Here is a 60,948-nt window from a genome sequence, read left to right on the forward strand (position 1 = left end):
CTTGTGCCCCAGCTTATATGAAAGGCATTTACAGAAGTTGTTTGATAAGAGGGTATGGCTGGATCTTTTTTAATCAATATGTCAGCTTGAAAGTCATGTTTGCCCACGTAAGGAAGTAACCTTAGAAAACGACTGCTTAGAAATCTTACGATTTGCAACTCTGTACACTGAGTAACTACCAAACTATTATATCTGTTAGTCATAAAAGTTTATTCTGATTAATATGACAGCATGGCACATCATTGAACCAAAGCATCACATCTCATCATATCCCAGTTCTCCACAAGGTGGCTTCCCAATCTTGGCTGGGCCATTAGAAAGAAATGCTGAGCAAAAGTTAGGCAATTCCCCATTGAGAGAGAAGGAAAACCAAACCAGTAACAGACAAGTAACCAGAATCACCATCATAGGTCAGTCGTCACCAGCTCCCCCTCTTTCCTGTCCACCACCAATCCTGCCAGCTTTCCTTCATTTCGGGCTACAGCTTAGCTGCCTGGTTTCCTCCCCCTTCTGCTTTCATTCGCCTGGTAAGTTCTCAGGCCTCCAGTGATCCCACCCCCCTGCCCCCGCCAATTCCAATCGGCCCCAACTTTCTACTTCAAGCCAACTATAACGGCCCACCTGCTCCCTCTTCCTTCCCATCTCATTGCTAAAAATTGTGTACCCTGTCCACCATCGGCCTCGGCCACTCCTCCCACCCACCCCCACCTCCACCATCAACTATCCAAACCTCCCAGCGCAAGCCATCCACACCCTAACACAATGCCTCACCTCCAACATTGCAACCATCCCCTGCTCCCGGTCCAAACTTCCTCCTACCCTTGGTTGTCAGACCTCCCACCCAATGCATTCACTTTTTGTGTCATTTTCAACATATTAAGCTAAGAATCCTGTACTAATTAACATTTAAGGTATGATTTTATTGGGGGTACAGCAGGGTGGGGCTGGGGGGGTAATTCGTGTCAGGAAACCCCAAAGTACAGGTTTCCCGGATGTCCTTATGATTTTGACGTAAAGACATCTTTTATTTTTTTTTGACGGTTTCCCGCCTAACAGGCCGGCTTGATTGACAGGCTTGCCTCAGTCGGATGGGAGAAGAAGAAGGAAAAGGACATGGACAGGTAAGTGTTAGATGGTGGGGGAGGGGGGGGGTGCGAGGTTCACCGGGGAGGGGGGCTTAGTCATCGGAGGGGGAGGTCAGACATTGGTGGTCATCAGGGGGTTTAGTCATTAGTGGGGGTCAGTCATCAGGGGGGTCATCGGTGGGGGGGCTTAGCCATCAGGGGAGTCAGTCATCGAGGGGTCATCGGGGGCGGGGGAGTCAGTCACCAGAGTGGGGGGAATCAGCCCCTGATGACTGACGCCCCCCACTGACTGAGCCCCCCCACCCGATGATCTCCAATACCCCCCCCCACCCCATCTAACACTTACCCGTTCATGTCCTTTACCTTCTTCTCCCGTCCGACTGAAGCCAGCCTGTCAAATAGGCCAGCCTGTTAGGCAGGAAATCGTCAAAAAAAAAAGAATTCCTAACGTCAAAATCATAAGGACATCCTGTACTTCCGGGATCGGAGATCATGGGGGTCGGGGTCGGGGGTCATCATGGGGGTCGGAGATCGTGGGGGGGTGGCGGACTATCGTATTTGCAGGTAGACTTGTTGGGCCTGGTGGAAGCATTCCTACTCCTCCAGGCCCACAAGAGAGAGTCTAACCACCTCCTCTTGACAATCAACAGCATTATCATCACTGAATCCCCCACCATCAACATCCTGGGGGTCACCAGAAACTTAACTGGACCAGCCACATAAATACTGTGGCTACAAAAGCAAGTCAGAGGCTGGGTATTCTGCAGCGAGTGACTCACCCCCTGACTCCCCAAGGCCTTTCCACTATCTACAAGGAACAAGTCAGGAGTGTGATGGAATACTCTCCACTTGTCTGGATGAGTGCAGCTCCAACAACACTCAAGAAGCTCAACACCATCCAGGACAAAGCAGCCCACTTGATTGGCATCCCATCCACCACACTAAACATTCACTGCCTTCACCACTGGCGCACCGTAACTACAGTGTGTACCATCCACAGGATGCACTGCAGCAACTCGCCAAGGCTTCTTCGACAGCACCTCCCAAACTCGTGACCTCTACCACCTAGAAGGACAAGAGCAGCAAGCACATGGGAACAACACCACTTGCACGTTGTCCTGGAACTCCCTACCTAACAGCACTGTGGGAGAACCTTCAGCACACGGACTGCAAAAGCAGGTCAGAGGCTGGCTATTCTGCGGCGAGTGACTCACCTCCTGACTCCTCAAAGCCTTTCCACCATCTACAAGGCACAAGTCAGGAGTGTGATGGAATACTCTCCACTTGCCTGGGTTCAAGAAGGCGGCTCACCGCCACCTTCTCAAGGGCAATTAGGGATGGGCAATAAATGCTGGCCTCGCCAGCAATGCCCACATCCCATGAACAAATAAAAAAAAGGCACTTGCCTGAAGTTTTGGGCCTTCTCACCTCCTCTCACGTGGCGTGAAGTAGAAGGCCCAGGAATACTGGCCACAGGGGTTAAAAATTTTAAAACCTGTCAAAATGGAGGCCCACAGCCTCCTTGAAAGCTTTTTCTGACCAACCTGCCTCCCGAGAGTGGATTGGTCGCGCGCCTCTCATTCTGCCTCCATGAAAACCGGAAGTGGGCGGGGTGGAGGAAGGTTGGGGCGGGTTTTAGATTTTAAACATTTTTACTGCCTCCCCCGCCCCCAACCAACCCGTTTCCCATTTAAAATCATGCCTTTAGGTGACTAACTCTAAATGCTTTAAAAACTTTCACACTAACTAAAGTAAACACAAACTTTTGCCTAGCAGAGAAACTGACTTCACACAAATATAAAATTCTTTCTAAAAAATTGCACCTAAATAAATCAATTGCACACATTATATTAAAATGTTTATTCCATGCAGAGTTTATGCCTGGAACATTTTATGCACACATTACATGAATACATTTTAATATACTATTTAATATACTTCATATAAATTTATTTAAACTTTCATTCATGCAAATTGTATTGAGATTCCTCAGATCAGTGGTGTTTCAAGAAATATACCACTTGTGACTTGTAACTTGCTCATGCCAGGCCAATTGTGCAAAGTCTAACATTGCTCAGTGAGTCTTTTTCTAGTACATGTAAGGATATAAGTTAAGTATCTAATTTCTATTTATTCCATACGTAACAGTGCTGAGCAGCTAATGGGCAAATGCACATCGTTCGGCATGAGAAATCTGGCATAAAGGTAGCTCATGACAATCAGCTGAGCTGAGGGAAAGAGCAAAACCTCCCCCTGTCTCGAGAGTGAGTGTGAGTGTGTGCATGGGTGAAAAGTGACGTCAGCAAAGGGAAAACAAGATATATGAAAATAAAGGGAACAGCAACGACTGCAGGAGTTAGCAACCAAGGATGAGAGAATGTTCAGGGAGAGGCAAGCAAGGAAGTGCAGGAGCCACCTAAAGAGATACTAGGACAGGTGACAAAAAGCTTAGTCAAAGAGGTAGATTTTCAAGAGTGTCTTAAAGGAGGAGAAAGAGGTAGAGAGTTTTAGGGAGAGAATTCCAGAGCTTCGGGCCTAGGCACAGCCGCCAATGGTGGAGCGAAGAAAATTGGGGATGCGCAAGAGGCCACAATTGAAAGTCTACGGTTAAGAAGCATACCAACAACCCCATCCGATCACTAATTCAGCAAGCGGTAAGGAAATTTAATTATTGAAACTTTCAGGCACCAGATGGGGCTTAGTACATCACTGGAATGAAGATACTAGAGGGGTACTGAACTATGTGTAACTTGTAAAGTATAGGGACATAGCATAATCTGTAAAATAAGTTGTATTTTAGTATGCCGTAAGCTCAAGCGTTACTGTAATGTGGGGTAAAGTAATCCAGACCGGTGATAAAGTTTTGTTTTTCAACATTACCACATGGTCCTTAACCAGCAGGTATTTAGGAATTTTAATAGCCACAGAGCAGGTAAGTTATACATGGATATAAAGTTATGTCATTCCCCAGTGAGTGACAATTCATTGTAGTGATAATATATATATGCTTGTTCATTGTAATAAATTAACATCGAACAGTCTGATCTGACAGATGCAAATTAAATAGTGCTTTAAACCAAAAACAATTACTCCATTATAACATTATTAATTGTAGGTGTTATTATATTCTTATGTACTCATTTATACATAAGAATATAATAACACCTAAAATTGTGGACAGGTCTGTGAGGCACTCCACATCCCTCATTGATAAACTTCAAATGCCGGCTATAAATTCCTGATAGTTATTGTCAATAGTTTTATTTTTAGAAATGAACTAGAGAGTAACACAATCCTCACTGGGCACCAGTTGTCACTTGGCAGTGATCTTGGTCACTTATCCTCCAAGATTTTGTTGTTCCTTCTTTCTCCATGGGGGAAGTGCAGACATGTCTGCTCAATACTTCTCCCTGATGGCTCAGCTGAGATTGTCAACTTGCCTGGTGTCGAACTGAAGCATGATCCCACATCCTACTACTCTGAGGCATAATGCATTGGTGGAACAATCGTCTATGCTACCATGGCAGCCAGAATAAACATTTATGAAAAAGAGGTTATTCTCTCAGTGCACAAATCACAACATAACTTCCAAAGGGTCGTTTTCTAAAATTACTTTCTTATGTGGAAGAAAGCTAACATAAGGCAAACTCTGGTTTAAAAAGGTCTGTATGTTGCCCTACCAACTGGCAAATTGGTATTTATACGTTACTGTGTTGCTGGCTCATAACTTCCATTTTATTTAGCTGCATTTGATGGAGCTTTCAAATAACTGAGTAATTTGTGAGAAAAAACAATGTGATATACGACATAAAGCTCATACAAGACTGTGTCAGTAATGTGTAATATATGATTTAAGACAGCCAATGTAATCCTCTGATTTATTTTCTAGCAGTACCATTAACTACCATTTCAGCCAATCCAAGTTGTTGTGTGTTTTCCCCTTACAGGAATACATAGTCAATATCAATGAAAACTAGCATAATCACCAAACATCATAAATTTACTAATTATAAAATTATAAATAATGAACTAAGCATAGGAAAACTCTACAATTTGCTGTCCTCCGGGGCTTAAAGAGACATTTTATCATGTAAGAATATTCTTTGGTACATTAGTAATTTATAGATTCAAGAAAGAAGTTACTTTCTGAAAAAGATTTAAAATGCTGTAAATAATGCAGATCAATTAAGCAGGCAGTAACTATATATAACTGGATACACAGTGGCTGAATGCCATAAATAAATCAGAGATAAAAGTATGATGAACAAAAATTCCAGACCTTTTTGGAGTGTAGTTTCAGCTCTTTGGTATATCTGAGGTTAACGCAGTGCTTCCTTCGCCCATTTGAAATTGAAAACACCTGCTTTTGAGACTGATGGCTTATTAGGGAATTTCCAGGTCCTTGTAGGTTCCTATATCAAGTAATGTTTGCATTCCACCACGGGACAGGGAGTTCACCTGATTGTTATTGGATAACTTGCAGTATAATTGGTATTTAATATGATTTATTGACGCATGCAAAGAATACATGAGAGATACATGGACAGGAAATGACAAGGCATGTTTCCTTTGAACTTTCCAGAACAATTTTAAATAAAATAGACGGTGCCAAATGCGATTTAGGCCATTTAACATTATTTTTTTTTGGATATGATGGATAAAACGACATAGAATAAATAAAGACAGTTGTGTTAAACTGGCTACTACATGGCCAGAGGTTTTTTTTTGTTGAAATTTTATCTTTGTTTATTTTTTTGACTATTATTTTCTAACCTCCCCTCCCCCAACCCAGATTCACTGCTTTCATTGCGCAGTGGTGCAGTCATAGAAACCAATAATGCTGTTCCATGGTCAAATCAGTCTTGAGTGACAATTTGTTCCCTCAGTTTGGAAGGAATTTGAACTCTATTCCTAAACCCCCTCCACCTTGCTGCATCTCTCCCCACCTTCCAACATTTCTTCAAAAGCTCCCTGTTGACCAGACTCCCCATTACCTTCCCCTCAAGCTTCTCCCTATTCCTGCTCAATATTGTCTGATCCATCTGTCTGTGAAATGTCTCAGTAAGTTTTCTACACTAAAGATGCCTTGTTATTGCAAGTTGCAGTTTCTCTCAGTTAAAGTCTCTCTATAAGTGTAAATTGTTGTTGAGACCACCATCATATGTTCTGAGCAACTTTCTGGCAAATTTTACAAAAAAGTGCCCATATTTTCACGGACATTTGTAAAGAACATAGACGTACAACAGTTCTTAAAGAAGATCTTTTATTAAATTTGAGTAAAGTACACTTACACATCTCTTTTTTTAATAATGATTCAGTTATTTATTCATATTTCAATTTAGCTTTGCACACATCTAATCCACCTGGTCACACTCCCTTTCAGATCAACTACAGTGACAAACTATACATTGCATTGCCTCGGTAATGCAAGGTCACAGGTGGGCAGGAGAGTACAGTTGCAGTATGTTCCACTCAGTCACATTCCACAATTTCAAATGCCAGTTGTAAGAGAACTACTGTTCTGCTTGTAAATAATTCTTTTTCCATGGGTATACACTGCTCCTTTACTGTATTCATTAATAAGAAGTGTGTATTTTGATTTATGACACCAAAACGCAAGTCACTATTCTTTCTAACCAGCTTGAAAGCTCAAATCATTTTTCATAAAGCTCCCTCCTTTTGTGATGGGATAGGCATGCTGTGGTGCAGAGTAATTAGAAACCAACTGATTGGACTTTGCTCTTGTGAGCAATTTGTGGCTTCATTCTAGATCGCAGACCAGCGCGAGTCTCAGGGAAATCCACTCACATTGCTTTCATCATTTTTCACAAGCTTTTCAACCAAGTGTCTCATGCAGCCCTCATAAAGAAGCCATAGGAGTACCTAGTCAAATCATGGATTTTATTTGGACTTCAGCCCCAAGATCCATGTAAAGGTATGTGAGCTACTCATTGAACCAATCTCTCTTGAAACAGCATTAAGGTATAATGGTGCTCCTTTTCACACAATACATTATGTTGCTGGTGGACTCATCTGACGATCTCACGTGCTGTACTCAACATCTTGAACAATGGATTAACTGATGGGATATGGTGGTGGATGTCCACTAGTGTGGTATTATGGCTTTGAGGGGATCTCAAAGTATTGATTGGAAGATACAGGAGGCATTTGTCCCAGTTACTGATCCATACCATTCTCGAGAAGTCCTGTGGATGCCAACTTCAGCCTGGACACAGTCCTTTGGGACCGCACTGCAAACAGGCAAAGGACACCTGAGGCATGATTTTAACTCCGAAGAATGGGTGGGTTGGGGGCGGGGTGGAGGGGGGCGGCAGTAAAAATTGTAAATTTGGGAGCGGGAACGAGTCCCGGCTCCAACGTGCCGAAGAAAGAGTTTCACCCAGATGCAGCTGGATGTGCGGGCGCTTCAGAAACCCGTAAATCCCGTCGGTAATTAAAACCGGCAAGATGACATTTAAAGGGAAAATTAAGATAGTTGAAGTACTTAAATCAATTAAATTTGTGGGGATTGAGGCAGACAAAGGATTTTAACTCTGCCTGGACGTGTCTCCCGTGGCCTCTGAAACACACCATGGAAATGGAGGCGGCCGGCAGCTATTTGGATATTTAAACAAGTAATTGACACATGGGGTTAAAAAGGTAAGTTTTTGCAACAGGGCAAGCAGTTCTTTCAGACAAATCTTTTGCTGGGAGTTCTTAGTATTTAGACTCAGATTTCTTTGTCCACCTTCAGAATTCTTCTGTTCAGACATATTTGCCTGCATTTTGGACCCCCTCAAACTGACACCATCAGGATGGGGGACACAATGAATGTATTCAGCACTACATCTGAGGAGGAGGCACATCACCATCCATGCCAGGCAAGGCTTGCAGTTCTGGGAGTTGCAGCTCCACAAGACAGATGCGCCACAGGGACCTGCAGTGGAATAGAGAGGGGAACAACGGAGGGGCCGATGTCACAGGAGGCACTATCCTCATGAGAGGGTCTACAGGCAGAGGCTGAGCTTCCTGGATCTCTCTGAGGAGTAGTGCCTATGAAGGCTCAGATTGAGTCACCACGTGGATTGCAGACATCTGCAGGCTCCTTCATGCAGAACTGCTCCCGACTGGGCCTGGTGGCCATGCATTGCCCATCACAGTTAAAGTCACCACTGCCCTCAACTTCTTCGTCTACGGATCCTTCCAGGATGCCACTGGTGATATCACCAGGATCTTCAGTCTTCTGTCCGTAAGTGTATACGGCAGGTCACAAATGGCTTGTTTGCCAAGGCATCCGACTACATCAACTTCCCCATCAACAAAATCAGCCAGACTGAGAGGGCAGTGGGTTTCCACTCTCTGGCTTGCTTCCCATGGGTACAGGCCGCAATTGATTGCAGACACATAGCAATCCGAGCACCTCCACGTGAGCCAGGAATCTTCATCAACAGAAAGGGATATCACTCCAGCAATGCGCAGCTGGTTTGCGACCCCCAGACGAGGTTTCTGCAGGTGTGTGCCAAATTCCCTGGCAGCTGCCATGATTCCTTCATTCTGCGCGAATCCAACATCCCGGCCACACACAAAACAGAATTAAGGGCTGGCTTCTTGGAGACAAGGGATATCACCTGCAGATGTGGCTCATGACACCTACGAGGAACCCCATCAGCGAGGCACAGAAGCGGTACAAAGACAGTCACAGCTCCATCAGGTCTGTCATAGAGCAAGCCATAGGAATGCTGAAGATGCGCTTCCAGTGCCTGGATCGATCTGGGGGAGCCCTTCAGTTCTCACTGGCGAGGATGAGGTCCCATGCGTTCCACATGCAGTTGCACCTACCATCAACATTAAAGAAGAAGACGAGGAGAAGGAGGATGAGGAGGACGACGATGGGTGAACCAACGGCAAAGCAGCGTCTCATCTGGCTGCTCGTCATGCCAGGGACTCACTCATACTTGATAGATTCTTGTAGGGAGATCTGCAAAGTCACTACAGCCAAGTACTCAGACCAGCTGTAATGACCACCACAACCACAACCACCCACCCACCCACTCACCCCCCCACCCCCCCACCCCAGGTTGCACGAAACGGTCGTACAACGACACATACACCCATTGCAAACACACCCAATGGGTGGCATCAACTCGCCTTCCATGAGCAACCACATGTAAGGACGCTTTCACAAAAGGGACTCAAGAATGGGCAAGACGTGGCAGTGGTGGTGAGAATCAAAACATTTAATGTTAACATAAACCAAATAGAAATGAAAAACATGACAGTCTGTCAGACAACCTTGTGCATACCCTTGGTGATTACAAAACCGTTGACTTCCTCTTCCTACCGCTTCTATAACGAGGGGACATAGATTTAAGGTGAGAGGGGAGAGATACAAAAAGGGTCCAGAGGGGCAATTTTTTCACTCAAAGGGTGGTGATTGTCTGGAACGAGCTGCCAGAGGCAGTAGTAGAGGCGGGTACAATTTTGTCTTTTAAAAAGCATTTGGACAGTTACATGGGTAAGATGGGTATAGAGGGATATGGGCCAAGTGCAGGCAATTGGGACTAGCTTAGTGGTATAAACTGGGCGACATGGACATGTTGGGCCGAAGGGCCTGTTTCCATGTTGTAACTTCTATGATTCTATATGGTGCATCCCCTGTGGCTGCAACAGAGGTAGTGGCAGGTTGCTCAGATTCATGTCTGGGCTGCTTAGATGCTTTTGGCCTATGACCTCTGGGTTTTGGAGCCTGTGAGGGCCCCTCAAAGACTGCTCCACCTGCATCTGTGCAGGGGCAGACACGGCCATCTGGAGAGGAGGCAGCATTGTGGGTACCGGTTGAGGGGGGGAAATGGGTGAGACATGGGAGCACTTTGAGTGGCATCCCTACTTCCATGTCCCCTTTCGCCATCATTCCTCTCCAGGGCCAGGGCCACATCACTCCTACCAGTCTGCTGGACAATAGCTTGGAGGACATGTGTGAAACCTTGTAAGGCCAGTGCTAATGTTTCTGTCTGCCTGTTTAAGGCAGCAGATTATAGTTCGCCCTGAATCCACGCAGCCGTTGCCAGGGCCTGAATGGACTCATTTTTGAGCCGTGCTTGAAGCTCAAAGGAGGCTACCATTCTCTTCATCGCAGACATTTCCACACTTACCTGCGCCGCCAATCCACTAGCGATGGAGTTGGTCTCCTCCATCCTCTCCGCTATTGTGGAGAGTGTGTATGGCACGTTTTCCATTCCCTTGCTCCTGTACCTCTATCATTCTCCTTCTCAAGAATGGGCCCTGGGGTTCAGCATCTGTGCGAAGCTGAGCAGAGTTTGGAGAGGAGTGCGCCCACCGACGGGGACTGTCCACCGCTGCCCCTGCCACCAGTGTCTGCTCATGCTCACTTGTGTGTGTTGATTCACCAGGTGACAACCCAACTACCTGCCTACTAGGACCCACCGAGGTGTGAGTATCTGTGCTGGTGGATGGCTCGCTAAGATGTGACGGTGCGACCTCAGAGGCAGAGAGCTCCTCTGAGGAATCGCCCTCGACCACGTCTTCAATCCGTGACGTCTCTGGAAGAGAACATGCTGCAATATTAATGATCATCACAGAAGTAATGTTGTGATGAGCACACTGAGGTGTCCAACAGATCCACGTTGTCTGTGAGAGATATTAAAGTTCTGCCACCAGACGTTTGCGGGGTGCCAGTCTCGGCATCCCCGGCAGCCAGGCATTCCACCATTTGGCTTATATCCATGGCCTCCTCCTCCACCTCTGTGAGGGCCACAATTTGTGGATGCTCCCCTCCAGTCCTCGACCTCTCCCTTGCATTTTGCGCTCTCTTCTCCTACAAGTGGAGAAAGTACAGTCGTGTGAGTGTGAGGGTGAAGTGGTCACCCGATGGATGCATTGCTTTGAGTCAGGATGACAATGAATGAGATGCATCAGAGGGTGCCTATCAGACAGATTGCTCACATTGCATCAGGATTGGGGTGAGTGGGAGAGGTGGCTGCACAAATGGGGGGGTGAGGGCAGTGAAGAAGAGTCAAGACTGAGCCTTAAGTGGGTGTGAGGAGTGATGTGATGGAGTAGGCTTTGCAGGGCAGTGTGAGGGAGGTACTGTTCACCACAAAATGCAGGTGAATCAGGAACTGTACTCACTTTTCCTGACCTGGTTAGATCATTAAACCTCTTTCTGCATTGAAGCCACGACCAGGGCACCGTGCTTCTGCTGCTCACCTTGTCTGTCACCTCCAGCCACGCCTTCTTGGTGACATGACCAGGTTTCTTGCTGCAGTCTGCTGGGTATAGCACCTCCCTCCTGCCTCTTACTGCGCCCAGTAATGTCTCCAGGGCGACGGCAGAAAATCTAGGTGCTAATTTCGCTTTATGACGTCCCCCTTTCATTTTTTCCTCTTTATCCTTCAAAATGCATTGCTGGAGTGGCCCTTTAAATAGTGGGCTTTAAACCTGTCATACGGGTGTGCAGTCTGCCCGCTGCACAGCTTGAGGAAACGAATGTAGAGTTAAGTGGCTCCAATTAACTCGTGATCGCGCAGGAAACAGCATGATTTTCTTTCTCCGGGTTTCCCATCCGATTATTGACCCCCACCCCACTGAGAACCTGCCTCCTAGTTAAAATTATGCCCCTGGTCTTTCTCATGTTTCTTTAATGACCAAAAAATCCCAATACAGGTTATATTAGCTATAACTAGCTGAGCCTCTAGCCAAGCTGTTCCTGTACAGCTACAACACTGGCATCTACCCGAGAATGAGGAAAATTACCCAGGTATGTCCTGTCCACAAAAAGCAGGACAAATCTAATCCAGCCAATTACCGCCCCATCATTCTACTCTCAATCATCAGCAAAGTGATGGAAGGTGTTGTCGACAGTGCTATCAAGTGGCACTTACTCACCAACAACCTGCTCACCGATGCTCAGTTTGGGTTCCGCTCGGCTCCAGACCTCATTACAGCCTTGGTCCAAACATGGACAAAAGAGCTGAATTCCAGAGGTGAGGTGAGAGTGACTGCCCTTGACATCAAGGCAGCATTTGACCGCGTGTGGCACCAAGGAGCCCGAGTAAAATTGAAGTCAATGGGAATCAGGGGGAAAACGGTCCAGTGGCTGGAGTCATACCTAGCACAAAGGAAGATGGTAGTGGTTGTTGGAGGCCAATCATCTCAGCCCCAGGACATACCTGCAGGAGTTCCTCAGGGCAGTGTCCTAGGCCCAACCATCTTCAGCTGCTTCATCAATGACCTTCCCTCCATCATAAGGTCAGAAATGGAGATGTTCGCTGATGATTGCACAGTGTTCAATTCCATTCGCACCCCCTCAAATAATGAAGCAGTCCGAGCTCACATGCAGCAAGACCTGGACAACATCCAGGCTTGGGCTGATAAGTGGCAAGTAACATTCGTGCCAGAAAAGTGCCAGGCAATGACCATCTCCAACAAGAGAGGGTCTAACCACCTCCCCTTGACATTCAACGGCATTACCATCGCCGAATCCCCCACCATCAACGTCCTGGGGGTCACTATTGACTAAAAACTTAACTGGACCAGCCATATAAATACTGTGGCTACAAGAGCAGGTCAGAGGCTGGGTATTCTGCGGCAAGTGACTCACCTCCTGACTCCCCAAAGCCTTTCTACCATCTACAAGGCACAAGTCAGGAGTGTGATGGAATACTCTCCACTTGCCTGGATGAGTGCAGCTCCAACAACACTTAAGAAGCTCAACACCATCCAGGACAAAGCAGCCCGCTTGATTGGCACCCCATCCACCACCCTAAACATTCACTCCCTTCACCACCGGCGCACAGTGGCTGCAGTGTGTACCATCCACAGGATGCACTGCAGCAACTCGCCAAGGCTTCTTCGACAGCACCTCCCAAACCCGCGACCTCTACCACCTAGAAGGAGAAGAGCAGCAGGCACATGGGAACAACACCACCTGCACGTTCCCCTCCAAGTCACACACCATCCCGACTTGGAACTATATCGCCGTTCCTTCATCGTCGCTGGGTCAAAATCCTGGAACTCCCTTCCCAACAGCACTGTGGGAGAACCTTCACCACACAGACTGCAGCGGTTCAAGAAGGCGGCTCATCACCACCTTCTCAAGGGCAATTATGGATGGGCAATAAATGCTGGCCTCGCCAGCGATGTCCACATCCCATGAACGAATAAAAAAAAAAAATTGTGGTGTTGAAACAGCTCTTCATGGTTCAGGACCCTGAGGTATGCAACAGAAAGACTTTCTCTAGTCCATGTTTGAGGTCCAAGACCAAATTGTTAGATGGATTTCTGCAAAAAGAGGAACCAGTTGCAGAGTAGTAGGACTCGGGCCCACATTGATCTGTTGCTGAGTACCCTGGAGGGGAGGTCATGTTCATGGTGGTATATTTATTTGTTGAAGCTCTTTACAGGAAGCTCTGGATTAAGAAGTTAGTTTTGAATATGCTTGGTACACAGCATTAGTCTTGGACATCTTTAACTGTAATTCACAAGCTGCTCTGTGTAGGTTCTTCTACCATGCTGAAGTCTATTATATAGCTGATGAGGAAACCGGGCGATTTGGTACAACAGCTGCTGGAAGGCATTACCTGTGGCCAGGGAATGAGAATATGCACTGCTATATCCAGGGCTCAGTGCCTGCTATAATTAGGCTGCAGCCCGATAAGCCGCTGCTACTGATGCACAGCACCTCCAACAGATGGAACCACCATTTTGCTGGGATATGGAGTGTCTCCATGCTGTGAACAGGAGGATGCTGGCTCTAGACGCACACATTTTATGGTCATTTATGCTGCTCACCATATTGCTCATGAGGAGCTCCTGGACCCAGCTGTAGAGCTGGACCACAGAGAAAAAGCGGTAGAGAAGAATGATATGATCAAACATGATGAATGGAAAGGTGCCACAGCTACAGTTCCAAAGGATGTTGTTGGTGACTTTGACCAAGCTGGTTTTGGTGATGTGAGCAGAATGGAAACCAGATTGAAGGGATTTAAGCACAGAGTTGTGGGAGATGTGGGCAGGGAGGTATGTCTCTGAAAATGAAAGGGCACAAGTACAATACAAAAATAAATGTTGCCCAGATGTGCTTGTGGACTATCACTTGGCTCAGTGGTAACACTTTCGTCTTTGAGCCAGAAGATTGTAGGTTCAATTCCCACTCCAGAGACTTGAGCACATAATCTAGGCTGATACTTCAGTTCAGTTCAGTACAGAGGGAATGTTGCGCTTTCAGAGTTGCTGGTTTTCGGAGGAGATGTTAAACCAATGCCCCATCTACCCTCTTAGGTGGAAGTAAAATATGTTATATCACTATTTGAAGAAGGGCAGGGGAGGTGTCCTGGGCAATATTTATCTTTCAACCAACACCTGAAAACAAATGATCATTACTGTTTGTGGGACATTGGTGTCTGCAAATTAGCTGCTACATTACAGCAGTGACCACACTTCAGAAAATACTCAATTGGCTATAAAACACTTTGGGATATCCTGAGGTCACGAAAGGTGCTATATAAATGCAAGTTCTTTCTTTACAAAATGCTGGATTTCTCTTCAGTGTATAATTTGCTCAAACTTTTTTCCTGCAGTTAATGATGGTTATCAAAACCACTTAATTGTGTTGCAGAAAGAACTTTGCATTCTTTACATAATATAAATGAGGTACACAAAAACACAGGAATGTTAGAACTAGAAAACAGCTTTCAGCTCAGTTAGCTTGCCCATTGTTTAGTTTGATGTTCAGGGCCTGTTCAGCCTATTTCCACCTCCTTGGCAACAAGCCTTCGACTCCCTATTGAATCACTACCTGTCTCTTTTTTCAATGCTTCAGTTCATTCAGTGCTTTACATTGTGCTTGGTGCTGGTCTATTCTATAAGTAATTTATCCCCTTGAATCGCTCCTACTGTTCTTCTTTACTATTAGCTCCCCACCTATGCAGTCACCTTACTCTGACCCACTTGCCTTCTTTTCATGAACAGAAAGAAGAAAGCAGCAGGGTAACTATTTTGCAGAACAGTGGATGGTTGGGGGATGAATTACAGGCATATATTGTGGCTCCACACATGTCTATCTGTAATGTAACCCCCTAACCAATCATTACACTAGTTATAATATACACTGTGTATGGAATTTCCTCAGTCTACAACAGATTATCCTTTGGTAAGTATGCAGTAAGCGCTCACAAAGGGGTGTAATAACAATCTGCAAATGTTGAGAAACTGAAAGTCAATAGAGAATGCCACAAGCCCCAGACTCCTCATCAAAATAACAACACATTCCAACATTCCATTCACAGTATATAGGTATATAAAGCTGCAGGTAGAGTGAGTTTAATGGAAACTAATCGCCACACTCAAATGATATTCATAAAGTGTTCAAGTTTTATTCACGTGGTTTATGTTGTCTTCTGAACCCTATGAGATTACAGCTTTACTGTTCACTGTACATTACTTCCACTTATGTTGTTACTACACTGTTTAAGTGATGGGCAGGTTGTGTTGATCTGATTTGATTTCATTACCAGCCAAAGTCTCACTAAGTAACAGTGGCATATTTATATGTATTTGACCAAATATAGTCTGAAGGCAAAATTTCAGATCCATCCGTCCTGAAACTATTGAGAGTTAGAAATGGTTGTTAACTGCAGACTACAATTGATGTTTGCACTTGCTGTCTTGTTCTCCAGAATGGGAGTTAGCTGTGGGACTTTTTTGAATGACTCTGTAGCTAAAAAACATACGAAAAAGGAGCAGGAGCAGGAGTAGGCCATGCGGTCCCTCGATCCTGCTCCTCCATTCATTAAGATCATGGCTGATCTTCAACCTCAACTCCACTTTCCCACCCAATCCCCATATCCCTTGATTCTCTTAGAGTCCAAAAATCTATCCATCTTAGTCTTAAATATACTCAACGAGTGAGCATCCATGGCCCTCTAGGGTAGAGAATTCCAAATATTCACCACCCTCTGAGTGAAGAAATTCCTGTTCATCTCAGTCCTAAATATCCAACCCCTTATCCTGAGACTAAGTCCCCCAGTTCTAGACTCTCCAGCCAGGGGAAACATCCTCTCAGCATCTACCCTGTCAAGCCCTCTTTTCAGAAGAGTGTTCAAGAAGAGCGTTCATATATCTTTGTGTAAAACACCGTGGGTTTGAATTTCATCTGGTAGTACACTGTTTAACACATTATTATAAATGGGTTAATGACTGCGCAAAAATGCCAGCTTGTCTCTGTTGCTGGCACCTTGCCTCTGAATCAGAGGGGCTCAAGCCCCACTTTAAGCTGACATTCCAATGCAGTGCTGAGGGAGTGCTAGATTGTCGGAGGTACCGACCCTTGGATGAAACATTAAACCGAGAACTATTCAAATGGTTCAAGTGGACGCTAAAGATTCCAAGGCACTGTTTGAAGAAGAGAAAGGAGTTCTCCTGGTGTCCTCGCCAACATTCTTCTCTCAAACAACATCGCCATAAATAGATTAACTGGTTATTCATCTCATTGCTGTTTGCGGTACCTTGCTCTGTGCAAAATGACTGTTGTGTTTACCTACAAAACAAATGACTGCACTTCAAAGTAATGCATAATATGTGAAGTGCTTTGGGATGTTTCTAAGAGATGTGATCAGATGCTATAGAGATCATGATGAGACCTGCAGGCCTGTTGGGCCATTGTTTATCAGATGCCACTGCCGTACATTATGGGATGCTGAGGCCAGCTCAGGGCACATGAGATACTGTCACAAAACACTTATGCTTCTTTGTTCTTTAGCTGTTTACCCATTAACCTGTTTGGCTGCTTCGCTGTTTTTCAAGAAATTAATTTACTGCGAACTTGTTAAAGTTAGATTTTATCAGCTACCTGAGCCTGCTTTCTGCATAGTGGTAGTGGGCTTCCCTCTGACTATCTGACTATCCCTTTTTCTCAAGTTATAGAAGAGAAGGATCAGAGAAGGCATGTCAGACCGGATGCTTTAGGAACATAAGAACATAGGAAAATATGAACAGGAGCAGGCCATTTAGCCCCTCACTGAATGTTCCGCCATTCACTGAGATCATGGCAGATCCGTGACCTAACTCCATGTACCTGCCTTAGCCCCATATTCCTTGATACCTTTGGTTCACAAAAAACAAACAAAGTAACAACTATAGGGATCATTTAAGGCTCACCCTTACATTGGCACTATGTATTTGTGGACCAGGCCATCATACCTGGACATGCCCAAAGAAACCTGGATGCCATCATAGAACTGTGCATAACTCTGCAGCCAAACCTGGAAACCATTTGTCAGAAAGGGGTGGTTCTGTCACTGGCTGCCTTGAACTTTTATGCCACTGAGTCCTTCCAATCAGTGGGAGATATCACCAATCTCCACTGCACCATTGCATCATGCAGATCTCAGATGCCTTGTTTTCCCAGGACACTCAATCCATCAATTTCCCCATGGAAAGCTTGCAACTTTGCACTGTAAAGGAGCCTTGGCAAAGAGCAGGCAGAAGAAAGGCAGTATCAACCAGTGGCTGAAGACAACCCCAATCAAGACCCAAAGATATATATTTTAAAATTAATGGATGGAAAATTACGGGCTGGGGTGTGCAATTTCCCAGCATGCGTTCCCAGGATGCGCCGGGCGAGCCAAAGTGAAAAATCTCTCTTTGACATACTAATTCCCTGAACCTGTAACAGACATACCAGGGCTGGTTTTAGAATGCAGTACGTCATGTCTGCATTTGTTTTTAGCTGCAGATAGGGCATACCAGACAGTAAAATATGATGCAAGTCGGTTCCACTAGATTGCTGCCAAATTCAGGACTTCATCCCATTATGCAACCAAACCAGGGACAGGTGTTGGAAGCTCCTGTTTGGAGACGGCAGGACCTTCATAAAGAAAGAAGAAAGGACTTGCATTATATAGCACCTTTCACTCCTGCTTTGTAGGCAAACAAACACAGCAAAGTCCCACAGTGAGATGAATAACTAGTTCATTTGTTTTGGTAGTTTTAGTTGAGGGAGGAATGTGAGACAGGACACCAGGAGGACTCCTCTACCTCAAATACTACCATGGAATCATTTACATTACTGGATAGGATAAAAATAGATAAAGAGGAGGTGCTTAAAAGATTGGCAGTATTCAAAGTAGAAAAGTCACCCGGTCCAGATGGGATGCATCCTAGGTTACTTAGGGAAGTAAGGGTGAAAATTGTGAAGGCTCTGGCCACAATCTTCCAATCCTCCTTAGATATGGGGACAGTTCCTGAGGACTGGAGGATTGCAAATGTCACACCCCTGTTCAAAAAAAGGAGAGGGATAAACCCCATGGTGGGAAAACTTTGAGACAATAATCTCGGACAAAATTAATTGGCACTTGGAAAAGTATGGACTAATAAATGAAAGTCAGCACAGATTTGTTAAAGGAAAATCGTGTTTGACTAACTTGATTGAGTTCTTTGATGGAGTAACGGAGAGGATTGATGAGGGTAGTACGGTTGATGTTGTGTATGTGGACTTTCAAAAGGCATTTGATAAAGTACCACATAATAGGTTTGTTAGCAAAATTAAAGCCCATGTGATTAGAGGGACAATGGCAGCATGGATACAAAATTGGCTAAGGGACAGAAAGTAGAGAGTATTGGCGAATGGTTGTTTCTCGGACTGGAGGGAAGTATACAGTGCTATTCCCCAGGGGTCAGCATTAGGACCACTGTTCTTTTTGATATATATTGATGACCTGGATTTGGTATAGAGGGTATAACTTCAAAGTTTGCAGATGACACGAAACTCGGAAATGTAGTAAACAATGTGGAGCATAGTAACAGACTTTAGGAGGACATAGACAGACTGATGAAATGGGCAGACACAAGGCAAATGAAATTTAATGCAGAGAAGTGTGAAGTGATACATTTTGGTAGGAAGATTGAGGAGACGCAATATAAACTAAATGGTACAATTTTAAAGGGGGTGCAGGAACAGAGAGACTGGGGGGTGCACATACACAAATCTTTGAAGGTGACAGGACAAATTGTGAAGGCTGTTAAAAAAGCATATGGGATCCTGGGCTTTATTAATAGAGGCATGGAGTACATAAGCAAGGAAGTTACGCTAAACCTTTATAAAACACTGTTTAGGCCTCAGCTGGAGTATTGTGTTCAATTCTGGGCACCACACTTTAGGAAGGATGTCAAGGCCTTAGAGAGGGTGCAGAAGAGATTTACTAGAATGGTACCAGAGATGAGGGACTTCAGTATGTGGAGACATTGGAGAAGCTGGGGTTGTTCTCCTTAGAACAGAGAAGGTTAAGAGGAGATTTGTTAAAATTGTTCAAAATCATGAACGGTTTTGATAGAGTAAATAAGGAGAAACTGTTTCCAGCGGCAGAAGTGTCAGTATCCAAATGACACAGATTTAAGGTGATCGGCAAAAGAGCCAGAGGAGAGATGAAGGAATATTTTTTTATGCAGCGAGTTGTAATGATCTGGAGTGTACTGCCTGAAAGGGTGGAAGCAGATTCAATAGTACATTTTAAAAGGGAATTGAATAAATACTTGAAGGGAAAAAATTTACAGAGTTATGGGGAAAGAGCAGGGGAATGGGACTAATTGGAAAGCTCTTTCAAAGAGTTGGCACAGGCACAATGGACCGAATGACCTCCTCCTGTACTGTACCTACTATGATACTATGATGCTATGATACATTCAATTGAACAGATGGATGAGGCACAGTTTAACATCTTATTCAAAAGTTGGCACCTCCGACAATGCAGCACTCCCTCAGTACTGCACTGAATTGTCAGCATAGATTGTGCACAAAACATGGAGTAGGCCTTGAACTTCTAACCTTCTGACTTGAGGCGAGAGTGTCACCACTGAGCCAAACTAACACTTAAGGTATTCAAAAGGGGGCGGGGAAGAGTGCCGCTCCATTTCCTGACCTATGGGCATTCTGAACAGCAAGTCCCCAACAAAGGCATTCATGAGCCTTTAAGCCAGATGTCATTAATTATTTATTTTCCCTGCCCAGCTCATTTTACTAGCGCCAATGGGTTTTCTAATGAGGGTTGTCAAGGCTGTTGTGTTCAGAAGAAGAAATAGAATGGGAGATGGATGTCAGGCTGCCTGAGAGGTGCTCCATGCTCTCCAATTGGCATCTGTTCCCCACATATGCAGAGAATGGTCAAATCACCTCACTTTGGCACACATTGTGCATGTGCAGGCTGCTCTTCCCGAAAGACACCATCAGCAAACCAATGATGGGATCACTAGGAGATGCAAATGCTTGACTGGCTGTTATCACCAGTGGCTACTGCCAAAAACCATACTGGCAATAATGTATTAGACCAAATCTTTCAGGATCTGAGAGTTAACTGTAAGCTTTGTAACTTTAGAAAGTACTGACATAAATACAACAAAATAATTGTTGGAAGGATGAGATGGATCACACTTTTTGTTGGTGGTGAGAGTGGAGGGGGCAGGGGAGAGAGGTTTCAGGAGACAGTTGGTAGTAGAGTAAAGAAGCTGGTGGTTAACTTTGCTCTTTAGGATGAGTAGTGGCCAGTTTTGGCAGAGGAGAGAGAGGCCCAATAGTGCTTGGTGTAGTCCATCCAGGTCTGGTAATGGATAGATAAATCATTTGTTTCCCAGATACGCTCAGCTCTACATCCCTTGGACTTGAGGGAGTGAAGATGGGGACCATATCAGGGAGAATCAACCAGAATGGGAGAGAATAATGGGTGTGCTTGGGACAAGGGCATCAAAGGTGGATGTGAGGGATTGGTTGAGCAGGTCAACAGCTGCAGAAGTATTGTGGCAAATGGAGGACAAAAGGCTGGGCCATTGAGATTTAGAAAGTGCAGTTGTAAGTGGCTTGGGGTAGAGAGTTTTTCCAGAGATGGACGCAGAATGAACTAGGATTTTAAGGTATGGGGGATGCTGGTGTTAAAGTATACAAGAAAGTGGTTGAAGATGGACTTGTCTGTGATTGAGACGATGGGAGTAGAGAGGCCACAGGAGATAGCAAGGTTGAGGGGTTGGTCGCGAATATGGGTAGGAGAGTTAATAATGAGGGAAAGGTTCGGGGAGGACAAGAGATCAGTGAATCCAAAGACGAGAGGGCAAGGGGAGCCAAGATGACGATTGAAATCACTAAGGATAAGGAATCATTCAGTGCAGAGACTGAGGGAAGAAAGGAGGGAGGTTATCTTGATGAGAAACTTAGCTTAAGACTTGGGGGGGGGCAGTAGACAATGAAGATCTTAAAGGTGAGATGAGAGGGTTGAAACAAGGTGAGGTGCTTGAAGGAGGAGAAAGTATCAAAAGAGTAGGGGAAAGATCAAGGTATCATATGGTAATACGGGTCACACTGGCACTGTGGAGGTTTGGGCAGAGCAGATGGTGGAAAGTATAGCCAGAGAGGAAGGCTTCAGTAATGGGCAAGATGAGCCAAATTTCAGTCAAAGCCAGGATGTCAATGCAATCATCCATAATAAGGTCAGGGATGGCAAATGTGTTGTTTATAAATGAATGGACATTCTGGAGGCAAATGCAGTGTTGGTCTGCCAGCAGAGTTCAAAGTGGCATTGGTGGGTGGGATGAGTGGATGAGTTGCTGACCTTTGCCCCCAGCAGACGCACTGGGTTGTAAGGTTGGCGAGAGAGGAGGATAGGGCAATTTAGGTTGCTGCTTGTTAGGAGGCAGCGATGAGTGCCTCGATGAACCCTTCAGAGATTGCCAAGAAAGGCACAGAGAGTGGGTTTATCCAAAGAAGATTTAAGCCTGGAACGGCAGCAGAAGATTAGGAAGGCAGAGGAGTAATGATGGATTCAAATAAGGATTAATACCCAGGAGGGGAGAATTGAAAGGTAGCAAGACTGAACAACAGGAAAGGAAGGAGACAAGAGAGAAAAGCCTGAGAGCAGCCAAGAAGGAAAAAAGAGGAGATAGAAGTAGTGGGCTCAGGTCCAGAGTGGCAGCAAAATGTGCATGTGTTTTAGCTTCCACTGTTGCTTCCTCCCTCTTGTCTCTGTGCTTCAGCTGATAGCGTAGCTTTTCAAAGTACATGTTTTCCATTTATATATTGCAGCCAAAACAATTTTAGAGAGACAATTTACAACCTTGTGTTACCAGATGATAATGTCAGGAGACTGAAGTTCAAAATAAAACCTCCATATGTTGAAAATAGAAAGCTTTGTTAAGGCTGTAAAAAAAATTCTTGATATAATTGGGCCTGAATTTTCTTAAATGCCACAGGAATTCCAGCAAATTATGGCTTGCACCATTACGTACCTCACGCCTTAATTTGCTGGGACTTTTGCATCGCTCCACCATTACCCCTCACCGAAAACAGTTAGAAGGTAATTGTCATAGCTCTCCCCAATTAAAATTAATGGTGATCGCAAATTTGCTGCATTTAAGCCATTCTTTACGCCGCTGTCACTTAGACTGAAAAGTAATGGCATTGGAGACCTGGCAGCAGTGGTTTATGGACTTGTATTTGTGGAAGTAAGTTGTTTTACTTTCCAGGGTTTGGGAATCTTTATAGAACTTGACACAGGCCACACACCAACTCTTGTCAGTTGACCCAAATTAACATGTAATGAACATTGGGCCAGATTTTGCTGTCAAAATAACGGTGTGGCTAATGGTGAACACTATTATTTATGTATAAATGGTACAGCAACTTCAGGCGAGGGGTAGATGCAGGGTTACATGCGAATATTCAAAAGTTGCTGTCCGAGATGCACCACTCCACCGTTAGCTTCGCAAAATCAGCATTTCGCTGTCTGCCTCACCATTGCATTTCGGGCAGTTGCTGTATTTGCGTGGTAGATACGAATTAAACCCGTCGCAGATATTTAGGGCTAATAATTACAAGCGTAAGTACCCTTTTAATGACGTGATGTGTTAATGACTGCCAATTAACCTCTCTGGCACTGAAAATTAATTATTATAAATGTGGAATCTCATTCAGGGAGATATTAAAAATATCAAATTTAAAATTTTAATTTTTAAAAAACTTTTCCTTCCTGTCTCTTTTTTCTCTCTCTTAAAATCCAATCTTTCTTTCCCTCTCTTTATTTCTCTTTCTGTACTTGATTTGACATTGAATTCACCCCCTTTAATTCATCCTCCTTCTCAGTCCTTACGCTGTTTATTTCCCAATCCTTAAATCTCATTAGTTAAGGAGATACCATGTTGGTTGCCCTGTTCACTTTGGTCCCAGATGCCCTGTTTTCCTCGCTGCGCAGTTATCAGCTCACACTTTCAATAACTTTGCGGGCAAACATCTTTGAGCTGAAGGGTGCAGGGGCAAGTCTAACAAATGGCAGATGCCGTTAGGTGCCCTGCTACAGCAAAATCTGGCCCATTATTGGGAAATCCCGATCTCTCCCTTAATCAATACAAAGCTGTAGACTTTGGAATCAGCCTGTTCCTCTGTGAGATATATTCACGTCTTCTGACTCCATGAATCCACGTTGGCACAGTAGCCCTTAAAGTCCTGACACACAGATGGAGCTACCTGAAATTAAAAGTCCACACTAATAAATAATTGTTTACATCAATCAGAAATTGGGGTACTAGTCCAACCAACATCCTCTGAAAATAGAAAAAATATTCGGATGCCTTCAATGAGATCATTGGCCTGCATCAGAAGCGCTAAACATTTTGCTACACTGTCCCATTAAAACGACTGCCCCATAAGGAGAGTCACCCTTTTAAAGGGGTTTTAAGCACTTGTAGTCGTGATTGCTTGATACCTTTCCACCAATACTGATTGTAATGCTGCTTGCGATTACATGAGACACGACGGAGTCGGTGCGATTCATTGCTTATCTTACCTTCCATGACAGCACTTCAGCATTCTGAATACTAATAAAAAAAGTGAAATGTTTCAAAGCGCAGGACTGATTTCATAGCCAGTCTCTCTCCCTCTCCCTCTCTCTTTTTCTCTCTGACACGCACAGGCTTCAGAAAACTCATAAAGCTGTCTTATTGTGCCATGTTTATTAAAGTGCAGATTTAAAATAAAAGTACGACACAGAGGGATATGACTGTACTTCACAACGTCATTAATAGGCAAATAAAAGGTGGTGGCGGGATCAATATATTGGCCATGCTCCGTTATGTGCAGATTCTCCGCTATGTGCACTGTGGCGTATTCTGATCAGTACTTCAGCAAATTGTGGTGTAAATTCGCCACTGAAGGATCAGGAAGCACAGCGTTCGTTGCCAATATCGCCACTGTAGCAAATTCCAACCCAATATATTTGATAGGGGATACAGAGTTATTCAGGAGTGAGTTACATGGGCCTACCCCATGACCTTGAGAAACACTGTATCACCTCCTGTCCTCATTAAAGGGAAAGGAAAGCTGAAAGGAAGTATTTTCTGTTCAAACTTGTCCCTCAGTGTCTATCTGAAAAAAAATACTGGAACAGTAAACAGCTGGTAGCATTTTTCCCAGGATGAGGTAACTCCACATTGGCTGACAAACCAGTATGAAAAGCCAGCACACATTGAAATGAATGAGGCTCATCCAAGACACAAGCAATCCTGTAACTGTTCTGATAGGAGGGTGGGAGATCCAAAATAGCCGGTCCCTGGAAAGCAACAACATCTATGTTATTGTAATGTTCTAAGTAGATGCATCCTGAGGTCAATTAGAAACTAATTGCTGAGGAAAGTACCTGTACATTGGCAACTGCTTATAAATCCCTGGCACCTGACCGTGGGGAATTTATTACAGTCAGAAACAGCTGCAGGTAATGAATGGGGCTCTTCACCTTTTTAAAATATTCTTTGAAGTTCCACAGACAGGAGATTGATATAGCTATCTGTCTTGAGTGAGCGAGTGAGACAGATAAACATGATGGGGAAGAAGTACTTTGAACCCAAATGTACAGCTCCCTACATTTTCATCCTCTATGTCTTTTGTTTATGCAATTCCTAATCCGAATTCTAAAGTTGTATTTGTTTTCAGTGAACTTTTTATTTCATTCTTCTTAAGATTCTTTTGCGAGAAGACACAGTGTGCAACGTGAATTGTGACCTGCCCATCCTGCGGATAGCATCTTGAGGTAACAGGAGTCAGGTTGCGTGTGTGAGTGCAGGTAGCTTTCCAGCCTAGTGTGTTTTGTCCCATTCAGATGCTGATTTGCAGTGCACCGTATGTTTGGATTGCTTTATGAAAGAGTTGATGCTTATCTCAGAATTAAATTGGAGTCTTGGACTATCTTGATGCCAGTTTGCTTTATTGTGGGCTGGTGGCTGTAACACGGAGAAGGGAGGTTATGTAAGTGCAACATTGCGCTATAGCCTTTACTTAATAAAAAATAATTATTCCTTGGAGGTAACAATATAGTCTGACAGTAATGAGATATTTATCATTTGTTTGATCATATTAATTCATATTATTAAAAACATTATCCTTGATGACTTGGTAGGTGAATGCATCACTTGGTGGCCTCATGAAGATCGCAAGTTCAATCCCTGGTCTGACATGAGTTCGCTGATCTCAGCACGAGCAGCAGTAGAGACACAACAAATAATCTCATTGTCCTTCAGCTAGAGAGAGGGAAAATATAATGAAGACGTCCCACTCCTGATTATTATTGAGTCACCGCCACAAAGAAAAATGGACGAGAATCAGGATCAGCTTTTGTGACTTCTACAGTCAAAAGGCCAGCTTATTTACATTCTGAATGCTGGCACACAGAGAAAGCTTTCTTGGAGGAGTACTGAAGTACCACTGGCACCCATAGAACACTACCGCAGAATGAGCTGGCCACATCAGGAGACATCAAGAAGATAAAGGTCACCACAGCAGTTGTATTAGTATTATTGCCCGTTACATTTTTGCATCTCTTTTAAGCTTTCTTACTCTAGATTATTTCAGTTCTCATTACTCTCATAGGCAAGTCCCAACTCCTCAACCCATCATGTCTATCTTTGCCTTGAGAGCTAGATAGGCTTTTCAGTAATATGCACGCATAAACAAACAGCAAACCCTGTTTGGTAATTGCTGTCAAGTATGAACTATCTTATGCCATCATAAGATCTCACTTTAGTCTTCATAAGCAATAGAGAACAACACCAGATCTCTATTTTTTTTAAAAAGAACAAAGTTATTAAACGAACAGTAAACAAATAATCTAACAATGATAAAAATACAATTATATATTTACAATATATCTTATCTAATTCTTAAGATAGATAAAGATCACAACTTTATATCCGGAAAGAAGTTACAGGGACATCCTGGATTTTGAATATCTGACCTCAAATTCTAAACAAAACCATCAGTGAATTAGAAACTGAACCAATCACAACGTCTGTTTGCAATTGAAAAGTGCATGTTAGACTCTCTAAAGCCTTGCCCGAGACCACAACAACACATTCACCATCATGGTATCAGGACAAACCTGATGCAAAATCTTGGCTCAAGCTGGCTGTCAAACTCCCTGCATAATGACCGAGTTTTAAAGAGACAGCTACTAAATCAAAACTTAGACAAAAATACATCACTATACTATTTGCAATGTTATTTTATTTCACTCACTCAATATATAAATGGAGCTCTTCAGCAAGATATAATAACCCTGTACTGGTCAGGTGTTAAGCAATATTATGTTTCATTGAGAATTGTGGTTTTAATGTTGTGTGAGTGGAATCAAACCACAGAAAATAATATTTTAAAATAAATGTTTGTCTTGGGAATATTAAGGAGATCAGTGCTGAATTGGAACACCTCTGGTTCAAGCACACGGTATTTACACCAAGCATTGCCAGGCAAAACATGAGTTAAAGTACCCCTAATCTGCCCTAAATCTCAGAAAATCACTTCATACTGCATCTATATGACATTCCAGTAGCCTCTCAGAGACATTATCTGATAATAGTTACATTCTGTTCATTTAACTGCTGTGAATTTATGACAACTGGGAATTAAACTTATGCTACAGAGCCAGAGAGACAAATTCCATCCCATCACTCGAGGCTAAATTCAGACTCAAGATCCCAGAGACTACAAAATATGTTAACCAACTGTGCCACTCAATTTGCCCCTCCCCCTCAAAAATGTAAAAATCCTGGAGAAACCTCAATGTGCAAACAACGGTTAAGAAATGCTGTTAAGTGAATAATTTTGTAGTCACGCCCTTACTGTAAATACTAATCTGTTAATTATTTATCTGGCTTCCAGACTCTAGCCAGTATAAACATGTTTATCTCCGAAACCACTCCTAAATTGTCTCTTTGCTGTAAGTCAGCAGGTTTTGACATACTTTTAATTTTGTTCTAATCTTAACCCTTCATGGACTGCGGTAGTATTTCAGCACCAATAAGAAAGAAAAACTGGATTTTAATTATTGTACTTATTTTATTCAAAAATACCAAGAATTAAGAAAGTTTATTTGGTTCAATACAGTTCTCCAATTTTACTTCAATAACATTTCAACATTAAGAATTAACATTTTTTTTAAATACACAACGGACTTTATACTTTGACAACTGAAATGTTCTTTTAATATTTCAAGGGCTGAGTGTACACTCCTAATGTGTAATTTTCCACATTAAGAGATGCATAACAGATATAAATATATAAATATGCATATGTTCATACAAACGAGTGAACAAGCTTCTGCTTATCTAAAACAGGAAGAACCTTGCAATACTTATTACAGTTAGGCAATTGATCGCATATGTCAAACAACATCGTGTGCTAGAAAATTGACTTATTTGTCTCTGTGTGTGCTATAATAAACCCTGAACATTACAAAATAAACTCTTAAAGCAAGAAATCTTTAGAGGGAGACTCGCTATCTTAAACCCTTAAAAAAAGTAATTAGGGCTAACTTTACATTTTATCCTGTTTCAATCAATCTCATGTTAGGCTTGGAGGTGTCACTGATCCAGGCAATGCAAGGCATCTGAATTAATACACGCACACATATTCATGAAAATACAAAAACTTATTCTCAGTAATTCCTCCAAGCCACAAACATATAGCAGAAAGGGGAAACAAACATGAAAAGATGTTAAACCTACTTTTTCCACAATTGTTTAACTTTTAAAAGGAGTTCTTATGGTAAATAGCAACAAGTTTGTTCTAACTTGCTCATAAACCATCTATTTTTAGATTAGCCATTTCTCAACTCCGAATAAATAATAATTCTATCTTTAGGAGAGCAGAAAACATTTCACATCATTAAAACTGGTTTATATTCGGGTGAGTATAGTGACAGAACCTTAATCTCCTTGCAGCCTACCAGGTGATCTAAATAATAGATACTTAGTGCAGAACAACACAACTTTTAGGAACAGGTCAAAAAGCCTAACCTTTTTTAATGTATCAACCCCATCATCCCACTTCTCAACACATCTTTTAATCCCTTCTCTCTCTAGCAACCCATTCAATTACATTCTGAACCCATTTATATTGTCCTTCTCCAAAGCAATCCACAACTCAGTTATCTTTTGGGTGAAAATGTTTCACCAAATTTCCTTCTTACTCTTAGCTCCTTGATCCAATCCTGTCAAGTTTCCTGCTAGGCAGGTTGGGTTAAAATTATCCCCATAGAATGCAGCATTAATGATTCAGTTCATATAACTCCCTTTTCTGGACTACTAAGCAGTAATATTAAAAGAGCTGTGTGTGGCATTATGGCTAGTTGTTTTTCGAAATAGCAGTATCACTTCACCATGAACTTGGCAAACATTTCTATCAGTAACCTTCACTAAATAACCATACTGCTCAAAAAAAATTTAAGAGGAGCATGGTGTACTTTTAATCACAAATTGTCCATTGAAAAACTTTTGAATTTCTTAAAGGGGAAACAACTGCAAATTGTTAAAGATATAGATCAACTCAGTTCTAATGTTGCTGGGTCACAGTATTTATTCAATTAGTTTTGAACTTAAGACATTGATAAGTGGAATACTGAATATGTATCAGAGCAAATTTTAAATAAATTGGATTTCTAGTTGGATTTATTCAAGTTTTTCTTCCTTCAAATAGAGGCAGCATGCAATAAAATGTAGGAACAATAAAACCAACTATCAAATAATTTTACATCCCTTTTATGTGAGAGGTAAAGAGCTACCCAGTTATTAAGGCTACAAACAAATGTTTCATATTCAGAAAAAGGAAAGACCATCAGTTTGGTAAAATATATTTTATTTGTTTCTTCAAAACAAGAAACAGTATGCTTTTATTCAATTTCCTAGAAAGAAACATTTTTATCTGTGTAAAATTAATTTTCTGTTGTACATACCACAAAATACTTGATTTACATTTTTTTTACACATTAACTATTCTAAAGTACAATATTATCAGAAGAAATTTGCTAATATCCGTACTTTTGAATGCAGGCTGAATAAAACTCAGCCACATATTTATTATTACAAACTGATAGCTAACCACCATTTCAAGGTATAAATTTACCCTTCGGAAGACAATGGATTGGATATGCTGTGATATTACGCATCGGGCAGAACTAAACAGATGTGTAATTCATTTAAATGGCAAAACTGCTATATAAAGCACTTTGCTGCTGCCTCAGTGCATTCGACATCATAGCATGTTACAGATAGCTTCCATTTTGTATAAGAACAATCTTTGTCACAGGAAGGTGGCATTTGGGACAAGATTTTCTGCTTTTAAAAGCGAGAGTGACTTTGAAAGATAAAGAAGATCTGAATCTATGGGTTAAAACAGGATAGCATACAAAGTCAGAATCTTAAAAATAAAATAAAAAATAAATGTGAAAAATTGTGCTTTGTTCATTAACAAAAATTCTATCTAATCTTAATAGATTGGTGTGGTTGTAGCCTAAATAACAGACATATGGATTGAAATTCACCTTTTTTTTGAAAAAAAGGCAGCATATTGTCCATAGCACAACAGAGAAATGGGTTTGAATAACATTGTTGCAGATCTCATCATCGTGGTCCTTGTGGTTTCAATTTCTTGCTCAGGACCCAAACAAGGTACTAGGATCCAGTGAAGGTTTGAAAATAACCACAGCCCAAAGGAACATGCAACAAATAATGTTCATGTACAGGCTATCCTTCCAATTTAAATTTCTCCACTTATAAAAAGTACAAACACAATTTGAGCCAAAGTTCGAGCCTGAAAAGATCTCTATTACCAGTTGCCAAAGTATTCCGTGTTGTTTTGCAATCACTTTCACAAGATTTCCAGCCTTTTCACTGGCACAGATCAATATTTGGATTTGAACAAATTGCTTCAGGCAGCAATGGGATGTGTTTCATTTTGAACTGACGGCTTCATTTCTTCCTCTTATTTTACAACCATATCACATTTTAGAATTCAATCAACATCTTTGTAAAAAAGAGTAGAAACATCAAGTTAACTACACAAACACCACAAATAGATGTTACACTGAGTGTCTGTAAGACCAGAGCTGGCCAGTGAGAGGGCTGGACAACTCTTTTTTTTGCAATAATCATAAAGGCATTTATGGCAGTTTCACCGCTGCTCATTATCAAATGACCAAAATTATCTTCCTGCAACAGGGACGTGGTGATTAGGATCAAAGGGATGAGGAGAGTTTTCCGTCTACAGGTCACAACCCAACTGATTGTAATTAATGAAACGAATGTGTAATTACAATAGGGGAAACAAATGAACGCCTTTCAAAATTTAGCCCCAAGTTGTGGAGGGTGGTGGGGGGGGGGGGGCGGTGGGAAGGCTGTTCTGGCATGTTTGGAATCAGTTTGGGGCTCTCAGTTTACTCAAGCTCCACAGAATGACAGATTAATCTACTGCAATTCATGCAGTAAAATGAACAGAACATGGTCTTTGTGACCTTAAAGAGTGAAGACAAACCAAAGGACTCAAGCAGCATGATACTGGTAATTATCTGTTCATTACAGGCCTTGGACACAGTTGTTACAACTAGTGATTTAGACAAGGTATGGCAGTGGATTCATTTTCTTTCCCCTTCTTGTTGTTGATGGGCAAACAAGATTTTTTTATATTCAACAGCCATGTGCAGTTTCTGTCCTGACTTGTACCAGGTGACCACTTTTTGCTTTCTTGATGGACTTTTACAGCGAGAGCTTTCTGTATGAAACCAATGTAGACTGGCAAGGAATCAAATGCCCTACAGTTAGACCTTATGAACACTGAATACCCGTAACAAAAAGTTGTACTTTTGGATATTAAATCTTAATAGATGAATGACAGCACCATCAATGAGCAACGCAATTAAAAACTGTGGAATGTTAGAAGATATGGGCTGATCTATATACAGTGTACAATGTGGTTAGGCAGCTTAGTGAATTAATTGCTTAAGAATTAAAAATAAATTATTATAAAATAGATTTCTGTACAAGTTACATATATATATAGCAATAAATTCACATGTCTTTATCATAATTACATGAGGTTAAATTGACCTTAGTCCCAGCCAAAGTTCTGCCCCGTCATTTGGTAAAATTTCATGTTGAAAGGCCGGTAGAAGTCTCTCAGCCTCTGAACCACCTCTGGGTCAATATTGGGATGGGTTCTGCCTTTTGTTTTGCCCAGGCAATGGGGCTTGCTGCTGCCCTCTGGCTTCTTCAAGCAAGGGAAGCCCTTGGTCTGGTTAAAGTAGAAATGTTTGTCTGTGATGATTCTCTTCAGACCCAGAAAGTCTTGCACCTTGCCTAGTTCTCCCGCTGGGTCGCTGATCAGCCTCTCCCCACTCACAAACAGAATCTGGTGCATTGGGAAGTACTGAAGCCAATTCTCCAGGTGCTTGGCGTAGATGCCAATTTGAATAGCACTCCATGAGGTGTCAATCAGGCCTGTAGTCCTGTTTTTGAAGGTCAAGCTCTCAAAACTGGGGATATCGGGTTTTTTCGAGAGAGTTTGCGTGTAGTCAGAAATAGCCCGAGTGACAGGGTCCCGAACCACCACGATTAGCTTGGCTTCCTTGGTCATTGCATAGATTCGGGCAGCTGCCTCCTTGGTAACAAAGTAACTGGGAGTTTTCTCCATGGTGATTTGTCCATCCAGTGTTTTAGGCATCAGATCCCTAAGTAAAAAGAAACATACTTTGGTGAAGAAAACTGCCTGAGGAATAAGATCGAAAGTAAAGGAGAGTCATAAAACCATCAGAAAAAAGATAGCAAATGAAATTATGTAGAATATATGTACATCCCATAAAACACAACCTGTAACCGCCTTCTGCCAGCCCCATGGCCTCTACCACTGATAAGTACAAATGCAGCCAAATAACAGTAATACCATCAACTCTAGTGTTGTGTGCGACTTGGAGGGGAACTTGGACGTACATGCTTGGAATTTCCATAGGGGTTCTCTGATGGCAGATCACTGGAACCTCCCAGGGAAATGGGACGAGTGGCTAAAAGTGTCATTTTACACCGTTTCTCCAAGATTTCCATTAATCTTCCACCAAAATTACAGTGGAAGGACTCCATGGAAATTCAGGGCCAGTCTCCTTCATTGTTTCTAGGTCAAAAACCTAGAATTCCCTACCTAAAACCATCATGACCAGCGCAAGGACCACAGCGGTTCAAGAAGAAGGCCCACCACAACCTTCTCAGGGCAACTAGTGATAGGCGATAAATGTGGCTTTGCCAGCGTTGCCCATATCCTGATACTGTAAAGTTCATTTGGATCAGAATTTCTGTATATTGGAAAGGCGATTGATATAGTAGAGATATGCTAAACATGCAAGTTTCTTGCAGCTGAACTTCAGCAAATTGCCAAGTGCACATGATTCAATTATTAAGTCGAATGGTAATTCAGAAAATGCACACCATCCCTGTTAAATCAAAAAACACTATACCAAAATTATTCAATCATTTGAATTAAACAATGTGAACACAGCAAAGTGGGAATTTAGCACTAAAGAAACTGTAACGGTCAGGATTTGAATTAATCAACTTTGAATTAATAGACTGTACTTCATTCTTCCCCCAAGTTTATATAACACATCTAAAAAAGAATTACTTTTGAATGCAACAATTGGAACATAGGTTCCAATGCAATAGTCAGGCTTATACTATTGCACAAACTGCATTGGCTTTGTTAAATTCCTAACAGTTATATTTAGGCATCACACATTATTAGTAACTTTCTAGAAAAATCTTTACAATTTAATTGGAAAAAAAACAACAGCTTTTCTACTAATACCTGTAAAGACCTGTCTTAGTCTAAGAGCAGATTGGCCTACTTTGTATATTAACTACAGTACTTGGAAGTAAGATTATCATTCCACATTAAGACAAAGTTTGGGAGAAATAAAATGCAAAGTTCAAGACTTGATATAAAATGAGCAATATATTAGAGAAAAGGAACAAGGATAGACAAAAAGGTATCAATAGCAGGTGGCCATTTTATAATCCAATCCTTGACACTATCGCCTTTACTGGAGTTTTTGTCTGCACAGAGGGGCTCTGCGCTAATCTGCTAACGTTTCTTGAAGGGAAATTCATTGACTATTGTCAACAGGATAGTAGGAGATTTGCAGATGTTTGATTTTTTTTAAATCCAAGTGTAACAAATCTTCTGCTTTGGCAGGAATCTACTGCCCACATTCTGCATGAGTGTTATGGACAGATACTCACTGGCTCACTCACTTAAAGAAAATGCTAACCAGTGAATTAATGTAAAAAAAAACTGCCGAGCCTGACAGATTGTAGTACTCCTAGGGACAAAGTTAGAACAAAGCAGTGGGAGTCCAGTCTGCACATTTCCACCAGTCAGTCATATTTTAGATTCTTGGAACTTTTGATTGGTATAAATGTCATTCTTGACAGGAATAAAAACTCTTTGATATTGCACTAAATAAAGATAGCTGAACTTTAGCAAACGGTAGATCACTAAGAAATGTTCTGCTTGGATAATATCTCAATGAACTGCAGATAAAAATTGGCAAATCTTTGTAGCATGGTCCATTTAGTTCAGTAATTCAAGCTGAACTAGATACTGTGTACAAAAATGAAATTAGTAGAAATTGGCCATGGATTAACTGTATTTAGTGTTCTGAGCATTATTTTAAAAACTGTGGAACATTTCATGCAAACAGGAATAAAGAGGAAGTGTTTGGTAATGTAGTGCTTAGGATCAGGAGGCATTGAATATTTTTCCCATCAACTTTGGAAAAATACATAATCGACAGTCACTATAAAGAAACTTATTCCAAGTTTATTTACTGATTTCTCGGGTCACAGCACTACTCTATACAAGAACATCCATTAATCTTTCTCAAATTCAAACCCTGTGATCGGCTATTTGAAGTATTGGAATTCAGATTCAGAGCCCTGCATTAAAACAGATTTACTGATCTCTTTTAATGCTTCATCTCCACCCTACAAATTCACTATGTTTATATTCCATCTAAGATGCCATAAAACACTCCCTTAGATGTTTAAATGCTGAAGGCTTGCTTGAACAGGACTGTTTAAAGGAAGGGTCTTATCCAAATATACAACTTAATTCACAGCCCTCTGACACAATCATAGTATAGATCCTTAGCACGTCACTTCACATGTAGGTTGGTTATGTTACTCAATTTGCATTGATGTGAAGGAGTTTCAGTTTTGCATCAAAACAAAATTTGTGACATAATTCGGGTGTGAAGTCATCCAAATCAAATGTTGCAAAGGTGCAGTATAATTCCAAACAGTGTCGAGCAAAGCTTCAAGAGAGTTTCCAATGGTTCTTCTGTGACATTAAAAATGATCCGGCATTTTAGCACCAGTGAGCTCACCCTTAAGAGATGTGGAGTTGACAGCATAACTTGGGCCTTCTGACTTGGTGTGGCACTAAGCAGCTCATATAACTTAAGAATAAATTATATTTTATAACCTTTATTATCTTAATGAAGTTTAACAATCTGACCAAGACTGAAGTCTGAAAAGCAGCAGGACAAAATACAGGAATATTCACACGTCATCTACAGCAAACATCAAATATATTAACTGCTTCAGCATAATATTCCTCAGCGTAGCACAACCAGAGAATACATATTGTTTACAGTTGACTCATCAATAAAACCACAAAACATTTTTGTACGGCTCCCAGTACAATATTATGGAGTAGATGCCATATGTGCTGAGCATGGAATAGGACATCCTCTCATATTACCCTTTGTTGCTGGGGAAGCAAATGTTCACATGCATCACTAGAAGCAGGAGTTCTGGCAATGGCTTGAACATTAAAAAGAATCATCATGCGATAAATTTGGGTAGGATTCATTTTAGGCACAATGGTCGTTTCAATTTATCATTCTGAACACCTACATCAACCCATGTTAAATGATTGTGTAAAATGTAGGAAAAAAGTGTGTGGTCAATAATATGCTTGCTTGTGATTTCAATGGTTTGAAAGCAACAAAAGACTAAGAAGCCTGATTCACCATTAGATAAAAAGAAAGACTGCATCAATATGATTTATAAGGTATAGGAATTCAGAGATTTCATCAACAAACAGATGTTCTTTCACACGACTTCGGAGCTGCTTTCACGTCTTTTATTTTTTCCATTTACTTTTCAACTCCAGCAGACAAAGCTAAAAGGCCTTCTACAGGAAGTGAGCAGCAGACTTCACCGGTCTCTTTTATTCTGGACTAGTATACCTGGTTCTATCAACAATTGCTAGGTAGAGGAGCCTCATCCTATACTTAATAAGTGGCATGCACCATTCAGGATTTTAAAAAGATGCACTAACGCTTTGAAGGTGTGCCTAAACCAACTGAACATCAAAAGACAGTCTTCAAGATCAGTGTCAAACAAAGGTTCATTTAAATGAAGAGGTTGACTAAAGCAAAGCAAGTTTCTCTGAACATAGACATGTGATCACAGCTTTAATCTGAACAGAAAGTTTTGATCTATGGTTTTACAGCCAATCCATTTCGTTGGACCTTTAAACATTAAAAATGTTAAGGAAAGAAAAATAGAATTCTTAACCCACTAGCTAACTTTGGGCTTGTTTAGAGTCAGTGCTCGGTTATTTTAAATGGCTGTAAGCCATTAAAAATGAATCAGGTATATTATTCAATGGGTCAAAGAGCACACTGCAATTAGGACCTTGTTTTTATAAGGAAGGAAAAACACCATAACAGGTGGACCTTTCAGGGTGGTTCAAGTTCTGAACAATTTTCAGGAAGGTTCATGTCATGAATAACCTGCTGCAAAACTGAACACTGCTGCCATATTGATCATTACAGAAAGTTTCTAATGTGTACACTATTTGTGATACAAACTTTTATAGCATGGCTTTGATGTAAATTATAAACGTGTCAGGTATTGGCAATACAATGAAGTCATTACATCATTGATTGTTTTATACGGTTAGTTGGGAATAAACATCAAAGCTCTCAAGACATTTTACCCACAACCATACCCTAAAAAAATCTTCTGTTTTATCTCGTCGTGGTGGTTTAAACCAGTACCCAAACAAAAACCTAGCTCTCCATCCCCAAACTAACATTAAAGCCAGCTTCATCTGGACTCTTATTTTTAACCCTAATCCTTGAAATCATTTAAAGCATTACACTATCAGTGTATGAGAATATTACTGGTCTCGCTTGAGAAACCAGTAAAACAGGACTACAGGCATTCATTTTTTTTTCCCAATTGGAATTTATGTTTATCACTTTTCTTTAAAGGTATTATTAAAAATTTAAATTTATGAGGTGTCACTTAATGGATTTACAACAACATTTTGCTTTAAGGCAAATCAGTTATGAGAAACTATTCTGCTGCCTTAGAACGTCGCTGTCCTGGACACCCAGCCTTCCATCAGTTAGAAAAATTGAACTTTTGAATTAAATTAAATGCTTGTTAATAGCAAACTTGCTTCATTAAATTATGCTCTAAATAGTTGATGTCAAATGGCAGATTACAAAGGGAGATTTCTCTTGCTTACATATGGTTTGTACTGAAAGATGGTAATGTACAGATGAGCAGTCAAACTTTCCAGTCATAAGGCATGGGCTATATAAAAAAATGATAGGACATGTCATAGCTTGTTTTAGGCAACATCTGCAATAGATGAATATCTTGTGACGAACTACTGTATAAATTTAATTAAGGCAGATTAGCCTTTCTACATCCTGGTGTGCTCAACTTGTACAGTCCTGTCAAACCTAGGAACACCTGTGCTTTTCATTTATATACTTTGATATTAAGTAAGTGCATTAGACTACACACACACAGTACTCCCACAGTTGATGGCAAAGCAGAGGAATTCTAGAGAGGCAACAGCATTAGGAACCCACCTATTCATGGATCACATCAGCTTCCACATGGCCTCCACTTAAATGTTAAAACCACAGAAGCACATTCACCCTCTTTTAATAATAGTCTCCATTAACTAGTCTCCAAGTTCCAATGGGGCTTGACTGAGCATGGCAGCATCATGTAAACAGAGGAGGACTATTGTGAGAACATAGTGAATTTGCCTCCCTCCCTGTAGGAGAAATACCTGGTTGTCTCCATGAGGTGAGAGAACTGATTTGGAGCCAAGCATGTTGGAAAAACCTCTGGCACACACCTGTGCCCCACCACTCAGTGCACTGCTGCTCTAGTACATGGTACCAGGCACAGATTGATTATTACTTGAATTTACTTGGCATTTCTTAGAACTATGGTCGCTGGATGGATTCCATTCAATAAACAAGAGTGAGCACAATGAGTTGGGATTTTTACATTTCTATTCAAAGGTAAAGTAAACATAATTCCTTAAAATTTCAAGAAGGTCCAATAAGAATTCCTCTCTTCTAGGCTGGTGATTTACTGACATTTTTGCAAAGCCTTTGAGGGATTCCAGAAACTAAGCAGCATTTATTGAGGTCTAAAAATGTCAAGTAAACCATTGTCTGTTTGTTGACGCAAACAGCTGTATTATAAACATCGATACGCCATTTTCTCAAATCAACGTGCTTAAATGAAAGTTTCAGCAGTTTTTACATCAATGCATCGCTGGAGGGCTCGGTCACAATCTACTTGTAATAGAGTTCAGAAATCCATACTCCATTCACTACTGGAAAGGATATTCTACTTTAACACAGTGATGAGCCCCGCAGTATTTCATAACATGACTTGAACCCACTGAAGCATTCGTGAGGAGAATATCACAACAGTGTTGTCCGTTCTTGCCCAGGCTGCTAGATGGAGTGCCATATGGCAGTTATGTAACCTTCCTAAGGGAAAGGAGGGTGAAATAACTGCTTTGGGTGTCTCATGTACTAGAAAATTACACCATGTGCTGTGCAAAGGGTGCTGACAGAGACGCCTATTGTACAAACATGTCTCTCTTCTCACCATCCCCCAACTGAAGAATGCAATGTGACAAGGAGCTTCACATAAGGAGAAAATGGGCTGAAATAAAAACATTTAGGATATATGTTCCTCAATGAAATTTTAGGGAAAATGTAGGCACAAGTATAAAATGGTGTTCACAGGTTTATGCTACACCTACTTTTACGATAAAATCAGCAAATGGAGGAAAATTATAGTCCAGGCCATTCATTACTGCAACCAAAAGGCTGTGTTTGTGTGTTAATTGGCAATGCCCACTTAGCAGGCTTTTAAAGGTGAGGTGATTAATCTATTTATCTTGATTGTTTGCCAGAGGTGTTAGTAACCTGTTACTGACTATCTTATCGCTGAAGAAAAACGGGAGCATATCAAAGTAACAGCAGTTTGGGGCCTCCGTCAGAACGAAGCTCTTAACACACTTTTAAAAAAAGGTTACATTTATAGCACCTGATAAGTCTCTCAGCGGGTGCGCCCTGCCCACCGAGAGGCTGCAATATGCTGGTCATGCTACACTTTTGGAATCGAAATTCAATCTGCAAAAAGCACAACCTAGCTGCTCCGAACTGTGCAGCAAACAGTGTAGGGTGGCGGTTTGTCGTCTGTCACATGGAGCCAGCTACAAGCGCTTCTGCTTTCTAAAATATACTGTTCAAGCTGTGATGTGCGTGAACTCATCACATTATTGTGTTAATTTATGGGTCATCCTATAATACATTGCGCACTTTGAAAAAAACAGGACTACCACTAATTGGTCAACTTCAATAAATCCACTATTTTTGCTTTGGCCTGCACTTAACTAAGAACTTCAAGTAAGCTTCCATCACTTTAGCAATTTCTTCCCGTTTCCCAAGTGGTTTGATTTGATATTTTTTCTGAAAATGAATTTCAAAAGGTAACTGATTGACTCCCCTGTGATTTTAAAGGTGTTGTCACCATTTTCTCTCCGAAGAATGTTGTACAGTAAATGTCAAATAACTAACTGGACTGAAAAATTCACAATTTAAAATAATTCCTACTGTGTACTTAGCAGCTTTTAACAGGACCCTGCTCAAATGAATAGATCTGAACTTGGCTGCCACCTGATTCCAATATATAGTAGAACGATGCCAACCCAGTCCAGGCTTGGCAAGAAAAACAGAACAAAATGCTTGTTTGTGGGCTTCCAACTAATAAAACTTGTATTGTAGACTGTGTACCTTATAATTCATCACACAGTGCCACGTGTGGCATAACCTCATCATTGCCCGATGCATTATCTGTCCCTTAGTATTTTAAATTCTAATGCACCAGTACAACCAGCCCAAAATAGGAATTGTAACTCTAGTGCATCCAGAGCAGAACTTGGCACCATTCTGGAACCTGGGCACCAGTTGCTGCTATTACATTACAAGGTTTATTAGAATCGTTGGTGGCTGTTCACACAGGTACCTCCTGTGCAATCTTCTTGCATTTACTGCTTTTGCTGTTGGTCAAAAAGGAATGGATTAGATCCATATAGTTTTCATATCAATAACTAATCACAATTGTACAGTTCCAAGGCACTGACTACTATCCATTTCATGTCTTGAAAGCCTCCTTAATATTGTCACAGTTCTTATTTTCTTCTGTATCTGCTAACTGTAACTAACTGTTGCGAGTGGTGAATCTCAGGATACCATTTCCATTTATGGCCCATTAACACTTTGGGTGCCATAGCCGTTGTAAATGCAGCCATGTACATTCGTAATGAAGTCTGAACAGTCACATTCAAACCAAGAGTCTGTCTTCCTCCTGCTGTATTATATGATCACAAAAATAGTCAAAGTATTTTTGCCGTCCAACTTTCGAGAGTTAATTATCTCCTTTCATACACTATTACTTTAGAGATGCTGTGCCTCAGAGGGTTTCAACTTTCTTGATCGCAGCCTGGATTATTTTGGGAATGGATAGGAGAGGAAAGAGTTGCAGAATTCACTCCAGTAGATGTGAGTAAACCACATTAGCAAATACACACAGCTAGGGAGCATTGTCCCGTTGTTCTTATTTGGTGTCCCCAGCTACACCCCAAATTTGAAGTCAGCATCACCTGTATCCAAGGTGCCCACCTCAAACAGACATTAGACACCTTGAATATACAAAACAGTGTCCAAACACTTGTTTTAAGACCCCATTCCAAATTAGTCATTAACTTGGCAGAGCACAGTTCTTTTCAGGTCTACAGGAGCGTAACCAGCGTTCCTTAAAGGGACTGGAGGAGGCCAACCTCAAAAAGCTAAGTAAAATCTTTATTCTTTCATTTCTGTGAAGCCAGGAGGAGAAGGAGTGCTTCTTCTGGCTCCACAAAAATATTGCAAACTGCTGCTAGCCCGGGCTCACCTCCTCCGGTTTTCTTCCCCCACCCCACCCCAGAAGTTACCTGTGGGCCAGCTCAGGGTCATAACCGGCCGAATTTCCCAAGGCCCTAACCAGGAGCCACAATGGGACCACCCCCCCCCGATTGGTGTCCGTGGCCCATTGGTTTTCCGGAGATGAGGCGCGATGCCCAATTTCTAGTGAACCTAAGGCCACTTCTTCAGGCGCCCGTACCATGTCTATTTCGTGCCAGTTTCCAGTGCTGCACAAATTTCTTGGCCACTATATTTTGAACAGGAATTCCAATAGATTGTCAAGACAATTAAAAATGGTATTTTGCTTTTGCATTCCCCATATTTCATGCATGCCAACGCATTCATCCCATTAAGTGGGAGGTGCTTAAGGCATTGCACCATGGTTCAGTAATGTGCATTTATTCAATACTGACCCGTGACTAGTAATGAAAGATATGATGTCATGATTTTAAAGATGGCAGCAGATAAAACAATTTGTACTCGATCATTTTTGGTAAGAATGTCACAGCTGTTCTATTTTTTTCCCCTTCTCTTCCCGTAGGTTTCTTACCCTAAGGCGTTGCAATTTCCACATCAAGCTGGAGTTTTGGAAGTCACTAGGCCCATGTAAAATCTTCCACATGTGTAGACTGATTCAGTTACGTCCCAGATTGTCTCAGCAATTGTTTCTCATGCTTGGAAAGTGGGAGAAATATTACAAGACTGTGGGAGGTTTTAACTGTGGCCAAACCGTGCGAGTATCACAGTCGGAGGGAGTGTTGACATTCAGGTTCTGCTGTTTTAACAAGAATAACTAAGATTATTCTCTGCTACTGTTCCTTTGCTTGGCTGACATCACCATGGAGAAGCAACCAATTAAAGCAGAATGTTTCTATTTAAATAATTGCACAATTGTCTGCCGCATGTTAGGGGGCATCATTTCGGAGTCCATTGGAGACACACTGAAACGAGCTACTAAGGCAAACATTAATGGCCTATCATATTTCCAATGTAGAATAGTTAGTACTCGATGATGAATGTCTTTTTAAATGTATCATAAACCAAATAAGCCATTACACTACCAACATATATTAGTAAAACCACACAATTAAAGCCTTCTCATCTGCAGCTGATTAAAACAGTGACCACAGTATTTCATGGGGGAGAAAAATTGAACTATTCATTAACGTATGTCAGATATTTGAGAACTATTGCTGCCACAAAATTGGAGGGAACTAATTATCCCCATGGTTTATAGGAACCCTGGTCATCCATAAATTAAAACTGCATAGCAGCATTTTACTGGAGAAACATCAATCTTCACATAAATTACTTTATCACCCAAGGATCTACATGGGAAGAAGCCCTCGAGGTGTCAGATACTATTATAACTTTACAGCCAACATTAACATACATCAGTTTCCTGGTAGAATAAAAGGAACTATTTATGCCAAGTCTTTGCTTCTTGATGGATAGATGAGTCACTGGAGCATTAAGAGTTAATAATTGATATAAGGGTAATGAAAGTAGTTTGGTCCTGGCTGTATTCTTTGCCCTCGATGTTTTTTCTCTCCATCCTTAATTTTGCAAATAAACATCAATGCAGGGCTGCACATTGTTAAGATAAGTGTCCAACATCCAAATTAGAAACCCATAAAATAACCTTTTCATTTGGTCCAAAACAAAAAAAGAGATTTATTGCTGTCCATTAGACCTACAGATCAACTGGCTTCTTTTGATACAGCTGACTTCAGCTACAGGGGAAAGCAAACCTTAATAAGGAAGAAGAAATATGCATAGAAAGAAGTTTGATGAGGGGGGCTGTTTGAATGATCATGAACAATAATTGCTGGTACACCATGTGTGGAAGGCTTTCTGCCGACATGGGTGCTTGACATGAAGTTCCTGTTGGACTGAATCGCTTTTGTTTCCGCCTTCAGCAGGAGATTCCTATCTCGCTCAGCCATGTTTTCCCAACTGTTGTGGCCACATTCAGTGGTGGCCGGCAGGGGCCAGGCCACCCCAGTAGCCTCACCCCTCCCCTCTCCCCATGTCCCCCTTACAATTAGTCTCTGTAATTCAGAATGAAAACAATCCACTGCTTCTCACTGAGAGATGAAAGGAGTTTGTGTAGCAGAAGTAATTTCACTGCTGTGAAGAGGCCACTCCAGGCATTGTGTCCAGTTAAGGAGTTGGAACGGGATTGGCTGGCAGGGGTGGCCATGTGATTCTGCTGCTACCTACTGTTTTTATGGTGCTTAGGTAGAGCCTGTTGGGATAATGGTCACAAAAGAATACAGGAGAGAAAGTAATCTTTTAATGCACAGAGGAAAGTGTTTTATTTATACAACACTAGTTCCTCCATCGCCTTCAGACTTAATTACACTCTTAGTAGAAAGTGCTGAACATTTTCTAAGGAAATCCATTGTCCTTTGCCTCACAGTGGCCTAATTACATAAAACTTTAAACGAGCACATTTTATGGTTCGAGATCACAGCTCTTCGAGCTATATTAACTTGATAAGCTGAGCAAATCATTCAAGTTTACAAACTTTACGCAAAGTTGTGTTGCAGAGCTGTGCTGAAAAGAAAGGGGAGAAAAGTAAAGTACAACGATTCTCAATATCTCCTATCTGTGATTTTACAAATATAAAAGTTAATCTTATGGAAAAAAAAAGAGAAAGATATGAAGAAGATGACAAAATGTTTTATAAACAGCAGCCAGTTCCATACTTCAGCCCCTCTGTACATCTATGTCTTCAATTTCAAAAAAACTCAATAGATTGAAACTCGAAAAATGTCCAACTTCATGTTCTACAAAGGATCCTAAACTTGGGTTTCTAATTGTTAATCTCAGTGTGACAGATTTCAAATGAGTCTGTTCCAGTAGAATCCTTCTATAATTTACATTTTTTTAAAAAAGTGATTAAGTTTATTCTGCAAACCAAAGTTCCAAAACAAGAGACTAATTGTTTCTTTAACTAGATGCACTCAACATGCTTCCAACAAACTATCAGAAAGGGTGGGTGCTTTGGCATGCTGCAACCCCTCAATGCTTTTTAATGCAAAGTTATTTCCGAAGGCAGAGAAGCGATGTGTAACCTAACATAAAATCTGTCTAGCCTTAAAGTCTGTTCAGAGCAGAGGAGGTGGCAGTCAAGCAACTAACAAAAACCAAGGTTTGGTTACTTTGTTCTTTAAACTACAGGATATTAGCCTGACCCTTCCCAGAGTGCTGCTGGTCCAGTTGTCCATTAAAAAATCCAGAATGTAAGGCTAATGAGGCATTTGGGTCAAGAGCCTGCAAACCAGGGAAACAATCAGGGTCAAAAACTGCAGCAACATTTTTAAAAACTCTTCAGTGTTGGGAGTGCAAGAAAGACAAAAAAAATGGGCAGAAACAATGATTTTTCTAACCCAAAAAGATCCTTAGACTTACGATTAGCTGTGTATTATTAAAGAAACAGACCTTATACATTAACAGTAAAATGGAAGATAATGCCATTTTGTATTATTACTAAACAGTTCCAAATTCAACAGTGTAGATTGCAACATCTGTGAAGCCATTCCTTCAATGCTCCTGCTAATTGCAAGAGGAGAGAATCTTTGCTCCAGCCTTGCACCAGTTTTCAAGATGCATGCTAAGATAATACTACTGCAGGTAGTTAATAAGGAAATGCTATGCTATCCTGAGAGGAACGAGATCATAAAAATAAAGATTAAAGGTGAAATAAAAGGATAAAGATAAAAGTCTCAAACTAAAACAGTTAGTCAAAATAAAACTTACTGATGCATTTATCTTGTTCTATGGTGTCTCTTGCAAAATAAATCATTAAATGATTCAGATTCATTCTTGCAAAACCAACTGAAAGATAGTGGCTATACCTTTGCAGATTTTAATGCAATTTAATTAAATATAATTGAAATTCCATCAACTTGGCTGAAGTCTAGGACAACTTAACAGAATGTTGGAAGTATTGCACTTTAATACTATCCCAGCCTATGCAGACCAGCACCGAGGGTACTGTGTCATTAAATCTGTAGACTACCTTTTCCGATGGTCAAATCTCAATTTTGTAAACAAAAAAATAATTACACCAATAACTGACCAGTCATCTTGGTGTGTTTAAACAATTTGGCATTGAGATCATCAATCAACTACTTTACAATAAGATTTCACAAACTTGGGGGATTCAAATAATTACAAGAAGTATTTTCATTATAGCTTATTGGGAAAGAAAAATGCCATTTTAAAGCTTTGTATCATAGATGACCTGGGTTATGAGGGTATTTTCACAATACAGTATGAAAGCACAACAATCACTGTAACCCTAAACTGAGAAACTGCAATACACACAACAACCAAGTCAGGTGGAAGGGAGTTCACTACAATATAAAAGATGTTAGAATTATAGTGTCCATTGCATGGCACCTATAATAATTACAAAGTGAACATGAAGGCAAATGTATTATTGGGGGAACCTGTAAGCCAGCATTAAGTGCAGTTCTGAGTAACAGATTTACTGGAACTCTACAAACTTCAAACGTTAGGTCAGCTTCAGTGTGACTGCCTCGGGGAATATTCAGGACAGTGGCATTAAACAAATTAAAAATAACATTGCTAAACACCTAGTAAGTCACTGATGTGCGGATAGTGTAATGACACATGCCTTTGGTTACACAAATATTTTTCTGGTACTCACGAAAGCTTGCAGAATCTCACTGGTCTCTTCCCATTTGATAAAGTGGTTGTCAATGGTAAGGCAGTTGACTGATAGCCACTTTATCACCTGCCGAAGGGATCTTGAAGGTTTTGAAAGTCTCTTTGTTACTTGTCATAGCAATTGGTGTATTCCTCTTCCTTTACATATCAACATCAATATATAGTTCAGTAGATCATTAATTATAGACATGAAATTTGTTAAGTGAGGTACTGATCACAATTGATGTACTTGATTAACTTAAGTTTTGACGTCTTAACCTAATCTGTAAGACACACTGAGAAAAAATACTAATGTCCAGGTAGTTGGAGGAAAGAAAGCTTGAAGCAAGGGCTGCTTCAGTCTCCAATGGCAGATGTGGATATATTACCATTTGAACAGAGGTCATGGGAAAGATTCGTTCAACTACATTTAGTTAGAAAAATTCCCCTACAAGTTTTCAAATGAATCATGAATTCTGCATAATAGTCACTTTGCCTACAAATTTCCTTTTAAGTCCAGTCACTATCCATACGTTTACTTAATGATAATCAAGATCGTTAAGAGATTCTGCACAGTCCTGTTTGAAATGCTGCAGCTGTCTGAAACAAATTCCCCCCAATTTTCTGTAAAATGCGAGTCTTACATGCTTTACGAAAGACCATTGAAAGTGCAGCAATTGAGCAGTTTATGCAATGTCCTTCAGCCCCTTTAAAGCAATACAGTTGAAAAACTTTTGAATGCTGTGCCAAATTGTCTCAGTAATAAGAATGATGTACAGCTTTTATTATTAACTTTCCCTGCACCGTATAACAAATCCACCACAATTAATGATTCTGTCTCGTTAAACAATTTTACATTCTTCAACTGGTTGTCCTCATCTTATCTATAATTTTGAAACCAGTTCATGTCCTGTCAGTTATGCTCCTTGTAAGAAGAGCACTGGTTCAGGCAGGTTAATTAATGATAACTGCAAATATGAAACCCTCAATTCTTGTAAGACGAACACCAGACCCACCCTGGTACAGATATTTTATATACAACTAATTAAACTGGCAATATCTGGGCTTTTTGCGATAACCTGCAGATAATCTGAGAGGCAGGCTAATTGCACTGAAATATGACAATATAAATTGAAAATACATTTCATCAATGTTAGAATTATTGTACCTCCCATAAAGAGAACCTCATCTAATTCTTGGTAGCTCACTGCCACTCACAGTGGAAACATTTCCATATCTTATATAGTCAAATTGTAATGACTGGTTTTAATTAAGAAAAAAAGTTAATAAAATTCAGGTCAATGGAAAACTGCAATGGTGTCATTTAGTGCAATGTTTGATGTGCAAAAGAATCTGTTGTTGCCCATTATGTGTAAACAAAAGGAAATGGATTTCTAAACATTCAGGTAGCTAACTACCTAGTGTTCAGTGTAAAAAAGTTGTCCTTTCACCTATCTTGGTCTGTATTTACAAAACACTTATGTAAATGTGCCTTCTGTAACTTCCTTGACAATAAATAGGAGCTACACAAACAACTTACTCTAATGGGAGCCCTGGTCCCTAAGTACAAACAATGTATTGAGTATACATACACCAACTGCTGCTGGAGGACCATTAACTCGGTGAAAGACACCCTTTGGTCTGCCCGAAACTTGCTGGTCTTCCAGTGCACGGAGCTGTCCTCAACCGAGTGTTGCAGACTGGCACATTCCAAGGTGCAGAACTATGTGCTCAGGGACGCACTGAGGCTGGTTGCGGCCGCTGCAAAGGCTCTGTGGGGAAAGGCAACCATTTAGAGCCTTCCTGCCATTGTATACTGAGGGGCTGCAATCAGGGAAACCCCACCCTGGGCAGAATGTGAAATTCAAATTGATGTAATGTACCTGTAATCAATAATCTGTATTGAGTATAATGCAATGAGGCACCCTAGAGTGTCATGAACTGTAATTATGTACAATGTGTTCATTGAACTGTACTTGATTTAACCTGCAAATTGTATAATCTGTATTGTGTACGTTTGGAATGTGATATGACAACTGTATTGTATGTATTGCTGCAAATTTTATGAATAAAGTATATTTTAATGAAAAAAAATTGAGTATACATAGTTGTTAACCAATATAGTGGCAACATACCAGGTCTGCCAAAATGGGAGCACGGACACAACTAAGATAATCTGCATCCTTCAGCTTGATCAGCACAAAACTGACAAAAAAGTAAGCTTTGATTCAAACAAAAAACACTTTGGCCCTGTGATTTTATAATGGAGACTGCATTTTGCACACTGGAAACCTTGCTGACTCAATGGTCCAATTCACTGAAATTATTATTTTCCTTTCCTTTTCTGAGGGCACCAATCAAGCTGTTTGTCCCAGGTAACTCAGGAGCCAAACTGATGCGACGTCCTTAATCAGACAACTAGATTACATTGTTGTTTTTTGTCATATATATATATATATATATTTCAGTACAGAAAGGTCCCGTGTACATCTATTATTGGCAGGATGTTAATCCCTCAGGAATGGACTCCTAGTGGTTCATCAGCAAGAATGATATAATTTGCATGTAGCCCTACTTGCGGGTTTATTGACCGACGGGATTCCAATCCGGTGATAGCAGCTGATCCTACTAATTAAACAAGGCAACACCCCCCCCCCCCTCTCTCTTTTCCTGTTTCCTTTGCTCCAGATGCTAAGTGACAGTCACAGCCATGCCTTATCAATTATCCCCCCTTCACTCACTGGGCACAGACTCTCCTTAAAAAACTGTTGGACCAAGTGGATGTGGCTTGTGAAAGATGACTTCCTTCCTCGTGGGGGCTTCTAAAATTAAAAAAAAGGTTATTCTTTTAATCTCTTCTCCCTCCGCCGCCACAAAGAGAACAAAATGATTGGACACCAAAGGAACTCCAGCCCAAAGAAAGACATTTTTCCTTAAAAAAAATCTATCCACATTTGGTAGTTATTTAATAATTCTACACATCTTTGAAGTGGAACCTGAACAGCAAAGCATTCTTCCTTCCAATGGTGACAGTGAACATGGGTTAAAGACTTTTGCGGCATATATCACTAACCCCCGTGTCTAGTCCCGAAGCAGGGTTTATATTGCTATGGTTTTAAAACAGGCGAAGTTATCTGGGTACTAACTCGTCATGTTTCAACTTTTCTGAAACTTAACTTTGGTTGGGGAGATGGGGGTTGGAGGAATCCAGTTCACATTGGGCACGGTATTTATTGAATGTTCCTACAAATGCAATATTTCGGGATGGTCCAAATCATTACTCAATGACAGGGAGCCAGAAAGCGGGCTCCACCAACACTGCCTGCCTTCAGGGTCCGTTTACAAACACAAATGCACCAATTATATAATTACTATATCAATCCCCGTGACAAAATGATTAAAGATTAACTGCAAATTCCGTGAATTGTTGCGTTTCACTTGCTGCAACGACGTTCAATGCTTTGGAAACCTGAACTAGACAAAGAGTAGTTCTGATCTGCAGAAGAGATTGTATTGTGCCTTTCATTGGAACATTTATATCATCACATTTATTAGTATAGCAGGGCGAAAAAAATTATCCCCTGCACTTTAAATGGCCAGATAGATTTGTGCAGAGTGAGTTTCAAGAGCCCAACAGGTGAGGCAGCAAAACACGATCCTCTGAGATGGCTTGGGATTTTGTTTGTACTCTGAGTTCCTTCTTGTTAAGGAGGGGAGGGGGGTGGTCACCACTTGTGGACTGTGAAATGTCAAATCTTCAAAAGCTGCAGTGGCGCAGCCGGAGCTCGGGAGCCTGATGGTGGCAGCACTGACACGGAATGAAGCGGCCATCTGTCCGGGCAACTCACGGGATACCGTCAGGGATCTGCCTCGTCTCCCACCGTTTGATCGCCAGCTATTTTTAATATTGGAAAAGGACGAGGGTTCATGCCCGCCCCAACACAACCCTCCAACCCCACCCCACAAAAAATAAGCATTGTTAAAAATGTTTTTAACAGACTCATTTTCAGGGGCAAAACTTCCAGTCAGTTACGAATTTCGATAGCTTTAAAAAAGTTCTGATTTTAGAAATGTCAACTGGTTTCCTTTGCCTCAGTTCCCGTACAGTCTCTATCCAATTACTCTCTGGGGTAAAATGCCAGCGCTCTTCCCTGAATGGCAACTGAACTCTAATACAGCAAGAGGAAGCGTTATAAATGTATAACATACAGCCTGTTCAAAAATTAAAATTAAACATACGATCCTTGAATATACTCTGAGTTACTAAACTACCATCAGGTCAGAGGACCCCGAGTTTTAGGGATCAAGATTCAAACTAAGTTAAGAAACAACAGTGTTGCTACAAATCGACATTTAGACAACTTTTCCCTTCCACTTCAATTACACCAAAGCTAAACCACCACTTGTCCTTATTAGCAGCTCACTCCCCGTCATAATTAGCCGGCGCTTAATGTTGAGGCCGAGTCTGGCCTGGATTACAATTATCTTCCAGCTAAACAAAAAGCAGCCGGCGATCCCCTGGCAGATGGAGTCTTGTTTGTTTCTTTTGCCGCCTCCGTCCTGAGTCTGGAAAAAAACAACTGCTTCGTGTTGTGACAGTAAACAGAAACAAACTACAAAACTCTGCTCCGAGTCCCAGAGCAGCCACCGTGTCCAAATGGCGACAGCGTAATTTTTCGTTACTGTTCCCCAAACTGGTGCAGATATTCGACCACAAACAGCGGAAGAGGAGAAAAGGATCTGTTCCATTAGGATCTGTTTAATTGTATTTAATCCGAATGCGAAAGTTATCTGAATATTAATCCGCCAATTTTACCAGTTTATATATTTTCACTGGATAAAATAATGGGAGTTAATTAGAATCTGAGCTGAAATTACTTAACTCAAGAAGCTACTCAAGATTTGTATTCGATATTTTTGTGCGACCCTGAATATTAAGATATTAAGACAAATCGCTTCCCTATTGAGTACGGTACTTTATGGGGAAAGAGTACCTGGAATGGGAGAAACCTTTTTGAGGCCTCTAAACTTTTGTACCTTATTAAAAATTCCCTTTTAAAGGAACTCCCAGCTCTCCTTGGTGCAAAACTAGGAGTTTTTCATCTAGTGACATGGCTGATAATTAGACGTTGGTTCCAGGGGGATCTGAACTTGTCGAACACTCCCCCAGGACTCTCTCACTGCAGATTGTTTTAGACAAAGTGCTGATAACAGGGGAGAGGGACACTCACATTTTGGGATGTATTTTCCTTTCCTCTTGGTGTTGTTCGTTAATGTTGATTAATGGACTTGCAACAGCGCAGTTTGAGACGAGCGCGGCAATCCACGAAATCAATAATAGAAAGCAAGTTTTCCAACACTTAAATAGACGGCTTGGACAAATTCGGGGCTTTTGGTCAGCGTCACTCGTTTATCTGCTGTAACCAAGTAAAACACGCCAGAATAAATAAGAATCTGTTCCCAGTTACCATGTAAAACTTGCTTATAATATTCAAAGTCTCTAATAGTTTTACAGAAATGGAGAGGATCCTTAAAAAAAGTGACGCTTGTGGTTGACAGTAAACTCCATTATAACCACAAAAAAAATCATACACACACGTCACTGTTTAGAGATTGTAATGTAAAACAAAAGCAGTGTTTTGAAACACCGCCTGAACAAATCCCAGTTACCCTGTTCCCCGATGCTGTTTGCAGTCGCGCTTTGGGATTTTATGGGCTCAGATTATTTTTCCACTTTGAATGACTACGTGTATTGAAAGGCGACACGTCTCTGGTTACATTTTCTCCGACGATTTAAAAAAAATCTTTCCTTTGGATCAATTAAATAAATAATCCATAAATCCATATATTTAAAAACAATCGGTTTTTAACGACTTTTAAATTATACAATTCACTACGACTTTTTGGTAGGTTGCATTGCACGTCGAAAAATGATTGAGAATAAGGATTATAAAACGCTTGACGTTTTTATTGCACCATTCTCAAAAGCGGAGGAAATTAAAACAAGAAACTTTCTCCAACCCCATATCTTCCAAGCAGAGAAGTATTTTATCATATACAAAACTCCACATCAAAGTCTTTCCCCCGAGGCAAGCTGGACGTCTTTGGAGACAGAAGACAAGTAGATGTATTTGTGTGTGCGCTTAAGATCAGAATAAACCCCCATCAGATTCGGGAGATCTCGCCAGCTCTGATCTGACACCTTGTTTTCTTATCTCAATTGAAACAAATCTTTCAGACAGAATTAACAATAAAAGGAACGGGACGTTTCATCATCGAGTGAAATTAAATCAACACTCCCTGATGTTTTGAAAACGACCAAGAGGTTGAAGTTGTGATTTTATTTTCAGATTCTAACCCATCTACAAAAGAACTTCCCTCTTTGTTGGGCTGTGAGACGACTCACGCATGGAAGAAAAAGAGGAACACTATTCTACACAATCGGTTCATCTCTCACCGCCTTCAACCCCTTCCCCCCTCTACCAACACAGTGAACGTGTGAAGATAAAAAAAATCTACAAAAACACAAGTGCTGTAAAAGAGAAAAGCACCTTTTTTTGAAATAATTTTACATTTAATTTGTTTTATAACATTCGTTCACTCGATGCAGTCATCGGAAAGCTTTAAAGAGGTTGTAAAGCGGATTAAGGAACAGTCTTCGGCGAAGACAACATAATTTCCAGTAATTATTGTCAATCATCTGATCAGAATACATTGGAAATCATTAGCCGAGACACTTCTAAAGGCTAGTGTTTAAGTATTGTCTACACTGGGCAAATGGATGGCTAGCTTCATTCGTCAGATCTTAACTCTTGTTGCGTCTCACTTTCTACGCAATTTGGGATCCGAAAAAATATCTTCGGACGTGACTGGAATGATTGTATTTTTAATCGGGAGATCAGATGGTAGGCTTCGCAGGTGAGGTGAGGCGCCGGGTTGCCATTATGTGCCGGAGCATGTGTTTAAAATCAGAGGAGAGCAGCCACAAGTTACACAAACATTCTGACATCCCATCAACTGGCGGGGGACGGAACATCTCGGAGAGCAAATTGGTTATGGGAAGATTTTTCGCTGCTGTCCGAGGGATAGAAACCAGGGCTCTCTGTCATACGGCATTCACTGAAATCATCAGCTGGGGCAGAAAGAGCAGCAGGTTTCACGAGAAAGAGGAAAATCTCTTGTTTCTCTGCATCCCGATTTATTCCCAGAGCTTGTATTACTGAGACGTTTCCTGGCTTGATGGGTTTAAGCTAAACGACTGCTGGGTTTCACCTTTTGAACCGACACAATATCCCCTTTTCCTGGCCCACTATGGAGATCTACAAAAATAAAAGCACACTGCCCTCAGCTTCCTACAGTTTTAACCTAATGAGTTTTGCACCATAATTTATTTCAACGACCATCTTTTCTGTCCCCATCCCCCATACACAATGTATAGTGATCACTAAAAGTGTGATTTTACATTTGGAGACCGTTGGAAAATATACTGCACGACTTGGGATGAAACTCCGACTGAAGAAAGCTCAAAATACAACAGTTAGTTACTACTCTGAACGAAACTCGCAGTTATCAGTAAGCAGTGTGATGACATGTGCAGTGTACTATATTGCACATGTCATCTGTACTGCAGTCAAATTCCAACTTCAGATCTGCGTTTGCCAAAATGTACCCTTTTTTGGTCGCAATAAAGGGTTTAAGGTATAAATTAATCATTGGTTCAAGGTGCATTGTGCAGTTCGTGAAATCCCCTTTTTGCATATCACAAGTAACACAGAATGTACAATAACCTTATAATTTCGTATTGTTTGGTTTTCTCTTATACCGTGGCGCCATTCGCCTCGAGATAAAATGTAAATAGTTCCGCTGGTCGGGCTGTGTAAGTTAATTAAAAATAATGAAAAACATTTTACACCCATTTTAAACCTTGTGAAATTGAGACAGTATAATCAATACACGCACATATGCTTGACATATACACACACTGATATATTAGAGAGGTCAACTTGTCGTTTTCCCAACTATTAAACACAAACCCCTCTTCAGAGAGCCGAGATATAAAAATGTCATGCATCATAAATCCGGAGAGAGAGAATGAGTGAGTAGGTTTATTACATCAACCAAAAGAAGAATAGTCTGTTTAAAAAATGTTTTTTAAAAAAACACATTCAATGCCCAACAAAAGGTGCGATTTATTGTTAAACCAGGTCGGGCTCAGGCGTTTGAGTATGTTTTATTGGAGGATGTGAGCTGTACAGTGTCGCTCCCTGGGGGTGTTACCAAAGGAAAGAAAATTATTTTTTTGAAAATAACTTGCACAGGAGTTTCGTAGACGGCAGACTTTCAAAACGAGATGCAGCCTGTTGGAGTTGGGTGGAGATGTGTCTCCAAAAGCGTTGGCATTCGGTGCCTGCTTTCACAAACAAATCAGAATCCCCAACATCCGCAATTATATTTCAGTTTAAAGTAACACATTAAAAACAGATTTAAACCAACTCTCTCGAATATTAACTGATCGTTATATCCCACCCCTTGTGCCGTACAGCTCCCCGCGGTAATTATTCATTGCCAGTTCCTTGTGTACAGGGGTTTGGTCGTACCGCGATCGCTGCCGGTCTCTCAACGCACAGGGGTTGATGGGGAGCCGGCTTTTAGTCATCAGAGATGGGATCAGCCCGTGCTGAGCATCACCTCCCCTCACCCCCCCCTCCCTCAAACAAGCAGCAGACCCGCCAATATCATCCCCAACACTTACTTATACCACTCCATCCCCTTATCGTAGTGTCTGTCGAAGAAATGCGGCTCTGCCCCCACGGCCCTGATGTCGGGATGGACCCGGAGAAATTCGAGCAGAGCCCGGGTGCCTCCCTTCTTCACCCCGATGATGATCGCCTGCGGGAGCTTTTTCGCTCCGTAACCGCTCAGGTTAAGATCAAACGGCTTCTGCGAGTGTCCGCTGACGGCCGTGGGGCTCTCCTCGGTCAGCTCGATCGCGTTGCTGTTGTCGTTCTGCAGCAAGTCTCTGGAAGCGGACCTGAAGGCGAGCCCGTCCTGGGCTGAGGCGGCGGCAGCAGCGAACCCAGGCGCCGTCTCACCTGCTTGTTGTTGGGCTCGCAGCAGCAGTTTGGATCTCAGCTCTGAGATCCCGACTCCGGAGACCGTGGCTGACTTCTGACGGGCCGACTCGTAGTCGTAGACCAGGCTGGGCATCGAGACGCAGAGGCCGGCGCAAGAGTAGAAGATGTAGACCCACAGCAGGAGCATGATGAAGAGCAGCAAAAGTTTCTTTCGTAGCGCGGCCGTGGAAGTGAAATCTGAATGATACCAGCTCAGGCTACATTCCATGCCGTGTGGAACCGACTCATTGTTAACCAGCCTCACCTCCTACAGAAAGTGCAATGGGATGATTAAATAAACTTCCATCATCCAGAAACGCAGCATGTGAGCACTGGGTAGAATCAGTGTCATCAGACTGTTGATTCTGGCCACATATTTAGACGAGATCTCGCTCGGTAATGGGATAATCGCCCGTCCCTTGTATCCTGCGCTTGCTTCGGGTGATTCTGCTGGTAATTCCCAAACTCAATATTACTCCCAGTCTACTTGATGGAAAGGGCAGCGTGACATCGGGTGATTGACATCTCAAGGAACCACACATGAACAGCGATACATATTAATTAGCTGGCTTCGGCTCAGTCTGCCTCCAATCAGAGGAGGCTGAGGTTGGACCCGCCCTAAGCCCGCCCCTTGGCGGCGAGTGCGCCCTCTTATTGGCTCCTGGTCCATTAGTCGGAGTCATCAAAGGTAAACTCTCGAAGTGTGAGTATAGTATCCACCTGGCGCGGAATCAGTTCCATCTTTGCCGGCCGCTTTATTTGCATTCCTCCCTTCCCGTTGCGCGACCCATCTATCACTCGATAAATTACAGAACCTTTTTTTTTATTTGGTGTCCCTGTTTGGTAAGTGCTACCAAAACCCTATCCCAAACCACCAAGCGTCACCGACCGGTCACACCATAATCGCGCAAAAATAGGCGCAGAGTTTTAAAGTTGCACTTAACACATGAAGATCAGACTCCTTCTACCATTGATGAAAATAATAGATTCAGTTCTGAAAGATCATTTTACCCAGAGATGGCTCCTTAATCTTGTGTAGTTCGACCTTAAAGTTCCTTACGGTGGAATTTAACGTTCTAAGTGCAAATGGATCTCGGTAACTGACATTGATATCGAGATGCAAAGATTGGCGCAGTTGAAATGGACTGGGTAATCGGGCTGTTTCGGATAAATAAAACGGGTTGTAAAATCATTTCTGATGGTTGGTGGGCCACACCAGAATGACCTCTGACACCGCCATCTAGTGTATCCAGTGATGACTGGTGGAGGTAAAAAACTGCCACAATCTTAAAAATTACTGAGACGCGACAACTGGAACAAATATTGATTGAAATCCCAGGTTAAAGTAATAGAGATACGCATTATAGGGAGTGTCTCGATAGCAACATTCCTTTCATCATCAGAGCGTCCTCTTTATCAAATACTCTTATTAATGAAATATGATGCAACACATGCAGTGTTTATAAAGTCAAATGCGTTATTGTACACAATGTTTGATATCCGTTATCATTCTAGAGCCGTGAAACGAGAGCTAGCCCCAGTGTGTATGGATTTAGGGACAGCATGGATTCATAGCAAACATGAACTGATTTATAAGTGTGTATTTACACATAGAGTTACAGCGATATAGAAAAACTATATGTGGTTTGAAGTAGAATCTTGCAACTATTAACATGTCAGATTAATGTACATTTACCAAGCTTCGTAAACCGACTCGTAATTTCTTTACAAGTATTTAGATTGGACACAGTTATGAAAGAGATAAACGCTTTTTATAATGTCATTAACATCTGGATTGGTTCAATTCTTCCTGTGCAGCTGATAGGTTAAAAAGGCCGTGTTATCTGAAAGGATTTATCTGTGCACTGCACGCGTTAAATAATTTTCAATTTTTTTAAATCTGCATTTTGCCATTTTATATGGTTTGATCGATTTGCGTTTGCGAAGCTTCGTTTTTGAAGATTTCTCTTTATTAAGAGTGACCCAAAGAAAAGTTTCTCAAGTCCGGTTCCCTTTAATTTCCCTCGCCGGCGTTGTGCGCCTTCTCGCAGCCACAGCGCGGCCCACGGAGAGCTTTCATTTTTACAACTTTTCACAACTTTTTAATACAAAATCCACATCAACACTCAACCTGCAAGCGCCGTTTTTTTTTGGCAACTGACTTTCTAAAGTCGAAGTTGTACCTTTTTCTTTTGGAACTGTCCCGGACTTGTAAAAGGAACAACGCAGCTTCGAAATTATGGAGACATAAAGTAGTTTTAAAATAAAATAAAGTTAATATTTTCTTCAAAGTGGCATTTTTAAAATTCGGAATGTAAGCACGCGAGTTAGCTTTAGCGGACCCACTGTAAACAATCTAGTGATTGAATTTAATTAACTCTTTTTTGTTGAAGAGAACCGTTTTTAATTCAACAGTATGCTTTGTTAAAGTTAATATTTGCGGGCAAAATAGTAGCCAGAAACAGGTTGATCTATTTTTTAACAACAACGGGGGGAAATATTTTACAGATGAGTTTTTTGGTATTAAATTTATTAGCATACAACACTTATTCGTCTGCATCAATAATGAGAAGTAGCCCACAACCAGGAGGCGATGGATGATAAATGAACGCAGTTCTCGTGTCACTCGGGATGTCTGCTTGTGAGGTAAAATATTCATCTGACTTATAACGTTTTTGTATCTCTGTCCCGTTCCTTTAATAGGCGTGGATTGAAATCTACATCGAAATGGAAGTAGACAGTCTCCGTTTTGTCTTCTCTGATCATCTCATTTCCTTTTATAATGATTTTAATTGTATCGCATTAATCAATTTACGGATGGCCCCCGCTCTGTAAATCAGCCGCAGTTACACGGAGATCACCGGTCGGTTCATTTTTAATTCATGAAACTGACATGAAATTGACGCGTGGATACGAAAGCGATACTGACGCCTTAACACTGGTGAATAATAAATTTCGAAGATTGGAGACCCAATTCACGGTAAATACAAACTCGACGAGGAAATATTCACGCATACTTGTGTCCCACAACCTTTCTGCTGTTCTTTATTATTCATGCAGGTGTTTGGAAACGCTTAACTCTATGGAGGAAATAGCCGAGTACGTCACACCCAGTTTTTGGTCAAACGATCGAATCTTTTCAATAATTACAGTACATGGACAGTTTGCCAAAATGTTTGTCAAATGGATAGAGGGGTGACTGATGGATAATTGATGATTATACAGGACAGATTACATTTTCCCTTCATAATGATCAACAATTGAATTAACTCGACGATCTTGTAAATTGATGCTTGTGGTTGCAACAAAATAAAAAAGACAAAAATTGTTGTTATTCTGGTCCCCTGGGGGCGAAAGGTTTGTGATCCTCGATGTTGATTTTGCCATATTGTAACATCTCACCACCCGTCGCTGAGGCGATAGGGTGTGTAACGACTCTGATTACTGTGATCTCGCTGAATCTCTTGCCACAGATAGTTTCCCGAACAGCCTTGAACCCCTGTCAATTTAAAGCCAGAGTCTAACTTTTCCATTCGTTACAATTTCCTGTCACCTATAGTTTTGGTCTCCCACTTCCCCCTCCCCCATCCCTACTCCATCCTTCGTATCTTCTTAGAATAAAAGTTCACTGAATACTACATTTTATAAACTTTTATTAGTCATCCTTTACAATATTTAAAGCTACGGAGCAATACGTCTTAACGTGTTGCAATTGTGTGTGTGTTTGGCTGTGCCTGTGTGTTTGTTTGTGTATGTGTGTGTGTGTGTGGCTATGCTTGTGTGTGTATCTGCCCCTGTTTGTGTGTGTGCGTGTGTGCCTATGTTTGTGCGTGTCAGTGTGTGTGTCTCTGCCTGTATTTGTATATATATTCGGTGGGGGAGGAAATAAAATAGATGGATTCAATTTACTCTCTCCCTGGTATTCAAAGAAGTGTTACATTGATTCATCTTTGCCATGCACATTACATTAGGAAGTCACAGAAACTTTTGTGAACTCTAGACACATTCCCACAGTTAACTGACGATCCGACGTGCGATAGCATTAAATCACAGCCAAGGCTGGGTAAAGCCAATTCAAATTCGCTCTTTATTTGGAGCTTGCAAACCAGGCTGACAAAATACTATGCAGTGTACATCGCTATTAATCGCAGATCGAACATAAATTCGTACACTAGAAGTGTTTTGGGATCGTATTTAATGTATTGGGATAGTTATTGATTGGATTGCGACAGGGGTTGAGAGTAATAAGTGGACACATATGTAGTACTAATAGTCTAAAAAATAAGAGCTACCAAACACTGCGTTGTATATTTATTGGTGCGCCCAGTGTCAAATTTACGGTAAAATTGCACAGAACAGGAAAGTATTGTGTTCCCGGTATGGATTATGAAGAGGAATAAAATCTGAACTGTTACACTCTTTAAACATGGGCGGTCATTTGTTTTAAACGGTAGACGCTATTGAGATAAATAAAACAGCAAATGTTTCCTGACAGATGAGCAATGAGGCATTCACAAATCGGTTAATTACTATCAGAGCCAGGAAATAAGTTTTATATCTCGGAGTTAACAACGACAAGTACTAATAGCTATGTTATAAACGCTGTGATGCCGTGTAAAAATGTTTAATGTTAGAGATGGTCAAATCTGGATTGCTGTGCAACTTTTCATGTAAAAACACACGTGACAAATCCAATCCAGTTAACATAAAAAATGAGGCAGCGTCCTTTTCTTATCTTTAGTTGAAATTAATGAACTACCTGCTTGGGGGTGGGGATAGAAAATTTATAAGGTGGGAATTAGTTTTATTCTGCTTTAAATATTAGAAAGGACATTTCCTGCTTAACTAACATGGGCTTCGCATTTCAACGTTTTTTGGAAAATACTAACATTTAGGAAGATGGAGGTTTCGGGTTCAATTTTGCATTGTTCTGTCAGATTATAGTTGATTTTTAAAAAAAAAATCTTTGGTCAAGAAATTATCAGCAGCCAGAGGGTTAAGCGCAGTGTCTGAAACTGTGGCGTGAAGAGTGTTTGTAATCTGCCTGGGATGTGGTCAGGAACCATTACAAATACTTACTCCATTTCTAAAATTCCCCAAGCACTCGTCTGTCTTTTTCTGCTGCTTTGGACAGATTCATTATTCCTTACAAACTCGACATCTATTCTAACCCTGAAATATGAAGTGCCGGTGAATGGTCGAGGTAATATTTAATATCCTGCGAGGCAGCCTTCTCTTTTTCCTTGACAAATGAACTACAACCCAACCAAATGGTTCACATCTGTTTGGGCGCTTCTTCTGTGTTTGCAAATTAGCATTAAAATATGGGTAAACAATAAAGGAAGCCGTTTCTAGATCACAGGACACAGACAATGATTACTGGACTAAGAACCGTGCCAAAAGCATCTGACATGGTTAGACCAGATGTTTTTACATCTCCTATAGCTTCCTTCCTCTTAAAAAAAATCCACACAAGCGTCTGATTTTGGACGTTCTTAATGAAATGCCCAAAAGCCACGCAGTTCAGCCTGACTGTCGTCCACTCTTATCATTCATCTTTCTCAACCCTTTCCTATTCGTGTATATGTACACGTATATTTATAGATGGCACAGTGTTCAATCGTTAGTCCAGCTTTGTGTTTGCATTCTCTATTATGTGGTCGAAGTTTTCCCACAGAGCAGAGTGAATCTAACAACCCGAGCACACATTTCTGAAGCCAGGTTGGCTACGGTGGATCATATCTTTGCAGGCTGTCTAATAAATGTTTATATTGTCTTCGTGCCAGTGAACTAAATTAAATGGAATTCAGCTGAAAATTGATAAAGTGATAACCAGTATCCCAAGAAATTTTATGCTTGGGCCAGAATTCCTATAAATTGCTATAAGACCAGCTCATTTACAAATCTTTGTACTACGGCTCATTTAGCCCTCCATTCAACAATTCGATGTAAACATAAAACCTTGAATAAAATCTATATTTTACACAAAAGTAATTCATTTCTGAAATGCACTGTCACTACTGGGGCATTTAGCAGTAGATTGATTGTGTGTGCTGACCATTAAAATGAGTTATCTGGGAACATTCCATATTTGGATCAAGACGCCCTATTTATATGGCCTTTCTAATCTTATCCCGTTTTTACCCTGGATCCACCAGAAGCAGATTGTGCAGAGCATCATCGGGCTGGTCTAATCAGTATTTCTTGTACTAAGATTATTCTGTCAATTGTAATCTGGGGCATGCCGAAAAATTGAAGTGCTCCAATTTAGAAGTGACAGTCTAAACAAGATAGACATGTTAAGTTTGGCCTGGAATGTTTTCAACGTCCCATCACAGGTTAATTTTAATTTTCTATTGTATTAAAAAGGAAAAAAAAACTTGCATTTATACAGTGCCTCAGGACGTC

General features: G+C 41.3%; 1 protein-coding gene across 1 annotated transcript; it reads right to left on the minus strand.

Annotated features, from left to right (window-relative positions):
- Window positions 1-29,242: 29,242 nt before the first annotated feature.
- On the minus strand, window positions 29,243-54,990 carry LOC137341217 (heparan sulfate glucosamine 3-O-sulfotransferase 3B1-like). Its single transcript, XM_068004282.1, has 2 exons — window positions 54,180-54,990; window positions 29,243-32,125 (listed from the first exon to the last, which is right to left on the minus strand). The coding sequence occupies exons 1-2, from the start codon at window positions 54,767-54,769 to the stop codon at window positions 31,507-31,509; spliced, it is 1,209 nt and encodes a 402-aa protein (XP_067860383.1). The 5' UTR covers window positions 54,770-54,990; the 3' UTR covers window positions 29,243-31,506.
- Between the last annotated feature and the right edge of the window lie 5,958 nt (window positions 54,991-60,948).

Source organism: Heptranchias perlo, chromosome 23 (genome assembly GCF_035084215.1).
Source record: "Heptranchias perlo isolate sHepPer1 chromosome 23, sHepPer1.hap1, whole genome shotgun sequence".
In the NCBI taxonomy this organism is placed as follows: Eukaryota; Metazoa; Chordata; class Chondrichthyes; order Hexanchiformes; family Hexanchidae; genus Heptranchias; species Heptranchias perlo.

Coding starts and splice junctions, on each gene's coding strand:
- LOC137341217 (XM_068004282.1), bottom strand. CDS start 54,769: ATGGAATGTAGCCTGAGCTGGTATCATTCAGATTTCACTTCCACGGCC. Junction 32,126..54,179: donor AAGGGGATGGAGTGGTATAA/GTAAGTGTTGGG, acceptor CTTTTTACTTAG/GGATCTGATGCCTAAAACAC.